At 50.2% G+C, this 60948-nt stretch overlaps 5 protein-coding genes and 1 non-coding gene across 20 annotated transcripts in view; 3 read left to right on the plus strand and 3 right to left on the minus strand.

Moving 5' to 3' along the window:
• LOC109270638 (ATP-dependent RNA helicase DDX19B) overlaps positions 1–1097 on the minus strand; it is a 21387-nt gene extending 20290 nt beyond the window's left edge. The window contains exons 1-2 of one of the 2 annotated variants that reach the window (XM_053906664.1): positions 1017–1097; positions 366–491 (exon numbers count right to left, since the gene is read on the minus strand). The gene's annotated coding sequence lies outside the window, so the exon portion shown is untranslated. The remainder of the gene's footprint in view (positions 1–365; positions 492–1016) is intronic. The other variant, XM_019455311.2, reaches the window with a different exon arrangement.
• Positions 1098–4628: 3531 nt separating this feature from the next.
• AARS1 (alanyl-tRNA synthetase 1) lies at positions 4629–28454 on the plus strand. Its single transcript, XM_019455305.2, has 21 exons — positions 4629–4744; positions 7731–7895; positions 11833–12021; positions 12369–12514; positions 14691–14882; positions 15428–15572; positions 15935–16080; positions 16703–16811; positions 16966–17116; positions 18062–18186; positions 18617–18761; positions 19541–19719; positions 20838–20951; positions 22386–22592; positions 23119–23303; positions 25167–25275; positions 25970–26083; positions 26711–26830; positions 26946–27032; positions 27436–27549; positions 27938–28454. Exons 2-21 carry the CDS (start codon positions 7752–7754, stop codon positions 28121–28123), a joined length of 2907 nt encoding a protein of 968 aa, XP_019310850.2. The 5' UTR covers positions 4629–4744; positions 7731–7751; the 3' UTR covers positions 28124–28454.
• A 1207-nt stretch (positions 28455–29661) lies between these two features.
• EXOSC6 (exosome component 6) lies at positions 29662–30998 on the plus strand. The gene has a single exon (XM_019455291.2). It carries the CDS (start codon positions 29740–29742, stop codon positions 30556–30558), a length of 819 nt encoding a protein of 272 aa, XP_019310836.1. The 5' UTR covers positions 29662–29739; the 3' UTR covers positions 30559–30998.
• Positions 30999–32284: 1286 nt separating this feature from the next.
• LOC109270635 (RNA-binding Raly-like protein) lies at positions 32285–38779 on the minus strand. Of its 12 annotated transcripts, none has more exons than XM_019455304.2 (7): positions 38499–38779; positions 38209–38287; positions 34342–34392; positions 34113–34258; positions 33814–33966; positions 33354–33496; positions 32285–32448 (listed from the first exon to the last, which is right to left on the minus strand). In XM_019455304.2, exons 2-7 carry the CDS (start codon positions 38277–38279, stop codon positions 32410–32412), a joined length of 603 nt encoding a protein of 200 aa, XP_019310849.1. In that variant the 5' UTR covers positions 38280–38287; positions 38499–38779; the 3' UTR covers positions 32285–32409. The 12 variants fall into 12 exon arrangements, with proteins under 12 accessions (XP_019310849.1, XP_019310847.1, XP_019310845.1 ...); XM_019455302.2 differs by having other exon boundaries at positions 34113–34261; positions 38652–38777; XM_019455300.2 differs by having other exon boundaries at positions 34113–34261; positions 38538–38777.
• TRNAG-GCC (transfer RNA glycine (anticodon GCC)) lies at positions 35786–35856 on the plus strand. The gene has a single exon. It is a non-coding gene; the product is annotated as a tRNA-Gly (tRNA).
• An 8340-nt stretch (positions 38780–47119) lies between the features above and the next one.
• LOC109270633 (C-type lectin domain family 18 member A) lies at positions 47120–60448 on the minus strand. Of its 3 annotated transcripts, none has more exons than XM_053906665.1 (12): positions 60137–60448; positions 59533–59651; positions 57202–57441; positions 52427–52524; positions 51915–52036; positions 51618–51725; positions 50943–51035; positions 50426–50532; positions 49685–49736; positions 49288–49384; positions 48005–48096; positions 47120–47492 (listed from the first exon to the last, which is right to left on the minus strand). In XM_053906665.1, exons 1-12 carry the CDS (start codon positions 60273–60275, stop codon positions 47455–47457), a joined length of 1305 nt encoding a protein of 434 aa, XP_053762640.1. In that variant the 5' UTR covers positions 60276–60448; the 3' UTR covers positions 47120–47454. The 3 variants fall into 3 exon arrangements, with proteins under 3 accessions (XP_053762640.1, XP_019310835.1, XP_019310834.1); XM_019455290.2 differs by having other exon boundaries at positions 49685–49814; positions 59533–59624; positions 60137–60444; XM_019455289.2 differs by having other exon boundaries at positions 49685–49814; positions 60137–60444.
• Positions 60449–60948: the final 500 nt, after the last annotated feature.

Consider the following 60948-nt stretch of genomic DNA (forward strand, 5'->3'; position numbering starts at 1 on the left):
CACCCTTTAGGGTTAATTTGGTGAAGTTTTTTTGGAAATCTATAGGTGAGGATGTGCAAAAAGAAAAAGGCAAACACATCCAGGGAAGACATGACCTACATCTCATCATGTCAGAAGCAAACTTGAGAAAATTTTGCCAGCAAAATTAAATTGATCACAGGGCTAAAGGAGGTTAACAAATTGTTTTAAAGTATAATGGGATTAAAAACAAATCCAAAGTGTAGGACTGTATATAATAGGATACACTTGTGCAAAAAAATACCTCATATATGCTTGTACATACTATAGATAATGAGATACAAAACTGCTAACAGTGCCTGCTTCTAGTGAGGGGCTCTAGAAATCTGGGGTGGGAGAAGACTTACATTTCGTTGTGTACATTTTATCCTCTGAAATTCATTTTCCATGTGCATATTTTCTTTTTTTAAAGTTGTGAGTATTTCAGGCAAGAAGGGGAATAATACAATAAACATCTAGATTCCCACCTAGGGCTTAATAAGTAAAACAGTTAACATTCGATTGAAGCCCCCTGTATAGCCATCCCAAGAGACAGCAGCTCTCCTAAATTTGGTGCTTATCTTTCCCATAAATGCTTTTAGCATGGGTTGCTTTTCTCTATTAAGAAACAACCCCCAAACTTAATTAGCGTCAGGATTCTAGACTGTCACCATCCCACACACCAGCACAATGGGAGACAACTGCTAAGAAGCAAACTGGTTTCCAAAGTGGCGCATAGAGAGAGGACCCAGGGTCATAAGAGCAGCTGGATTTGAATTCAGCCTCCTGCATTTACTCCCATGTGACCTTAGTCAGCCTCCAACTCCTCCGAAATTATGGTAAGTACCCACTGCACGGTTCAATTATTCCACTAAGGCTTTTGGTCCAGTGGCTGGCTTATGGCGAAAGCTTGACACGTATTAGCTATAATTACTATTCCTGCCCCTCCAGGGGTGAGAGTGAGGAACAAGCCTAAATGTGTTAAAAAGGGTCTCATTTCTAACCTCAAAGATACTCACATCGCCCACGGGTAGGGCTGGCTGAAAGCGCCCCAGGGCGCGGCCTCGGATGCGGCCAGCAGCCCCGGCCATCGCCGCTCAGCAGGGCGGTTACCTCGGTCAACGGCCACTCACTGCCCCAGCCTCATTGGCTGAGGTCTGGTTCAGCCAGCCAATCAGCGGAGGGGACGGCCCAGCGTCGGGCAAGCATGCCCAGGTACCTAGGGGCCCTTGGAGCGAAAGACAGAGTCTAGGCTCCAGCAAAGGGCCCTTTGTGTATTGAACTTTGTCATTTTTTTTGCTGAATATCCAGCTCCTTCCTTCGCTAGGCTGGAAACTCCATGAGCGCAGGGCAGTGTCTGCTTTCCTTAATGTTGACCTTCAGGGACTAATGCATAACAGACCTTCATTTCGTGAATGAATAGATGAGGAATGCCCATCCCCCACATAGATCAAACTTTTAAATCTTTATCTCTGAATAGGTGAAGAAACTCATTCTCTCGTTTATGTCCTTGCCACTGCAAGTGTGATCTCCCTGCAGCAGTGTAGATATCAGCATCTATGGGAGCCCTTTAGTATTCAGAATCTCGGGCCTCACTCCTAGACCTACGAAATCAGGATCTGCATTTTAAGATACCAGGTGATTCCTTAACAACTTACACTTTGAAAACTATTCAGTCATTCCCATTCGTCCTGATAGTAAATAAATGAAAAATCTAAGTCCGTTTTATAGATTATATATATGTTAGTATATATTATATATAAATAGTAAATAAATGAAAAATCTAAGTCCGTTTTATAGATTATATATATGTTAGTATATATTATATATATAAATAGTAAATAAATGAAAAATCTAAGTCCGTTTTATAGATTATATATATGTTAGTATATATTATATATATAAATAATATAAATATATATTATATATAAATATATAAATTATATATAATATATTATATAATGTATATAAATTATATATAATATATGAATAAATATATTATATAATATAAATAAATACACATTATATAATATATATAAATAAATATATATTAAATAAATATATAAAAATATAAATATATATTAATATATATTACATTTTAGTTTTGAGAGCTAGAGAGAGAGCACAAATGGGGGAGGGGGAGAGAGAGAGAGAGAGAGAGAGACACAGAATCCAAAGCAGGCTCCAGGCTCCCAGCTGTCAGCACAGAGCCCGATGTGGGGCTCAAATTCACAAACCATGAGATCATGACCTGAGCCGAAGTCGGAAGCTCAACCAACTGAGCTACCCAGGCACCCCGATGGTAAAAATATTTTAGGTGCTATGGGAGAATTAGAATCTAGGACTATGTATTTCCAAAATGAAGTATTTTAGTTGTACTCTCTTGAGCTCTGTTAGCTTTGTCATGTCCCAAGAGGGTCAACCAGTGTTCTACTGCAGATGTGTGTAGTACTTATTCTTACCTGCAGGCCTATTTGCTTAGCCCAGAATAAAAGGTTTCTTAAAATACACAATTTGGATGTTGTATTGAGATACCTTTCCTTCTAGTACATAGTTGACATTAAAAGAGGAAAATATCATAGAGAACTGGATAATTAGCTGAATAATTCAAGTAGAATGTTCAGAACAATCTGACTTTTGGGCCTCAATGATTTCTCTTCATGTGTATTGACCCAGTTGTTGGGTGAATGAAAATAAATTAAAAAAAAAAAATGTCTCTAGGGCCACCTGGGTAAGCTTCCAACTCTTGGTTTCAGCGCAGGTCAAGATCTCATAGTTTGTGAGTTCAAGCCTTGTGCTATTAGCTTGGAGCCTGCTTGGGATTTTCCCTCTCTCTGTCCCTCCCCCTCTCACTGTTGCTCTATCTCAAAATAGATAACATATACTTACATATATACTATATATATATAAATATAAACTTAAAAAGTATATATGTTTTTAATTCTTTCACTAGTTAAGGTGCTATCTGTTGGGGTCAGGTGTAAGGCAGGGTAAAGATAGGAGTCAGAGGCTAAAAATTTTAGCAGTCAAAGGCTTTATTTGGGAACTAAGGTCTCCGGCAAGGTTCCATGACTCAGGGAGAGAGAGAGAGAGAGAGGAGTCAGGGAAGTCGCCCCCAAGTGTGGTGGGGTGGGGTTTTTAAGCTGTAGCGGTTCCGGGTTTAGGTCCGGGTGGGCCTTTTTCGCATCAGGTCGTGCTGTCGCTCGGTGACTGGTTGACCTCCAATTCGTTCTGGCACGCTACTAGGGGCTTTTCGTTGGGTTGCGCTGGCAAGATGGACGTCCCCTCTACTGTGGTTCCAAGGACATCCTAACACTATCTTAATAGTGACAACTCTGGCAACATAGTGAAGTTATTGAGACTACAACCAATATTACTTTTATTTTTAAAGTATAATGTGTACAATTTTGGCTTTCCATTTTAATTGTGGTGGCACACAAGTCTGACCTATTTCTCAGATTGTTTAGGCTAAATATGCTATTTTGCATCAGAGCCAATTTGCATCAGAAAAAAATTGCCCTTAGCTGTCTTAATCTTTGAGTGTCTCGGTGTCTTCAGGTGTTAAAAGCAGGTAATATTAGTAACTCCTTGTAAGGTTGTTGTGAAGATCAGATCAAAAGTTTAGATCAGTGTCGGTTGCATCCTAAACGCTCAACAAATGTAAATAAGTAGGATGATGATTAATGAATCACTGTGAACTGGGAAGTTAATTCAAGTGATTTTTTTTTTTTTTTTTTTTTACTGGCTTTTGAGCTTGACCTTCTTTTTGTATAGAATGCTCTTTTACATATAAAAGTAAAATATTTCTGCAATATCTTTAACCCAGTTAAGACCAGACCAGCAGCACAACTTTATTTATATTCATGTGTTTGGATATATGAGTTGATGGAGGTAATAGTGTAGTGGTTTAAGAGTATGGACTTTAGGAGCACCTGGCTGGCTCAGTGGGTAGAGCATGACTCTTGATCTCAGGGGAGCTGAGTTCAGCTGGGCATAGAGCTTATTAAAAAAAAGAAGAAAAGAAAAGAAAGAAAGAGTTAAACACATGTGGGTTTGGATCATAGTTCTGTAAGTTACTCTTCTGAGCAAACTTGGGCAAGGCAGTTACCTCATCTGTAAAGACGGATGCCAGTTGACCTGCCTCACATGTAGTTGAAAAATCAAGTGGAACAATCTGTGTGAAATACAATGCTTCACATATAAATATTTACTATTATTTTTCAAAGGCAAATTGAGGACCAGATACCAACTCAATCGTCCCTCTTCAAGTACTGAATCTTTCACACCAAATCCAAGAAGGTCTGACAAAGACAAGTGTAACCATGAGCACAACAAATCAGAATCTTTTAAGTCTGAAAACCATTCTGCGCCTAAAATGAACACAACAGAACTGTACAGCAAAAGCTGTGACCTCTACCAAACATGTCGCCCGTTACCCTTATTAACCAAGTCAACTATGAGGACTTTGCAAACGAAAATGTCGGCCTCCAGAAACCAGTCACGTGACGTACTCCAGTCCCTTCTTTCCCCGCCATTGCATCAGCCGATTTAGAGCCGCCTTCCTGGAACCCGACTAATAAGCTGATTCGTGCTCGTGTTGATTGGCATGATGACTGACCAATAAGTGTCCCGGACAGGTAAGCCATGGCGGGGCACTCTCCATGGGCGCGCTCTGATTGGGCAGGGCCGTGCGGGTTGCGGTCCGGCGTGGCTCCGGGCGGGTGCAGCTGCTCGTCTGCAGGAACAGGTAACCGCGAGCTCTGGGTGGTGGGCTCTGAGGGAGGAGTTAGGGGCGACGACCTTTGAGGGAAGCAGACGGACCCCGGACAGTTCTGAGGCGCCGCGAGAGCGGCTGGGTCCTGAGGCCTGAGAGCTCAGTTGCCCTAGCGGGTCTCTGGGCCAGGCCTCGCGAGGCCTCTGGAACCGAGCCTGAGCTGGAGTCGGTGCGGGCAGCCGCCTGGCTACAGCGCAGCGGGAGAAAGGCCTCTTGTAGACCCCTGGAGCGCCGAGGGTGGAGTGGCCTCGGGTGGCCTTGCCGAGGACCAGGACCTTGGGAGGATCACGGTTGCCATTGACTACCCGCCCAAAGCTGAGGATTTTTATGTCCCCCGGTTTTAATCCCCTAGGGGCGGGCGAGGATTTGGGGGTGGTAGTGAGGGTGGTCTGGATGGTTGGAACGCCTCTTGTGAGCCATTTCCTAATTTCTTAGTATATGTGCTGCCGAAGCGAGCACAATTTCTTAAAATTAGCTAAGTAGCTGATCCTGGTTCAGGTTCACCTGGAAGCACTTTCTATGCCCCATCATATTCAGCTATTACTTTGTCGGAGTCTGTATTTCCCGGTGTGCTTTAAGTTCACTAACAGTTTGCTGCTAAAGGATTATACCTAATCCTGAAGTACTTATTTAGCAACCATTGTACTAGATGTTGAGGATATACCCCTTTGGTGAGCAAAAATCAGTCATGATTCTCACAGAGGTGAAACTTCCAGCCTGTTGGGGACATGGACATGAAACAAGCAGTCCAATGCGTGTGGAAGTTATGAAGGAAGACACATGGAGCTACCAGAATAAAATAAGGAGAATCTGGTCAAGGAGAAGCCTTTCTTAAATAAGTCTCTGCAATTGATAATGTCAAAAATGAGGAAACAAGTAGGAAAATGGAAAGAGGAGTAGGGTAGGCATAAAGAGCACATTGAAAGGTCCTGTGGCTGGAGCCTCAACCAAGGGCCAGTGTGATTTAAGGTACTCAAGACCTTCACAGCCCTGTTTGGAAGTGGAATCTGAGGACCATCCTTTTTGCTACCTCTGTATCTCATACAGCCTTCTAGTATATTTATACTGAATAAATAAATTTGTGATGGTGACACAGTTTTTTTTGGTTTTTTTTTTGGTTTTTTTTTTTTAGTAGTCTCAGCCTCCATAGAGCTTATTGTCAATATATTGGATCCTTACATCATTTTGCAGTTATTTCTGTATGTGACTGTCTCCCTGTTGAGGGCAGAGAGTCATTCTTCTCGATTCCCAGCACAGTGTGCATTTATGTAGGTTGAATGAGTGAGCAAAATGGAAAATTTATGTGTCCTTTGTAATTCAGTTTATTTACCTCAGGTAGCCCATTTAGAGAAGGAGCAATGAACATTCTGAAACTGTGCTGTTGCTCAGTCAGAATTGGCACTCTACGTTCATGTTTGCCACCATTACGATTCAGTGAGAGCCATGATGGGGAGGGACGAGGAAGAATATGGTGTGACAGAGTTTCTAAAAACCCTAGCCTTGACTCTCAGCATGGACATAAAAATCCTTATCTATGGGCGTTTTATTCAGCTCTTTGCCTCTTTCAGCCAGTGTTTCACCATCTTTTTGCCCAAAGGGCTTTTGTTTGAGTAATGAGTTGATTGAATTGTGACTAAATCAGTTGAAATTGTGTTTAAGCATAAATCTGAGTCACAGTCTCTTGTTCACCTTGTATGTCTTTATTTTTTATCATCCTTATACGAAGGAAGAAAGGCCTTTGTACTAAGTGACTTAAGGTAATAGCATCCATATTCCTATAGCGCTTTCCAGTGTACAAATTGCTTCCCAAATATAGGATGGCTTTTGAGTGTCACGATACCTGGGTGGAGTAGGCAGAGTAGATCCTACTTTTTTTACAAAAAAGGAAACGAGTTGTGATAAAGTGACTTATTTAAGGTTAGAGTTGGGTCTTGAATCCTAGAGAGTTAGCTAATGTCAGTGAGATGGTTCCCATTTTTTTCCAGATGCCCAGTGCTGCATGGCCCTACAGCACTATGCCAGTGATTGGTACCCTCCACTAAGGGCTGTCACTTTTCCCTAACCTGCCTCTCAGAAAAATCATAATAGATGTGAAAGAGTTTTGAAATTGTAAAGTTGTTTTACTTCCCAGTTTCTCTTCTGATTCCCTTTCTTTTTCCACTGGCTCTGAGCTCCACTTCCTCAGTGTGGCTACACCTTCCTCACTCCCTAGGAATCTAATAGGTGGGAAGGTCGCAATCTACCAGTTGTGCTGGGGGTGCTTAGGCTAGGTGGGGGTAAGTATAGTCCTACTTGCAGGCGGTCCCAGGTGTAGCCAAGCCCATCCCCAGGTCCACTGTGTTGCCACCAGCCTCCCCAAGATGGTCAGACCAAACCCAGAGACCCTGGCTTTAGGGATAATAGGATTTTGCATGATTCTAGGCATGTAGATGAACAGAGCTGGAAGGATCCTTAGAGTTCATCTCATATGGACCCCTTTTTTTGTTGGTGAGGTAAAGGAACTCCCTTAAGGACTTGAAGCTAGGACTGGAACCCAGGTCTCTTGAGCATTCCCCCAACCCCAGTGAGCTGCTCTGCTGGACCATAAACCATGACGTTTTTATTCTGATTTCCTAATTCCTGGCCTAGGCCACGGCAGACGTTTGGTGTAAATGAATACGTGAAGAAAGCACTCATGCTCTACTTGATGTGTTGGTATATTGAACCTTTTGAGGTTGGCACAGAAAGGAAGAACACGTGGGCCTGTTGCCTGCTGCTGCAGCAAATTTTGTTTCGATGATGATTTTAGCCTTGGATGTTACAACATAGAGGTTTTAGGATCAAACAGCTTACCGGTAGGATCAAGCAGCTTACCGGTGTCCTGCTTTGACTTGGGCTGAGAAGCCAGGAATCTTGTGTAATGTCTGCTTGTCTCTTAGTTTCATTTCTCCTAATTTTACTTTATTTTTTCTTTGGTTAGTTCCATAGGGTTAGTTTCAAGATGGACTCAACTCTAACAGCAAGTGAAATACGGCAGCGATTTATAGATTTCTTTAAGAGAAACGAGCACACTTATGTTCACTCATCTGCCACCATCCCATTGGACGATCCCACTTTGCTCTTTGCCAATGCGGGCATGAACCAGGTAAGGGTTTTTTGCTTTTTCATAACAGTTTATTTATTTACTTTTATTTTTTATTTTTATTTTTATTAACATTTATTTATTTTCTTTTTAAAAAAAATTTTTTTTTTTAATGTTTATTTATTTTTGAGACAGAGAGAGACAGAGCATGAACGGGGGAGGGTCAGAGAGAGAGGGAGACACAGAATCTGAAACAGGCTCCAGGCTGTGAGCTGTCAGCACAGAGCCTGAAGTGGGACTTGAACCCATGAATCGCGAGATTATGACCTGAGCCGAAGTTGGATGCTTAACAGACTGAGCCACCCAGGCGCCCCTATTTTTTATTTATTTTTTAAATGTTTGTTAAAAAAAAAAAAAAAAGAGGTTAGAGTGAGAGAGAGCCAAAGCTTAAGAGACTCTTAAAAACTGAGAACAAACTGAGGGTTGATGGGGGGTGGGAGGGAGGGGAGGGTGGGTGATGGGTATTGAGGAGGGCACCTTTTGGGATGAGCACTGGGTGTTGTATAGAAACCAGTTTGACAATAAATTTCATACATTGAAAAAAAAAATGTTTGTTTATTTTTGAGAGAGACAAAGAGCCAGAGGGAGAGGGGCAGAGAGAGAGAGAGAGAGAGAGAGAGAGAGAGAGAGAGAAAGGGAGGGAGAGAGAGAATCCCATGCGGGCTCCATGCCGTGAGCATAGAGCCCAATGTGCGGCTTGAACTTGCATACCGTGAGATCATGAGCTTAACCCAAACCAAGAGTTGGACCCTTAATAGACTGAGCCATCCAGGCACCCCTATTTATTTTATTTTTTTACAATGAGAGAGCACATGCATGCAAGGGGAGGGGCAGAGGGAGAGGGAGAGAGAGAATCTTAAGCAGGCTCCATGCCTAGCATGGAGCCTAACTCTAGGCTCAATCTCATGACTGTGAGACTATGACCTGAGCCAAAATCAAGAGTTGAAGGCTCAACTGACTGAGCCACTGAGACACCCTCACTTTATTTATATTTTTAAGTAAGCTCAATGCCCACCATGGGACTTGACCTCCTGACCCTGAGATCAAGAATCACATGCTTTATGGACTGAGCCAGCCAGGCGCCCCTAGTCTGTGAAGTCTTGCTTTTATTTTCTGCTAAGGAAAAAGCTGGGTTTTATTAGTCATTGGCTAGGTTAATCTTGCTGAGCTCTGAAGAGACTTTTTAACTCAGCTATTGTCATTCTCCTTCAGTCCTCCATTATCCTTGTTTGTTTTTTTTTTTAATGAGTTCTTCACGATTCTTTCAAAGCTTTGCATTCATTCCCATTCTGAACCATGAAGCTTTACTGATTTTTTAAAAACTCTTGAAGCTGCTGCCACTGATGCCAGTTTAGATCCACTGCTGAAGAAACTATTAGTAGGATTTATGTTTGGGGCAATTGAACTATAAAATGTGAAAGATCATTTGAAAGCTTTATTGTGATGTTGAAAACTGTTTACCAGGCTGATTATGGAAGTGGATTCAGGTTAGATAGTTCTCTCAGGGTTTTCCTTTGGTGGTTCTTTTGGAGCTCTGCTTAACACAGTGTACCCACTGGCCCTTAGAATGTGTCTCACTCTGGGTAAAGGATAAGTTGACATTTTCTTTTCTTTCTGGTCTCTTTCCTGGCATGGAAAGTTAGAGGCAATGGGAACATTTTCCATCTTGTATAACGTTAACTATGAAATTATACAGGTTTTCAATTATATGTGTAAATCTTTTGTATACACTTGGGATGGGGGCACTGATTTTATGTGGACTTGCAAGGTGATTGGTTTTCTGGAACACTGGAGAGGTTCTTTTCTACTCAGGCATTCCTAGGCATGGGTTTTGTCTTCTCCCACATGTGCTGACTATACTTGGGAGAAGAACCATGAGAGTTCAGTGTTTCTAAATGTTCTGTGAATAACAGTGATTATTCCCCTCTATGTAGCACTTACTATATGCCAGGCACTGATCTATGTCTTTTATGTATGTTGACTAATTTGATCCTCACTCTGTACTGAAGCACTCACAGCTCAAGTAAATAGCCCAAGCTGACATAGCTGGTATGCGCTGGAGTGTGGATTTGAGCCTAGGTAGTCATTTGCTTAATTTTTGTGCTGTACTGTCTCTTAATCAGAGATATCTTTTTTTTTTTTTTTAATGTTTATTGACTATTTTAAGAGAAAGAGAGAGAGCGCAAGTGGGGGAGAGACAGAGGGAGAGGAAGACACAGCAGGCTCCAGGCTCTGAGCTGTCAGCACAGAGCCTGACGCGGGGCTCGAACTCATGGACCGCGAGATCATGACCTGAGCCGAAGTCGGACGCTTAACCGACTGAGCCACCCAGGCGCCCCTTAATCAGAGATATCTTAATGGTTGTTTTGCTTCTTTTTTTTCTTTATAATATTTTGAAACAGTATTTATTATACATCTGCCCTTTTTCAGGTACTAGACTAGGTGCTGGATATACAAAGATAAGTAATAATAGTTATTGTTTTTCAGAAGTTCATGGTCTGGGAGCACCTGGGTGGCTCACTCTAAGTGTCTGACTTCAGCTCAGGGCACAATCTCACAGATGATGAATTTAAGCCCTGTGTTGGGCCCTGCGCTGACAGCTCAGAGCCTGGAGCCTGCTTCGGATTCTGTGTCTCCCTCTCTCTCTGCCCTTCCCCCACTCATGCTCTGTCTCTCAAAAATAAATAAACATAAAAAAAAAAAAGGAGTTCGTGGTCTAGTTCAGAACTGTCTAATGGAATTTTCTGCAGTGATAGTAATGTTCTATATTTGGGCTGCCCAATATGGTAGCCCCTAGCCATGCATGATTATTTGTTTAGATTTTTAATTAATTTATTTTTAAAAGTAATCTCTACACCCAGCGTGGAACTCGAACTTAACAACCGTAAGATCAGGAGTTGCATGTTCCTCTGACTGAGCCAACCAGGCGCCACCATGCATGATTATTGAGTTAGTGTGACCGAAGAACAGAAATTTTTTGTTTTTAAAAATTCTAATTAGTTTCTAATTATTTCATTTTAATTAATTTAAGTTTACAAGTAACAAGTGACCAGTGGTTACCAAATTGGACAGGTCTAGTGGGAAAATAAAACTAAGTCACATAACAATGATACATCAAATTATAACTTGATAAATATTCAGGGCAAATAATATCTTCTGTCTAAACATCCAGTCATTCATTAAATGTGCTGATTTTACTCCCTTAATAGGTCTCCATTTTTTTCTCCCTTATCACCTTTACTATTGAGCCAGCACATCACTTTGTACTCTTTTATTTTTCTTCTTTTTTCTTTTTATTCAATGTTATTTTAGAGAGAGAGAAGGAGAGGGGCAGAGGGAGAGAGAGAGAATCTTAAGCAGGCTCCACGCTTAGTGTGCAGCCTGATGCAGGGCTCAGTCCCACCCCATGACCCTGGGATTGTGACCTGAGCTGAAATCAAGAGTCGGATGCTCAACCAACTGAGCCACACAGGCTTGCTGACTTTTTTTTTTTAAAGTAAGCTGTATGCCCAATGTGGTGCTTGAACAGGGAAGATGAAGAGTCGCTCACTCTACCAACTAAGCCAGCCCAGCACCCCCAGCACATCAGTTTTAGAATAAGTTCTTCCAGAAAGATGTAAGTCCTGACCACCAGAGACTTGTGAGGAAGCACAGGTTTCCCTACATCAGCCTCTGGCTGTTATCACACATCCAGGAGGCCTTTTCCTTGTGCAGGTGGTGTTACTGGCAGTGGTTGAGACCGTTAGAGAACTAGGACAGGGACAAGCTGCTTCAAGATCAGCTGCCTCTATCGCAGCCCTGTCAGGCCACCTGCCTCAGAATTTTCCCTATTCCAGGCTAATTAAATTACAAACTGAACAGTTCATGTGTGGTTTCTTCCTGCCAGCCTGATAGAGCTGCAGCTCCTTAAAGGTTGAAACGTTCCCCTTTTTTTTTTTAGTTCAAACCCATCTTTCTGAACACTATTGACCCATCTCACCCGATGGCAAAGCTGAGCAGAGCTGCCAATACCCAGAAATGCATCCGGGCTGGGGGCAAACACAATGATCTCGATGATGTGGGCAAGGATGTCTATCATCACACCTTCTTTGAGATGTTGGGCTCCTGGTCTTTTGGAGATTATTTTAAGGTAAGCTCAAAAAGGAGATCAGTTTGGGGTTTTGAGTGAAATGGTCATTTCCATTGAAGGAAATTGGTTCTAATTTTGCTTGTTTTAAGATATACAGTATCATTATCCAGGAGATTCAGGAGTGAAGGGCATTTATTAATACTAAGACTTCCTGGAAGCAGTGCCTATCATTTGATTTCAATTTACATTTGGGTGTCTCCTATAAATTGATCCAGAATTTGGCTGTGTTTACAGTGAAGGTATTATAGTTTCATATTTGTGTTCCTAAGGATCTGGACTTTTCCTACTCATACTAAATGGGTTTTGGTTTGGCCACACGACACATACTTCTTTTTGTTATTTTGTAGGAATTGGCATGTAAGATGGCTCTGGAGCTTCTCACCCAAGAGTTTGGCATTCCAGTTGAAAGACTTTACGTTACTTACTTTGGTGGGGATGAAGCTGCCGGCTTAGAACCAGACCTGGAGTGCAAACAGATCTGGCAAAACTTGGGGTAGGAACGCATCTCACATGTTGAGGGTGTGGAGGAATAAAGTGATTCCTGACTCAGTGCCAGAGACGGGTCTTAGGTCTTGGAGTGCATTGCCTTTTCCAGTTTTGGGCTGTGCAGTTTGAGGGGGAGTGGGGAGTGACTGGGAGCAATTCTTCTTTGGTGCATTCATCGCTTCTTACTAGATTTACTTGATCATTCCAGTGTTCAAAGCCTGTATATATAAGTCTCTCATTGTTCTGCTTTTTATATATTTTTAGAAATTGTGCATATAGTGCATATGTTGTAAAAATTCACACTACAGTACATAGAAATGTGAAAAATAGGAAATAGAAGATCCTTAAGATTAATCAGTGTTAATAGTTTGATGCCCCATGTATATAGTCTTCCAGGCATTTGTTTGTATTTCTGTCACCCTGTGTATATGTGTGTGTGTTTTTCAACACACTGATTTTCTTCATATGAAACATGTTATTTCTTATGGAAATGGAATGGACTCAAACAGATTGAGGACAAAGGAAGTTTGTTTATTTTAAGTTTATTTATTGATTTTGAGAGAGCACAGAAGGGGCAGAGAGAGGGAGGGAGAGAGAAAGAATCCCAAGCAGGCTCTGAACCATCAGCTTGGAGCCTTATGTGGGGCTCGAACTCATGACCTGTGAGATCATGACCTGAGCTGAAGTCAGACACTTAACTGATTGAGCCACCCAGGTGCCTGGGTTGTTTTATTTTATTTTTTTTCCCCTTTAACGTAATATAATTCTAAAGAAAAATCACGGAGCATGAGAGTTGATGTGACAGATGAGCAGTATGTATTCTGCGCTTTGAACTTAATAGGACTTATGAGGTGCAACATCAAGAGGAATCTGAAAATGGGGTGACATACCTCCTGTAGATAGCTGGCATGCCTATGTCTTTGTCTCATTTTTTTATTCTTTTACTTTAAGTCTTAAAAAAGAGGCATAGGTTTTTACCATGCTTAACTAGTGCCACTTCTCTGTTTCATTCATTCTGTCATTTATTAACTAATTACTTTTACTCCACGTATGTTATTCCAACCCAGCTTCCCCTGGTACTTGGTCTGAAATCCCTACTTGGTTAGACGCTATGTTCTAAGTGTACTTGGGACATTTTGGGCAGTAATGCATGGGAACCTTACATACTACTCTTGACTTTGGAGTCCTGTTTTGCTTGGCTTGTGTATGTCCAGACTCTGTCAAGCAAGCACAGTCTTTTTTTTTAAGGAGGCTTCATGCCCAGTGCAGAGACCAGTGCAGGGCTTGAACTCACGACCCTGAGATCATGACTTGAGCTGAGATCAAGAGTCGGACGCTTAACGAACTGAGCCATCCAGGCACCCCTGCAAGCACAATCTCTTTTGAGTGCACTGTTGTCTAGCGGCTCTCAGCAGAGTCCAATATTTTAGAAATATTTTGATCTTATTAAATTCTTTTCGGTATCATCTTAGGGTGAAAGACTTGACTACGTTGGGGCCTAGAGAAATGGCTTGAAATACTCAGCAGGGTTTTTTGTTTTGTTTTCTCAGCAGTGTTTTAATGTTGTTGTTTTTTTTTTAATTTTTTAATGTTTATTATTTATTTTTGAGAGAGAGACAGAGCATGGCCAGGGAAGGGGCAGAGAGAGAGAGGGAGACACAGAATCCGAAGCAGACTCCAGGCTCTGAGCTGTCAGCACAGAACCCGATATGGGTCTCAAACCCACAAACCATGAGATCATGACCTGAGCCGAAGTCGGACGCTTAACTGACTGAGCCACCCAGGCGCCCCGGTGTTTTAATGCTTATAATAACTGTCATACAGGAAAGTCATTTCAGTTTTTAAAACAAAGGAACATTTGCAAAGAAAAGATTTGCTTAAATTCTGATCATATTCAGCATGGATGTTTTCATTTTTATGTGTTCCTTTCTATGCTTTATCCATACCTCTGCTTATTTTTATGTAGTTATGATGGCAGCCTATGTGTATTTTGTATTCTATTGTAGTCACTCTTGAGAAGAGTCATGTTCTGCATCTTCAGGCTCAGCCTTAGTAATTGCCAAAGAATGTGCCTTTTTTTTTTTTTTAATAGAAACGCATAAGGTCTTTTGATGGTGAGTGCAAGTCTGGGCAGAATCATTGTCATTGGTTGTAACTGTGTTTGTCTTCACCACTCTGCGCAGGCTGGATGACTCCAAAATCCTGCCTGGCAACATGAAGGATAACTTCTGGGAGATGGGTGACACAGGCCCCTGTGGTCCGTGCAGTGAGATCCACTATGACCGGATTGGTGGTCGGGATGCTGCACACCTCGTCAACCAAGATGACCCCAATGTGCTGGAGATTTGGAACCTTGTGTTCATCCAGTATAACAGGTGGCCTTGGGGTCCTGGACTGTATCTGCTAATAGCAACGCCTTTCCTCAAGCCAAATAGAGAAAGAGGAACTTGGAGCACAAGGCTGTCTTCTCATCCTCATCTTTGGGGACAGTGGAGTGGAGCTAAAGCAGGCACTAAAGGCATCAGGAGAGCCTGATGACTTTATTTATTTACTTAGATTTTATTTTTCAGGTTTTCCTTCTGATCTCTGAGACAGAGCAGAGATCTAATCTTTTATAAACTAGTTTTATTCCACATAGTACCTGCTTAAGGACTGACTATTCCTGTAATGTCATTTTTGTGGTAATTTGCACTGCTGTGTTAAAGCTCATTTCCTGGAAGCTCACCTTACTCTGTAATAGACCCCTGATTACTTCTTCCCTTTTTCCCTCTACTCCCCTCCTCCCACCAAACCAGGCAGAGGAAAGTGGCAAATAGTCACAGCCTGCAATCTGTGCTTTCTGTAAATGAGTTTTAGCCAGCAGGAAGGGGTGGCACCCCAGAGTGCTTGTTTCAACTTCCTTTTTCTCTGGATCATGCAGGGAAACCGATGGCATTTTGAAACCTCTTCCCAAGAAAAGCATTGACACGGGGATGGGCCTGGAGCGACTGGTGTCTGTGCTGCAAAATAAGATGTCCAACTATGACACTGACCTTTTTGTTCCTTACTTTGAGGCCATTCAGAAGGTACTGGTCCTATCGCAAACATTGCAAACTTCCCTGGAGGCTGGGCTGTTAGGCTGGACAGTTAGCAGTACTCTCAGAGATAAAATAATCATGTGCTTTGCCAGCTAAGGGTCCCTGTGACCACCTGCCAACTTAATCATTAATCACCTGAGGCTCTAAGCACCAGGTGGTGTAGTTTGTTGAGTGCAGGGGCCTGGCTGGAGGCTCTTTACTCCTGCTGTCACCTTTCTTGGTGTTATAAAGTCTGGCAAGAGGGCCAGCCTTTTTCTTAATGCCCACTCAGTCTTCTCAGAACCTTCTGGCGCAAGGCAGTGCCAGAAGCTCTGCTTCCTAATGAGCTGCCTCCTGGTTTTTACCTGTAGGGCACAGGTGCCCGGCCATACACTGGGAAGGTTGGTGCTGATGATGCCGATGGGATCGATATGGCCTATCGGGTCCTGGCTGACCACGCCCGGACCATCACCGTGGCACTGGCGGATGGTGGTCGACCTGACAACACAGGGCGGGGGTGAGTGAATTACACATGTGACAGGGTTAGGACTGCCACTGTGAGTTTGATGACTTCCTGTGAAACTGAAAGCCGTACTTTATTATTGTTTTCTTTGTCATTTCGGTAGTCGGAGGGGTCCCTTTATGTTTTTTATGGATTAAGAGAGCTCCGGCTCAACATTACAGAGTTGCCACTATATTAAATCTTTGGTGCTAAGTACAAGATGTGGTCAAGATTGTATTTCAGGCTGTCTGATAGGATATTGGCAGGGTGGGATGGGGTAGGTATTGATTGGCCCTGGACAGCTTTATTATTGACAGGGAGGACTTGGAGTTGTGGGCATCAGCCATCTGGGTTGTACCTGCCTCCATTTCTGGGTCAGCAGAATGTGGTAGAAAAACAAACTGGGGTTACCCCAGGTCACCCTTAATGCATATTTGTGGGTATATTCCTGAGTTTTCTGCTGGACTGTGTTAATGACCTTGGCACATAAAAGAAGCAGTCTTAGAATAAAACAAAGTCTCTGGAAAAGAAAGACAAAAAGCTGGTCATGTTGCTTTGGATAGAATTCCAAAAGCTCCATTACAAAATGCTTAGCTGGGAAGGTTGTCTAGAGGAGATGGTCTTCTGCCTCTTACAGGTATGTGTTGAGACGAATTCTCCGCCGGGCTGTTAGATATTCCCACGAGAAACTCAACGCCTGCAGGGGTTTCTTTGCCACATTAGTAGATGTTGTTGTCCAGTCCTTGGTAGGTATATCTCCCTGCTTACCCCTTTTTTCCTAATGCACACAGCTTAGAGGGATGGGGTGAGAAATCATATACTGCTAATGAGAGTTTTTAGGGGGGTCATAGAATGGTCTCTGTCTTTGTTGTGCCCACATCTCTGTTTCCTCTTTGCCAGGGAGATGCATTTCCTGAGCTAAAGAAGGACCCAGATATGGTGAAGGACATCATTAATGAAGAGGAAGTGCAATTTCTCAAGACTCTTAGCAGAGGGCGTCGTATCTTGGACAGGAAAATTCAGAGCCTGGGAGACTGTAAAACCATTCCTGGTAAGGACCAGTTTGTTCCTTTTTTCATCCAGCCTGGTTCATCTTTCCAGAAGAGGCAAGCCCTTTTTCACAAATGACTGCGGAGTCTGTGTCTCCAAGGGCTGTGGATAGCTTGATAACGCTGCTTTTGGTATAAAATGGTGTTTACAGTAAAATTATAAAAGTATTATGTTATTGTGGCAAAGTATTTAAAGAACACAGAAGTAAAAAATGAGGATTCTTTTCCTAAACTCATTTTTCAGAGGTAACGATTCTTAAGAGTTGTATAACTATTCAGACCTTTTATCTGTTTGCATACAAACGTATGTAGGGGTGTGTGTGTTTTCCAGCAAAAATGGGAACATATGGTATATACTGTTTTGCAACTTGCTTTGTGTTTTACTAGACTGGAAAATTAATTCAAAAAAACTTTTATTTTTTTAACTTTTTATTTCAGTGTAATGGACAAGGGGAAAGCCTGATGAATTTCCACAAACAGAATACACTTATGTTCAGATTAAGAAACAGAACTTTTACTAGGAGACCTCTTGTGGTTCCTCCAGGTCAATTCTGAAAGATTTGATGGATTTTCTGACAAGTGCACAGGACCAATACTAACTTGCCTTGTCTCCAATTCTTCTGTCACTGCCAGCATCCTTTGGGAAGGGCTTGGGATGAAAAGGAAGAGGCTGTGTCATTTTTCTTTTAATTTTTTTTATGTTTAGTTATTTTAGAGAGAGAGCACACGCGTGTGCACTCATCCACAGGGGAGGGGTTAGAGAGAGGGGGAGACAGAGAATCCCAAGCTGGCTCCACGCTGTTAGCACAGAGCATGACTCCGGGCTCAAACTCACAAAGCTCGAGATCATGACCTGAGCCAAAATGAAGAGTTGGACGCTGAATCAACTGAGCTACCCAGGTGCCTCTGTCTGCATCATTCTTACACAATTCTTTTGTGTTGTGCAGGGGACACTGCATGGCTTCTCTATGACACCTATGGCTTTCCAGTGGATCTCACTGGACTGATTGCTGAAGAGAAGGGCCTGGTGGTAGATATGGATGGATTTGAAGAGGAGAGGAAACTGGCCCAGGTAAAGAACTTGGGGAGTGAGCAGAAAACCCAGCACGAAACAAGGCAGGACTTGGCTGCAAAGCAAACAAGAGTTCCTTCCATTAAAGTCTTTGAAAGTCTGTTTTTCCCAAGACCACTGCGTGTCAAGTAGGGGCTCTCCAGCCCAGGGGGATATTTGGTAGTGATGTATGAAGACAGTTTTTGGTTTTTGCAACCGAGGGTGGGATGGTACCAGTGTCAGGTGGGTAGAGATCAGGGATGCCGCTCAACATCGTACAGTGGACAGCCCCCCAGAGCACAGAATTCCCTGGCTCCAAGTGTCGGTAGTGCCAAGATTGAAAAACTCTGTTCTGGAGCTTTATATTGAGCATAGTTTAGCGATTTTTGAGTCCTTCAGAATTCTTTTTTTCCACATTAAGGCAACTTCTGTTTCTTTCTCATACTGGTAGCTGAAATCACAGGGCAAGGGAGCTGGTGCGGAAGATCTCATTATGCTGGACATTTATGCTATTGAAGAGCTCAGGGAGAAGGGTCTGGAAGCAACAGATGATTCCCCGAAGTATGATTACCATTCGGATTCCAGTGGGAGCTATGGTATGTTACTCTGCTTACTGTGCTTACCTCGGGTAGCTTTTGAGAGGGGTCTCCATCCAGATTAGGAACCGAGGATATCTATTGTGGCCTCTCCTGTCATGCTGTGTAGCCCTGCTCTGTGATTTTATACTAGAGTCCGTTGGCGATTAATTTTCTCTTTATTTTGGAATAATTATAGATTCATAGGGAGTTGTGGAAACATTTACAGGGACAGTCCTTGTCCCCTGTACCCAGTTTCCTCTAATTGTAACACCCTGCAGAAAACCAGGAAATGGCCACTGATACAGCCTTTAGTGGCTATTGAATTTTGCATCAGGACAGTGGCATTTTAAAGTTACGAAATCAAAAGAAATAAACAGGTAATACATAGTTCCTCTTTTTTGCTCCAGCAGAGATACCTAAATGTATCCAGGCAAGCCCACAAAATGAATACATTTTTTGTGAATTGACCTTGGGAATACGGGATTTATTACTACTCCTAAATACTTACCAGACTTGCTAGGTTTCTGCTCAGTAGCTCAGAGTTAGAGTGACCAGAACTATCAAAGTTTTACCTGGGAACTCCTCAGTCCCAGTTACCTATTCCCTGTGACAGTGGGTCACCCTACTGGGTGTTACATTCCCTAGTGTGAAGCCCTTTGGTGGAGTCTAATGGGCTTGCTTGTAAAATAAAATTAGACACTTAGGACCTAAGGAGAGCTTGAGAAATAGAATCGAGCAAAAGCCAGCTAAGAGCATGTGAATGAAGTCATTGACCCTGTTTTCCCCTTTCTGTGCAGCATTTGAGAGTGCAGTGGCTACAGTGATGGCTCTGCGCAGGGATAAGATGTTCGTGGAAGAAGTGTCCACGGGCCAGGAGTGTGGAGTGGTGCTGGACAAGACCTGTTTCTATGCTGAGCAAGGAGGGCAGATCTATGATGAAGGCTACCTGGTGAAGGTTGAAGACAGCGGCGAAGACGTGAGCAAACAGTTCTTCCTTGTCAGCCAGGAAGGGGAATCCAACAGAGGGCTGGGCCTGGACGCAGTGTTGCTTTTCTGGCTCCTCATAATCCTGGCATTGCGGAGCAGACATGACCAGTCTTTGAGTTGCAGTCCGTTGTCAGTGTCTCTGAAGCTGAGGCAGCTGCCTCTCGTACCACTGACTTCATTGCCATTAGGTCCCCTCTTAGCAGGATCCCTGCAGTTAGGCTGCTTGGTTGATCCTGGGTCCTCCCAGCTTTCCTCGTGAATAAGAAGAGGGCAGACATCTTGCAGAAACCTTGGCCTCTAGCTCTGCCAGTGCAGACTCTGTGATCTTGGACGAGTTTCCTAGTCTCATGGGCTTGAAGTTCCTTATGATGGCTTTAAATTCCCTAAGATGCTCCTAAAGGGAACGTCTATGTATCTGTGAATATATATGCATATATATGCACATATATAAAGTGGTCTGTATATTTAATGGTAAATATAGGTATTGTTAAATCTTAAAAACAAAACCATTATTTTACCAGGAAAAGTGAGTTTATTGGGGAATAGCAGAGAATGGCAACTTGGGACATGCAAGCTGTGGCAAAACCATAGGCAAGTCCAACAAACAAAGAAGAGGAACTGATATTTTATAGACGAGAAGGAGGAAGAAGTTGGGAGCGGTTGTTTAAAGGAAAGTCCATGAGAGAAAATCACGAATTTGGCGTGTTGATGGTTTCTCACTGGCAGAGTTACAGGGGTAGTTGATTTCTTGCAGGAGATGCAATGTGCATCTTCCCTTGTTAGGGCCTGTAATTGATGGTTCTTTCCTGTTGAGGATTCCCAGTTGGGTCTGTAATTGACAGTTCTTTCTGAAATTGATTACTGCTTCTGATCCTAGCTCCCTGGCTCCACTTTAATGAGGTTTCTCCTTACTAGTTTTTGGTGTATAATAATAGTGCACGTATATATGTACAATAAGTACAACGGTATTAACGGTGCAACATGTGTATAATGGTATATACACACTAGTAAGGAGGGTCTTAGAGAATGTGTGTGTAGCATGTACTATATATAAAAATATATAAGATTTGGATTTATTTACTTACTGGTCTCCTGGACTCCTTTTAGAAAACAGAGTTTACAGTGAAGAATGCTCAGGTGCGAGGAGGGTACGTGCTGCACATCGGGACCATCTACGGCAGCCTGAGAGTGGGGGACCAGGTCCGGCTGTTTATTGATGAGGTGAGTTGTGTTATGCTAGTTGGCACTAGACCTGATTAGTAATCCTGTTCCTTTTTTTTTTTTTTTTTAATTTAAATTTCAGCTTTATTGAGGTACAGTTGACATATAACATTCTAAGATATTAAAGTGTACATCATGGTGATTTGATACACATTATGAAAAGTATTCATCTCCTTTGGCTTTAAATTGGTCTATCATTATTGTTACTCCTAAGTGAAATTGTAAGTAGATTATTATAAATCGGGTGCAGGAGTATATTTTATGACGGGTGCAGCAGCAAGTTATTAAATGTGTATGTTCCCAAGTCAGGTGACAGTGATTTTTATTTTATTTATTTCTTATTTTAGAGACAGAGAGAGAGAGCAGTGTGAGCAGGGGAGATGGACAGACGGGGAGAGAGAGAATCTTAAGCGGCCTCCATGCTCAGTGTAGAGCCCATTGTGGAGCTTGATCCCATGACCTGAGGATCATGATCTGAGCTGAAATCAAGAGTCAGATGCTCAGTTGAATCACCCAGGCACCCCTGATTTTATTTATTTTAATTTTATATATTTATTTTAAGTAACCTCTGTACCCAGCGTGGGGCTCGAACTCCCAACTCTGAGATCAAAAGTCAAATGCTCTTCTGACTGAGCCAGCCAGGCACCCCAGATGACAGTGATATTAGTTGAGACTTACGGACTTGTTTCATGGATTGCCTTTCTCCAGATTAACCTCAAATACTTCTTCAGGATCCTGAAATTCTGTATTAATTAGGAAATAGGTTTTGTTTGTGTGACAGAGCTCCAAAATAACAGTAGATTAAAACAAGATAGAAATGTGTTTCTCACCTCAAAGTCCAAGCTGATATAGAGGTTCCGCCCCACAAAATCATAGAGCCCAGCTATTCCTTGCTTGTTTGTCTATCATCATTCCTGGGATGTTGCGCTTGATTTCATAGTCCAAGAAGGTAGCCATCAGATCCATTTCTAGGCTAGGAGTGGGCAAACTTTTTGTGTAAGGTTCCAGATAGTAAGTAATTTTGGTTTTGTGAGCCATATGGTCTCAATCACAACTATATACTTACGATATTGTAGCATAAGAGCACCATAGACAATATGTAACCACATGGGAGTGGCTGTGTTCCAGCCTATTTGTAAAAATGAACAACAGGCTAGATTTGGCCCACAGGCCATAATTTACCAACTCTTGTTCTAGACAGTGGGAAAGAGCAAGGGGAGGGCATGTTCCTTCCCTTTAAGGGTGTGCATCATACCTGCTTACAACCCACTGACCGGAATTTATTCATATGGCCACAATTAACTGCAAGGGAGGCTGGGAAATGTAGCTCTTATTCTGGGCAGCCATGTATCCACCTAAAAATTCGAGTAGTCGGGAAGGAGAGAGCAGGTATGACTAGCACACCTCTCCACCAGCTGCCTCTGCCCTTCACAGCCCCGACGGAGGCCCATCATGAGCAACCACACAGCTACTCACATTCTGAACTTCGCCCTGCGCTCTGTGCTCGGGGAAGCTGACCAGAGAGGCTCCCTGGTTGCTCCTGACCGCCTTCGGTTTGACTTCACTGCCAAAGGAGCCATGTCCACCCAGCAGATCAAGGAGGCTGAAGAGATTGCTAACGGGATGATTGAGGCAGCCAAGGTAGGTGTGTGTAAGCTCTTGGGTCGTGAGCCTTGCTTCTTCCCTCACTTTCCCTCCGTGGAACCTTCTCAGCAGTACAGATGCCCTTCCTCTATTGTACATACCCTGCCAAGCCTGCACATTTGTTTGAAGCAGTGATTGTCAGCCACACTGGGTGTAGGGGCAGTAGTGGTATCCTGCAGAGCAGCCTTAGGGCCCCTGGGGAGGGGGCAGAGGGAGGTTTTTGCTCCACCCCCTCCTTGGGACAATCAGAGCTCTTCTGGTTTTGTCTCCTTCATATGTAGTGCATCCATGTAAGATTTGGTTCACAGTTGAGCAAAATAATTGGAAATTCCCATTTTGATCCCCTTGACTTTACATGTAGTGCCTTGTATCAGCAGGCTCAGGGCACGTGATGGGTAGAGCCAGGATTAGACTCCCAGAATCTTGCCTGCAAGACCACAAGGCCACACTTTCCCTGCCACTGCCTGCTGCACCTCCAGAGAAGATCTTTTCCCAGCTTTTTTCTGTCTTCTTTCCATGGCAGCCTGTCTACACCCAGGATTGTCCCCTGGCAGCAGCTAAAGCCATCCAGGGCCTGCGGGCTGTGTTTGATGAAACCTATCCTGACCCTGTGCGAGTCGTCTCCATTGGGGTCCCAGTGTCCGAGCTGTTGGATGACCCCTCTGGTCCTGCTGGCTCACTCACTTCTGTTGAGTTCTGTGGGGGAACGTGAGTACATCAGGGGGAGCAGTGGATGGACTCACTTTTGGTTAATTTGGTGCTACCCTTGGAGGATGTGGGTAATAGGCTAGACCCACTCTTATTTTTCTAAGGTTGGCATGAAGTTCTCAGAAATGTACTTGCCAAACAGCACTCCCAAGAACCTTAGTGTCTTGTGCCCCTGTCAAACCCCTTGGTGTCTGATGTTGACATTTGCTGGGTTTGTGATGAAATATTCTTCCTAGGCTGGGGAAAAGCATAATCTTAACACTTATAGTTGCTTGCTCTTGTGTCCTGGGCTGATCCTGACAATGCGGCCTATGAATTCAGGATTCAGGAAGGCCATGGAGCGTTCACTACGTTCCCCAGCTGGTCCTAGCTCTTCTCCACCGCTGGGCCTTCACTTAGCTTCCTTGGCCAGCTTGAGCAGCATCTGGGGGTTAACCCCATTGTGTCAGGGCCCCTGAGTCAGGCTCTGCTCAGCTCAGCCAACCCAGCTCAGGTTGGCTTGGGAGAGGCACTTGTTTGTTCCAACTTGCAGTCCGCTGTAGCCCTTGGGGTCATTTTGGGATGGTGTGGTGGCCTGGGAAGCTCCTGCTTGCACAGGAATCTTGTCGAGAAGAACATTCTTAAGGTCATGATGGAGCCCCTCCCGGACCTCCTGCTAGCCTCAGGCAGGTAGGGAACAGGTGAGCATATGGAGGAAGGGGTAGGGATTTGGGGCACCACATTCCTGGCCCTCCTCTGCCCAGCTGAATCAGGCTTTCAGATGAGTCCCACTCTGCTTTAATGCCTCCTTAGACATTCTTTGGAGCACAGAAAACTGCGTGCAAAGCCTTTATACCACTCTCTCAGAATGACTGAAAGTTCATGAACTCAGAGTTTGAAGTTCTCTGAGCAATTGGGGAATAAAACCTATTTACGGCGGGGTGGGGGGGGTGGGGGTGGGGGGTGGGTGTGGCACCTGGATGGCTCAGTCGGTTAAGCGTCCGGCTTCGGCTCAGGTCATGATATCACGGTTTGTGAGTTCAAGCCCTGCATAGGGCTCTGTGCTGACAGCTCAGTGCCTGGAGCTGCTTCAGATTCTGTGTCTCCCTCTCTGTCCCTCCCTGCCTCGCATTCTCTCTCTTTCAAAAATAAATAAACATTAAAAAAAAATTAAAACCCCCAAACCTTTTTACAGGGTTGTGGTGAGATTTTAAAGGTAATCCTCCAATATTCTCAGCTAGTGGCAGGGATAGAAGAATATAGTTTATGTTCCAAAGAGGACCAAAAATAATGAATGTAGAGCCTGCCAGAGTAGCATTGTGTTGGGTGTTAGGGATTACAAAGCACTTTTGTTTGATTTCCTTTGATTTTCATTGTAGTCCTCTGAAGGAGAATTATCCCCCGTTTTACTTAATGTATTTTTAAAAAAATGTTTATTTATTTTTGAGAGAGAAAGAGCACAAGCAGGGGAAGAGCAGAGAGAGAGGAAGACAGGACTTGAAGCGGGCTCTGTGCGGACAGCAGAGAGCCCAGTGTGGGGCTTGAACTCACGAACTGTGAGATCATGACCTGAGCTGAAGTTGGGACGTTTAACCGACTGAGCCACCCAGGAGCCCCAGATTATCCCCATTTTATACATGAGAAAACTGAAGCTCAGAAAGGTGGTGTTTTGCTCAGTGTCGGAGTGCTCTTAGCCCCAGACTTTCCTGGGCTTCCTGTCTGAGCCATACCCTAAAGTCAACTTGAAGGGCCTCTTCCCACTGTCCCCTCGAGGGAGGTTCCCTGGGACCTGAAAGACCTCAGGTCCTCACCAAGGGCAGATGTGGTAAGGACCGGGATGCATGGGCTTTCTTGTCACCACGGACTTTATGTTCTGCCATTCAGGCACCTGCAGAATTCGAGTCACGCGGGAGCTTTTGTGATTGTGAGTGAAGAAGCTATTGCCAAAGGCATCCGGAGGATTGTTGCTGTCACAGGTGCGGAAGCTCAGAAGGTGAGCACATCAGGCTGGTTCGTGGCTTATACGAACAAGGTAGGAAGAGCCCAGTCTGTGAATTAGGTAGCTGGTTTTGTAGCTGCTGCATTCAGATTTGGAAGTACAATGCTACCCCCCAAATGTCCTCTGGTTACTCCTATCTGGCAGAAGAAAGCCACCACCACACGAGACTTCCTAGCTATGTTGTGTTTGATCTTTAAAAATATATGTAAATCCTGCTATTTGCTCCATAGCGTATCTGTGTCTAGAAGGGTAAACCATGATTTTGCTGTGGCTTCCAGTGCCCCCAGCCACTTCCTGCCATCTCCCTAAGGGTACGTGCCTAGTTTGAGATGCACTGTGTACAGGGATAGTGGCCCTGGGGGTGGGGCTGTAGCTGGTGCCTGATGTGTGCTGAAGCTTGAGGATTGATCATTTCATTGGGGTGAGAAGGCCTCCTAACTCAGGAGTTCTTGTTTATCTCCTGAGCCTGAGTTAGTGCAGCCTTTCTGCTGGTCAGACCGGTGAGGAGGGTGCTCTTTTCTGGGGTACAAGGCTGCCAACACATGCTCCTTGGAGGACAAGAAACTTCTGGTGTCCTGGGGATGTGATGTTCCATAGCCTGCCATCAGTTGCCACAGTTGTTTCCAGACAAGAGTGAAGCTGAAAGTTACCTGACTGGGAGTTTACAACTCTGATTGTCTCTGTGCAGGCCCTCAGGAAGGCGGAGAGCTTGAAGAAATCTCTCTCTGTCATGGAGGCCAAAGTGAAGGCCCAGACTGCGCCAAATAAGGATGTGCAGAGGGAGATCGCTGACCTTGGTGAGGTAGGTGCGGCCTCCCTCCTCAGGCCCTGCTCAGTGCCAAGTGCTAGGCCAGATAAATCACACACTCCCTGAAGAACTCTCAGATCCTGGTTCCCAGTGGCCCTTGAACTGACTGCTGTTATCTGGCAGCCTTGCAAAGGAGACTCCGTGGATCCTGGTCTGTGGACCCCTGGCATCTGCTTGCTGCCCCCATTGCCAATGGCAGAGCCTGTTCCAAGCATGAGTGGGCAGCAGTGTTGAGGGAGTTGGGGGAGTGGGTACCCACTATTTCCAGGTCTCCTCATGTCTGTTAATAGGTGGGGGCTTCCTGTGAGCCCATTACAGGCTGTATTCACTGCTTGGTAGGGACCAGCGCTTATAGGGGGTCCCAGCCCTCCTTATCTGCCTCTTTCTCTCTTGCCCTACTTGTTACATCTGCCGTAGTTGCTCATAAAGTGACCTGGTCTTAAGGCCAGTGGATACCTTTTTGTTTTTTGTTTTCACTCTCCTCCTAGATAGTAGTCAGGGAAGACTTTCCTAGATAGTAGTCAGGGAAGACTTTGGTGTTGAAAGACAGAAGGGTGGGATGGACTTGGGCCTCACATCCTAGTGGTCCAGGTCCCAGTGGTGTTCTGGTTCTCGTTGCAGGCCCTGGCCACCGTAGTCATCCCCCAGTGGCAGAAGGACGAATTCCGGGAGAATCTCAAATCCCTGAAGAAGATCATGGATGACCTGGACCGGGCTAGCAAAGCTGATGTCCAGAAGCGAGTGAGTCCCACAGTGCTGGTGGCTGAAGGGAGCCGGGATGATTCACCCAGCAAAGACTGTGCAGACCGCTGTCTGGGCCTTTGACCTCAGGCCTCTCTTCTGGACTTCCTTGCAGGTGTTGGAGAAGACAAAGCAGCTCATTGACAGCAACCCCAACCAACCCCTTGTCATCTTGGAGATGGAGAACGGCGCCTCAGCCAAGGCAACGCAGGGGCTGGGACTGCACGTGCTGCCCTGTGCCTGTCCACTACTTGTCTCTTCTTGGGGCCTCAGCCCTCTGGTGGCTGGAGTCTGAGCTTTGTGGCTCTGAGTGGAGTGGTTGCCTGACAGCCTGCTCTCTGGGATTGAGGTTAGGCTGAGCCATGGAGAGACCTGGTGGCTGTGGAGCTACAGCTCCTGAGATGGAAGGCAAACCTCAGAGCCAGAGATGTGGGCAGGGCCTTGTTCTTGGGGCCTTCTCCTTGAGTCTCCCGGGACTAGCACCTGCTCTTAGAGGGGGTAGCAGTCGGGGGTGCTCTGAAAACTGATCTCCACAGGCTCGCTGCCCTGTGGAGAGCGTGGCTCCCCTTCCCGAGGCCACGGCCTGACAGCCGGTTTCCCCACAGGCCCTGAATGAAGCCTTGAAGCTCTTCAAGACACATTCCCCTCAGACATCTGCCATGCTCTTCACGGTGGATAATGAAGCTGGCAAGATCACGTGCTTGTGTCAAGTCCCCCAGGTCAGCACACCCTGCAGCCCTGTGCTGTTTGTCGTGGTATTGGTAGCTTTTCTGAGGAAGCTTGCTTCTTAGAGTTGTTTGCCAAGACCCTTGTGTGTGGCTCCAACCAGTTAGAAAAGGCCATTCTCCTGGCCACCTGTTTGTCACCTCCTCCAGCACCGCTACCCTCAGGCCTTGTCCTAGGGGCTGTGTGTAACTGTGCTGATACCCGGCTTTGCGCTCTGCGTGCCTCACCCTGGCTGCGGGCTGGTCTCTATCGGTAGCAGCACCCAGGCAGGTGGGAGTGGGTGTCTGTGGCTCCCCCATCCTTTTTATTTTTGTCCCTTCTCCATGTCTCCCTCAGTCTCATCCTCTGTCCTGACTCCCACTTTTCCTTTTTGTCTTCCAGAATGCGGCCAACAGGGGCCTGAAAGCCAGTGAGTGGGTACAGCAGGTGTCAGGCCTGATGGATGGCAAAGGTGGTGGCAAAGATGTGTCTGCTCAGGCCACAGGCAAGAATGTGGGCTGCCTGCAGGAGGCATTGCAACTGGCCACTTCCTTTGCCCAGCTCCGCCTGGGAGATGTGAAGAACTGAGTGGTAGGGGCAGCTTCCACTGGGAAGCATCCTTCCCTCACCCGATGCATCCGTCCAGCCAGCTCTCCATCTGCCACGAGGACACGTGAATCTGCCCTCCTAACCCAGCACTAACTGGAACTCACCTGGGAGCTGGCCCGTGACTCAGTGCCCACGTTAGGTTTCTTCCCTGAGCCCTACACACCAGCGCCATCTGTGTAAAACCACTACCCCAGGATTGCTATTTATCACTGTCATGCTCGTGTCTGTAGAGTTCTTTGTAGGCCTGAGGTTGTGGGTCTACAGGGAGGAATCATTTTTGCTGCAGAGAATAAAAGGACCATGTGCAATACTTGATGATGCCATGTGATCTCTTAACCCCCACCTTCCCCTGTGTAACAGCCTGTGGCTCCTTGGGTATCTATCGAATAAATGCTGTGCCTCCACCTGGCTTCTGGTTGTGGTCCTCACCAAGTCCAGCTCCAGACCCCTGAAATTTGGGAATGGCCCAAATTTGGGATTACCTGAAGACACTTGTGGAGGTGGCCCATAGAACGTGGGGCTGGAGGGTGAGATGGAGAAAGGCATTAGTCATTCAGTAGAAGATGGGCCATGGGGTTACTGGAAGCAGTTCATAGGAGAAGCTCTCCATTTCCTAGGCCTGTGTCCCTCCCTTTTGATGTTGAGTCGTTGGGTGTGAGATCAGAGGTGTTCTCCAATACAGGAGGTATTTAGGGTACGTCACTTGCCTACCACCACCTCTTTGACCCATCATTCTTGGTTTCCTGACCCAAAGGTATACAGTGAGGATTGGGACCTGCCCTGGTCCTGAATCTCTTCACTCAGGTCTGAGGATAGTTGGGTTTGGAAAGTGTGCCAGGAAGGTTATGGGTACTGCTTGTTTGTGCTGGCTCTGGCTTTCACGTCCCTGGGGTACAAGAGGTGGCCCTGGGCCCCAGGTTCACTCTCAGTCCTGCTGGTGCAGGAGAAGGAGGAAAGCAGGCCTATGCTGGGAGAAGCAGCAGAAGCTAGCTGTCACAGCCTGGGGGCAAGAAGCTGTCCTAGCCTGGAGTGTGAGAGAAGCACACAGCAGGAGGTTGCAGAGGACCCCTAGGGATACAAAGCGTTTACACAAACCAGTGCAGGAGAGGCTGTTCCATTCATCAACAAGCATTACTCCAGGTAGGGTACTGAAGGTGGCAGGAATGACCAAGACAAAAGAGAAGAATCATTTTGGGGCAAGGCAGTGGGGAATATGTGTGAGATAGTCACACAAATAAGCACAAAATTAAAATAACTATAACTTTCACAAGTGAAAGGACAAAGACCTATGCCCTGGGATTGCTCTGGCCCTAGAGGCTAGAGGTCAGCCAGGCCGGCCCAGGTCTCACTTCTGCAGGCCTGCCCGGTCGCGCCATCTATTCATCCATTCACCCCTCAAGATCCACGTGTCCTTGCTGCGGTCCCAGGGCATTGCTCCGCTCGCTATTCTCCCTCCAGGACGGCAGGGGGCGGTGCCGCGTCACCCGCCGCTATCCCGACAGACCCCGCGCGGGCGCGCGCCTTTAAGCGGGCGGAAGAGCCCTCGCGCGAGCCCAGGTCGGCGGGCGGAAGCGGCTCGCGCTCCAGGCATCGCCATGCCTGGGGACCACCGCCGCATCCGAGGGCCCGAGGAGTCGCAGCCGCCGCAGCTGTACGCGGCCGATGACGAGGAGGCGCCAGCAGCCCGCGACCCGACGCGGCTGCGGCCCGTGTATGCGCGCGCCGGGCTGCTGAGCCAGGCCAAGGGCTCGGCCTATCTGGAGGCGGGAGGCACCAAGGTGCTGTGCGCCGTGTCCGGCCCGCGCCAGGCCGAGGGCGGCGACCGCGGCGGCGGCCCGGCCGGGGCGGGCGGCGAGGCCCCGGCCGCGTTGCGCGGCCGCCTGCTTTGCGACTTCCGCCGCGCGCCCTTCGCCGGCCGCCGGCGCCGCGCGCCCCCGGGCGGCGGGGAGGAGCGAGAGCTGGCGCTGGCCCTGCAGGAGGCGCTGGAGCCGGCCGTGCGCCTGGGCCGCTACCCGCGCGCGCAGCTGGAGGTGTCAGCGCTGCTGCTGGAGGACGGTGGCTCGGCGCTGGCCGCCGCGCTCACGGCCGCCGCGCTCGCCCTGGCCGACGCGGGGGTCGAGATGTACGACCTGGTGGTGGGCTGCGGCCTGAGCCGCACGCCGGAGCCGGCGCCCACCTGGCTACTGGACCCCACGCGACTGGAGGAGGAGCACGCCGCCGCCGGCCTCACCGTGGCGCTCATGCCCGTGCTCAACCAGGTGGCCGGGCTGCTGGGCAGCGGGGAGGGCGGCCCGACCGAGAGCTGGGCCGAGGCAGTGCGTCTGGGCCTCGAGGGCTGCCAGCGGCTCTATCCCGTACTGCAGCAGTGCTTGGTGCGGGCTGCCCGGCGGAGGAGCGCCGCCGCGCCGTCCTGAACCAGAAGCCTGAGCCACGACGGACGCCAAGGACCGAGCTGCCGCCGTCCCCTAAAGGACCTGTGCCGACAGCTTCCAGATTGCACCGAGCTGAGAACTCCGAGGCCAGAAAGGATCTGAGGAGGCGTGCACAGAACTGATGGCACTGGACAGCTGTGTTGCAACGATTTCATTAAAGAAACGTTTCTACTTGAGCCGGTGCTTCCCAGCTCCGACCAATTAGAGGAAACTTGGGAATGCGGCCTCACTCCCACGTTGAAAAAGACTTCAGCTGGACTGGCCTGGAAAACGGGGCTTGGAGCTCTTGTCAGGGATGGACCCTATGCAGGCCAGCTGGTGACTCCCTTTTATAGAATTGGCCTGCTCTTGAGAGAGTGGACAGGGGGCTGTGCCTTGTCATTTATATCTGAGCTAAAACAAACTCCTTTATATCTGAAAAAGTCTTTTGTTGTGCTTCTTGTCAGTGGCGGACTTAACGGAGCAAGGCTCTTCTGAGCATGTAATGTGGTCTTGGGCCCCTGGTGTCAAGGGCTTGGGACAGCATTGTCATAAAGGTGTCCTGTTCCTTAGAGCAACATAAGCAGAAGAGACCGGCTGAAGGTGAAGGAGGTGCTGGGGTTGGTGTGGGGAAATGTGCTTTGAAGAAGGAGAGGCTGCCCCTTTGAGCACCATAGCGGCCGCTGCCAAGGTGTGGCACGAGTAGGGAGGGTTGTGTGGCCCCAGGAGCACTCTGGGTGCACTCTCTGGCCTCTGGTTTGGTGCTGGGCAAGACCAAAGCTCAAGGGTGGGTAGCAGAAAGGGGTTTGGCTCTGGGTGGAAACCAGATTCCACCTTTCCTTGGCCGTGGGCAGAGCAGCACAGCTGGAGGCCTCCTGCACTGCTGGTAAGAAGTAGGGGTCCAGGCTGGCTTTGTTATCGTCTAGTCTTGGCTCCTGGGAGATGGCGGATAAACTGCCAGGAGTAAGAGCTTCTGGATGTTGGGAGACCAGATGCAGCCTGGCCATTATTCCATATGGCAGAGTTGGCCTAGCTGAGTGACCACAAGAGTGGCATCTTCCCTGTGTGGCTCCTGTGCCCTGGCTTGGTAGGAGCTTCTGAACGTGCGTGTGTCCGGGGCTTGCTCAGCTTCTCCTGGAAGGCCTGACCTAAGGCAGCCCAAGGACCAGAATGAAGCTTGGAGACCATACCAAGAACCCCTGACCAGGGAAAAATACAAATTTTATTTTTCCCCTTTGACATTACAGCCTTTCCAGAGCAGGTCTGAAATACACAGTGTCAAGCGAGAGACAAGATAGAAACAGGACATAAAAATGATACCCCTATTCTGAATGAGGGCTTCATAGGGTGGGTGGGCAGTCTGGAACCAAAGGTGGGTTATGTGGGACACACACTGAGGAGCTTAAAGACCGGAAGGGGACTGTAGAACTTGAGTGGATCTTCCTGTGCATCACTGGAACTGGGAAAGCGGGGCTGGTGGCTGCAGGATGCTCCACACTTGGAACTGGCAGGACCTGGAGAGGAGGGAAAAGCAGCCAAAGCGGTGCTTGCAGTCAGAGGGGCTGAGGCGCTCCCAAGGCAGGGGCCTGTTCAACTGCCCCTTGCAAGACTGGGCCTCAGCCTCATGAGGATGGCGAGCATGTGCTAGGCAGTTGCAGGCCTCCCTCTCAGCCCCCGACTGTCTGGAAGCTTGGCCTCCAAAGCAAAAGCCACCATTATGGAGAGGCTTCCACTTCATTGTCCTCATTCCAAAACGGGTGCCTCTGGTTGCACAGGTGCCACCAGGAGGCCTTCCAAAAATCATACGAGGCAAGGAAGGAAGCCTGGGAAGGAGCCGGGAGGGGTTCCACTCTTCTACTGACTGCCCTCCTGGTCTGATGCATGATTCTTCACCTGTAGAAAGACAGAAGCAGGACTCTGGCCAGGAGGACTGAGAGCCATGGGGTGTCTGGGAAAGGGAGGTCTGTCTGCCAGCATCTCTCCTCACCCCCACATCTCTTTCTGGGCAGCTTGGGCAGCTCAGTGCTCCTCGAGATTCTTCTAGAGGCCTGGGAACCCAGAACCCCTAGACAAAACAAACATTCCCTTCCTCTAGCCCAGTCTTTCCCCAGATGTGACTCAGGCCTGGGCAACAGTAATGGCCCTCCAGAGCCCAGCAGTTGGAGGGGCAAAGCTGGACAGGTGGAGGAAGGGAAGTTCATTACTGCCAGCCCCTCCACCGCCATCCTGGGCCCTGTTGAGATGGCCCAAACAAACCCGGGGCTCGGCCTATCTCAGGGACTACCAATAAGGGAGGAGGATATGGTAGGTCAGGGAACATTTGGGCCCTTTGATGTTGTACAAAGGGCTCTTATCAGACTCAGGTTGGATGTTCTCCATCCGGGAAGGTCCATGTGCCACAGCTTCCCCAGGGAGCACAGTACAATATAAGATGTGGGGGCAGGGAAAAGGCAGAAATCGGTTTTAACAAGCTTGCCAGGTGGTTCTCAGGCAAGGGGTGTGGGGCCCTGAGGCACAGCTGTGATGTCTGTGGTGCTCAAAGCCCGCCTCCCGGCTTCCTGGAGAAGAAGCAGACAGCCCCTAGTCCAGCTGAGCTCATCAAGCCCGAGTTGAGAGGGGGAGACAACACAGTGCAGGGCCCATGTTCTGGGCCTTGCCTGCGGTAGAAGTCCTATGTCTCCCCTCAACCACCACTGTGGGCTCCCGCACAAACCCGAGTCTCTCCCTTGTTCACAGGGAGGCCACAAGGACTCAAACGCAGGGAGGGTGAGGATGAGGGGAGGTGCCGGGCCACTCACTGCCTCCTCTGGGTCTGTGCTGTCCTCGGGGCTGTCTGCTTCTGGATGGGGCCTCTGGCCCCTGGACTCCTGCTTGGCTTCAGTGTTTCTGCATGAGGACCTCTTACTCACCAGGGCCCTGTTTTCTTCACTGGCCTCTGACCCTGTTCAGGGACAGTCGCCAGTTAGTGGCCAGGTTTGGAGGTCCCGGCTGATCTCAGAGAGGCTGCTTGGTGCCCGGCACTGATCTAGGGTGCCTAGGGCTTGAGACGACAAGATGGGGGTGGACTGGGACACTGCTCTGCCCCCAGACAGCTGCTGAGTGGTGGGAAGGTCCTAGAACAACCTTGAAGCCATACGGTCTTCAGCCATGGGGACAACCAGACCCTGGGAGGGCAGGAAGGAGCCCTGCAGATGGAAAGCAGGACGCCAGGTGCCATGCCCCCTGGCACCTTCAGCAGTGGGCAAAGCTGGAGCTCACTTGGAGTGCAGGCTGGGCCCCCAGTTGGAGGTGCTTGACCCAGAAGCTGGTCCCTCTGCTGGTCCATGCGCTCCAGAGTCTCCAACAGACGGTCCACCTGGGCTTTGATCTGGCTTAGCTCCCCCCTGATGGAGTGCAGCTCCTCGGTCTGGACTGTGTGGAGAGGGGCCGGAGCTGGTGTCCCACGGGCCCAGGAGGCAGAGGGCAGGGCTGTCCATGCTCCCGGGCCTGCCCTCACTGCCGAGGTCCTCCCAGCTCTTTCCTAGCCCTGTAGGTGAAGGCTCTGCCCCTTCACTCACGCTTTATTTGCTCTTGGGGCAGGTGGCTCTTCCTGGGGCCCTTGTGGGGACTGCAGCTGCTCTTGATCCCCATGCCCACCTGGGTCCTCCGGATCTTGACAGGCACGCGGTTAATGAGTGGAGGGATTCTTTGGCATTCATACACGCTACTGGGATAGGATAGAGAGGGAGTCAGGCCAACCAGCCCCACCTGTTTACCCAGAGGACCAAGGGGGCAAGACCCACCTACCGGTAGGGGACATCTTCCCTGTACAGCTTGTAGTCCAGGTCATAGTTACTGCTGCTGCAACAGAGACAAATGGGGAAGGGGTCATTCTTCATGGCCAGAGTCCTTTCCCAGACCCATTTAACTTGAAGAAACTGAGGTGTGCAACTTTTCCTTAGAATCCCAGAATTCTCCATTGGAAGAGGCCTTAGGGACTTGACCAAGGCCACTTTGAGAGAACACAGCAAACCAGCTTCCCCATGTCTGGCCTCTAATAAGGGGTATCTGTCAGGTGGCCCCGGTGGGCAGGAGGGGTCAATCGCCTGCAGCCTTCTGGCCGGCCAGATCAGGGCTCTCCAAAAGTTCCTCTGCCTGACCCAGGAACAGCTGATGTTCTGGATCTTAGTCTGGCAAAGGATGAAAGGAAAGAGTTAAGTCAGGGCCCAAAGCCACAGTGGGGGTGTGAGAGCCCTTAATCCTTGGTTGGGATTGCCAGGATGTGGCCCAGCACTGACTGGCAGGGCCAGCCAGGCAGGATTAAGGCTGTGGCCAGGCCGCCTTCCTCTTTGCTCCAGTCCTTGGGAGAGAGCAGGAGTCTGGAAAGTCCCAGACTCTCGCTGCCCGGCCTCTCCCCCTTCTCTCATGTACCATGCATCTCCAGGCAGGGAATTGGTGCCTAGGAGGGATGTGGAGATGGGTGCAAAGAGAATTAAGCACCCGCCTGGGCAGGGAGGCTCTGTGGGGACACAGCTACAGGAGCTTCGGGTGCCATCTGCACCCGGGGCTGGAACGGGGGATAAGGATCAGGGGAGGGGATGCACGCGGCGGCAATACAGCTTCTAAAACAACTTTCTGGTGCTGTGCGTCCCCAGCTCAGGCCCAGCCCACGAGGGGCGAGGCCTGTAAGGCTACTGGGTCAGAATGGAGGACGTTGGGGGCGAGGGGAGGGAGTTCCCCTTCATCCTGAGACTCCCCACAGGCCGGTTAGTGAAATTTCCGGCCATCCTCGCCTCCGCTTTCTGGCTTCAGGAGGTCTGGACGGGCGGCCTGGACACACAGCAGGGATGCCGATTGCTGATTCCGGTGGTGGGAGGATCATCCTTGGAGAAAGGAGAAAGTGACAGCGGCGCGCCAGGAGGGCGCGTGCGCAGCCCCGGGGGTCGGGCTAGAGGTGGGTGGGGGTCCCGCGCCCAGCGCTGCCTCCGGAGGGCTTGGAATCAGCCAGCGGGAGGGCTTGGGGGCTTGGGGACTTGGGGGCTTGGGGGCTAGGATGCTAGGACAGAACTGAAGCTGATGCGTCTCCGCCGGGCGCCACTGCTCAGGGAAAATTCTCTCTTCTGGATCCTTTTGGATTGGCTGGAGAGCTCCGCCCCCTCAGACCGGACGGAAGCGTTGACGAAGAACAATCACGGTGCTGAAGCCTGTGGCTGACCACCTGAGTCTCCGCAGCAAACAACTCCTCACAGCAGCATTGGTGGTTCAGTGGTAGAATTCTCGCCTGCCACGCGGGAGGCCCGGGTTCGATTCCCGGCCAATGCAATGGTTTGACTTTTTCCTCCCTTACATTTTTTTTCCTACAACGACTTTTCGACGTAGTCAAAAATGAGTGGTGTAGGAATGATATTTCATTGACTGCTTAGCACAGACTGGAGAGCAGCCCGAGTTGAAACACACACAGGATGGGTTTGGGAATTAGATGTTAGGCTACATGCGCCCCACAGCCATGCTTTCTGCAGTTACGGGGTCCCTCTTGGCCTGAAGGAAGGTGGGCTCTGGTGCCGGCCCTCCTACCCTCATCCCACCCCATGCCACCCCTCAGTCATCAGCCAGGGCTGATGGCAACTGCCCTTGAGTCTTTTCCCCCAAGGGGCAGTGTCCTGGTCACATGGCTTCTCCGTGCTCTGTCCTCTGGTCTGGGTTAATTGCTACAGTCTGCAAGTTCGGGCTTCCCACAAAAGGAGAAATAGAACACCCCTTCAGAACGGTGCTGTGGGCAGAGGTCAAACCACCTGTGTCCTCAGGGCCAAGGGCAGGGGGCGGGGACTTGGGACAATCCTTACACCACAGGCCTTTCCCTACAGGTTGAGAAATTCCATTTGGAGGCTCAGGTCACATGTCCTGGACTTGACGAGTTCTCACGGACAGGTCATCCAGCAGCTCAGCGGCTGCCAGAACCACATTCCCAACCTGTCGTTCCTCTGGTCACCATCCTAAGGCCCAGAGCCACAGTCCCAGCTGCCCACCCACTGCTGCCCTGGACCCAGGAGGCTCCAGTGGCAGCCTCCCACCCCCCACCCCGCAAAATGCTTCATTCTCCCTACTGGAGTCCCTACTGGGGATGTGTGACTTAAGGAGGTCACCCCTGTCCCCGGCCTTGAAGGCGGGGTCCCCTCTGAATGGAGTCCGAGCCCCTGCCGGACAGCTGCCATTACGCCCCATTGCCTCCCTGTTCCTGCACCTGCACCCTTCAGAAGGCTGGCAGAAGCAGGTCAGAGCAGGCTGGGAAGGTAGTTGGGGAGGACAGGAAATCCGAAGGTGACAAAGCGAAGAACTGAGGCCCTTAGGGGCAATGGGGTTGATTCCCATGGTCAGTTTGGGGTGTGAAGGAGGCCTCAAAAGTGGCCTCATAAGTGGCCACGGTAAAAAAGCACATGAGAGAACTATGGCAGAGAACCACTTTGCTCCTATCAGACAGTGATAATTACCAAACCCCCAGAATCACATGAGATGCAAGGCAAACCAACACCACATATGCAGTTCTGCTCCACTGAAGAGATGTGAGTTTAAAAAACCGCATTGCCTGTGAGCACACACCTACTCATCAGCCCCAAACAAACGCAGTGCAAAAGCCACCCACGCCGGCACACTCACAGGGTGACACAGACCTTCAGGCTGACGCTGACAGGGAGAGATTTGGCTTAATCTCTCTCAAGGTCAACCTGGAGGTTCAGGGACTTCTCAGATCAGCCCCCAGCCCAACCCCGCCATCTCCTTTCCAGGAAGATGAGGCAAGGAGAAACCCAAAAGAGACTGGAAACTTTGGCCCCAGGGGATTTACACACTGCTGTTCCTAACAGCAAACACCTGCCCCACTGCCTCCTCCACCGCAAGACAGAAACCACCCAAATGCCCGCAGGAGGGCCAGGAGCTGAGTGAGGCCATCACAGATGCCCAGCTGAGGGGACACTCGTTACGCCTGTGAAAAGGGCACGTTAGCTGGCAGAACGTGGCAAGCTCCTTTCTGAAAATGTTTAAAGATTTCTTAACATTATCCTCTTTTTTTTTAATGTTTATTTTGTTATTGTTGGGAGAGAGAGAGCAAGCATGAGTCGGGGAAGGGCAGAGAGAAAGGGAGACAGAGAATCTGAAGCAGGCTCCATGCTGTCAGCACAGAGCCTGACTTGGGGTCAAATTCACAAACCCTGAGATCAAGACCTGAGCCAAAGTCGGATGGTTAACCGACTGAGCCGCCCAGGCACCCCTTAACATTTTCTTACACTTCCCAAGTTAGGGGCAAGATTTCATCCAGGGAAGTTCCCATTTGCTACTTCCCAAATATCTGTACCTGGAAAAAGCCCCCAAGCACCGTGAAGGTGGGGATCCCCTGGGAGGACCCATGCCCCCTGGCTCCAGGTGGGAGGAGGGGGCATCCTGCCTCGGTCAGCAGGTGGTGCTGGGTGACATCAGCGATGAGAAGCCTTGGAATGAATGGGTCATCTCCTTCAGTTTATGGACAAAAGCTGAGGCCGAGTGAGAAGGAACCCCCAGGTGCCGCAGTGAGTTCCCTGAGCTGGACTCCTGAGGTCCTTGTTCCATCCCAGGGGGACCCAGAGCCCCAGACAAGCCCGCAAGCAGCCCCCCTCCCCTGCGGGCGACCCTGGACAGACTCACCAGGAGATGGCTGTGCCCGGCTGCCTCTTCTGGCCTGGCTGGGTGGGGCCGGGCCTGGGCTCTCCAGCCATGTCTAAATCTGAAGAGAGAAAGAGCAGGGCAGAGCATGAGAGGAGGGAGGGAGGGGTGCAGAGGAAGGGCCCAAGTGCACACCGGCTTCACTCACTTCCAGGCCGGCCCCTCCCTGCTCCTCAGCCCCCAGGCAGTGGGTATGGTCCCCTGAGTGGCCCCGAGACACGGGGCAGCACAGTGGGCAGCCCGGCCTGGCCTCCTTCACACCCCAAACCCACCGTGGCAATCAACCCCATTGCCTATGCCCTTGGTGGTACCATCAAAAGGCAGGAGGGACGATATCCGTGGTCTTCGTGTCCTCTGGGGAGACACCTAGCCCTGGCCAGAGACAGTTTTCGAGTGTCCTGCTGCCTGTCTGCCTGCCCACTTGCCTGCCTGCTCCCGGCCCACGCACCGCAGCTGCCTGTGGGCTAAGCCCCTGGGTCGGAGATGGCCGAGGTGGCTCTAAGGAAGCAGCAAAGCCAGCAGCTGGCCTGCTCTGGGGAACAAACACCCCACTGCCCTCTGTCGGTGGGGGAGGCAAGATCCCATGTAGGGGAGGGCGGAGATGGGTCTGTGTGCCAGTCACCGCAGATCTTCTAGTTTCTGGGCTCCTCTCCTTTGCTGTTCACCACTGGAGAAAGCAGCTCTTCCACAGTGGGAGAGGGAGGGGACTCCTGCGTACCCTCACCCGGTGCTTAGGGCCTGGCCCTCAGTAAGTGCCACTTGATGTCTGCAGAATGCATGAATGGAAGTCCATGAAATCGATTCTGGTTTTTTTTTTGGGGGGGAGGTTGGATCAGACCCCAGAGTTTCGCTTGTGACTTCAAGGCCCCTCCCCTGAGCCCAACCCCTTTCTTCCTCTGTCTGTGGTCCACTGTGGCTGCCAAGATGGTAACAAATGGGAGCCTTCTCCTTTTCCTGTTCTCAAGACTTCATGCAACACAAGAGCCAAGAGCACTTACTCAGCACCTGCTTGCTTGCCGTGGAGACCAGGAGACTGGCTGTAGTGTCCCTGAGGCACTGACGATCCAGACTGAGCGTTTAATTGGGAGGAAGTTGGAATTTATCACTCCCACCTTGGCCTTCCTCTTCCATTCATGGTTCTGATTCATCCACTCAAGGACACATTACCCAAATGTCCATGTACCAAGGTGAACGCCTGTACTTTGTCTCGTCTGGCTTTCTGTGTCTATTCCTTTGGTGTATCTATTTTTTTTAATTTATTTTTGAGAGAGAGAAAGCATGAGCGAGGGAGGGGCAGAGAGAGCCGAAGATGCAGAATCCAAAGCAGAATCCAGGCTCCGAGCTGTCAGCTCGGACTCATGAACCGTGAGATCATGACCTGAGGTGAAGTCGGATGCTTAAATGACTGAGCCAACCAGGCACCCAGTGACGTATCTTAATACCCCTGGTCACTTTCACATTTGCAATGTCCACCGGGGACAGAAAATCACACGCGTGTCCACCACACAGGGCAGAGGCACTTAGAAATTCCTGATGTGCCCAAGATAGAAGGCACAGCATTAATATAAATTCATCATTCTCTTTGGGCTAAACATCATCACTATCCCCTAAAAATGAGAATACTGAGTAGGAGGTGATTGCACAGAAATGAGAGAATGTAGAAACCTGCATCATTCTCCTGGGGCCCCGATCATAGGACCCAGCTTTGGGGGAAAAACCATTCAATGGCTACCAGATTGCCAGTGATGAGTCAATTATTGCAAGGGGGCTAGTGGAGTGTCTGGGAAGTTCACCACCTATGGCAAACCATGTCCACATGTGTAATGGGCATCTTCCTGAGCACCTATCACCTGCAGCCCAGAGCAGGTAAGCCTGGTGATGGCTGGCCCCACCCCCATTCGAGGGCTGTATCATCAAGATTCCCCAGAGAAACAGAACCGATAGGATGTATACACAGAAAGAAAGAGATTTATCATAAGGAATTGGCTGACAAATCTCAAGATTGGCAGTCGGCAAACTGCAGACCCATGAGAGATAATGGCATAGTTCCAGTCCAAAGACCAACAAGTCTGAGACCTAGAAGAGTCAGTTTCAGTTCAAGTCTGAAGGCAGGAAGAAAGAAAACTGATGTCCCAGCTCAATGGCAGTCAGGTAGGAAGAGTTCCCTCTTACTCTTGGGAAGTAAATCTTTTCATTCTATTTAAGCCTTCAACTGATTGTATGAGGCCCACCCACATCCGCTTAACTGCATCAACCCCTTCAAATGTTGATCTCGTCCCAAAACACTCTTAATGGGGTGCCTGGGTGGCTCAGTTGGTTAAGTGTCAGACTCTGGCTCAGGTCATGATCTCGCGGTTTGTGAGGTCGAGCCCTGCATCAGACTCTGGGCTGACAGCTTGCTCAGAGCCTGGAGCCTGTTCTGGATTCTGTCTCCCTTTCTCTCTTCCCCTCTGCCGCTCACACTTTGTCTCTGTCTCTCTCAAAAATAAACAAACACTAAAAAATAAAAAATAAAAAACAAAACAAAAACACTCTTAGAGACTCACCCAAAATAATATTTGGCCAAATCTCTGTGCACCCCATGGCCCTAAGTGAGACACAAACTTAACCATCACAGGGACCAAGCACCAGGAAACAGGGTGGAGGTCTTTGCTCCACATTCATCTCTCATAAAGACCCCGGGACAGGTTTCCTGGGGGACATGCCCTCTTACATTCCCCCGGGGGCTGTGAGAGCCTGATTCATGGAACTCGGGACAGATAGTTCATGAACAGAAGTCATAATGAGTGACCGCAGATGACACAAGGACAGGGGAGGTCAGCAGTCAGATGGGAAGGAAGCAGAAGACAGAAACAGACCAAGTGGATGGAAAGACTAGAATGAGGAAAAGGGAGAGAAGCAGAAGGGGGTGGACATCCTGGACAACTGGTCTCCAGGGCTCCCTGAGCCGACTCCCTGATGTGCCCACTCTGACCTCATCAAATGGGCGCAAAGTAGTTCACTTATTTTCATAGGGCTCCCAGGAAGGAAAGGGTGGCCGCGTCATCCCCAATGCTAGAATGTTGCAACCAGCGGCCAGAAGTGATTGAAATTAACCATCTGCCAGATGGGGCTGCATCTTCACACCCAGCACCTCACCCAACCCTCACCGCAGCCTCGTAGGGTAATGCTCTGAGTGCCCCGTCTCAGGGCTACCGTAACCGGGCTCAGGAGGACAGTGAGCTGAGAGGAGCGGTGGGATCTCAGTCCCCAGCCTTGCAACCGGTACAGTGTTCCAACAAGTTAGAGGACTTACTTGAAGCCATCGGGGGGGGGGGGGGGGCGCCTGCGTGGCTCCGTCACTCAAGTGTCTGACTCTTGATTTGGGCTCAGGCCATGATCTCATGGGTTTGTGAGTTCGAGCCCCACATCGGACAGTGAGGAGCTTGCCTGGGATGCTGTCTCTCCCTCTCTCTCTCCCTCTCTCTCTCTGCCCCTCCCCTGCTTCCCCTGCTCTCGAAATAAATAAACTTAAAAAAAAAAAAAAAGAAAGAAAGAAAATACCCAGTGGGATCGGCTGGAAGCGGAGGCTGGGTCTGTCAGCGCCTTCAGGCTGCACAGTCCTGGCGCCAAAGCGGGGCGAGAACAGAGCACGGGCAGACAGAGCAATGCTGCAGGCCTGAGTCCCGGACGTGCCAGGTGGCTTCTCACAGTGGACGTGAGTCATTCCTTCTACCCCTTCACATCTGAGCCCCCTTCCTGTGTTATAGGTATCCCCTAGCTTTGAGACATAAACTGCCTCCCATGAAAGAGGCTGAAAATGCCCCTTTCTGCCTCCCTCTCCCGGCCTTCGTTGCCCTTAGGGCCTGGGCACGTAACGTGGCCCCTCTCCTCAGACCCACATGCCTGACTTTGAAGGAGAGCTGCCAGCGTGAAGAAGTCCCTCTCAGCAATTGATGGCGGCAGTGGCCGCAGCTACATCCAGCTTTCAAGGGCGGTGCACCTCCGCCCCACGTTGGAGGCACTGACTGTGGCGTCTGCGCCCGGCACAGGCAGCGAGGTGTTTTCCCGACCTGATGCTCTGATCTCTCCAAGAGCTCCTGGGAACTAAGCAGTATCATCGGCAAATTCCTTTTCTGCTTCGAGTCGCCAGAATCGGTTTGTGTTGCTTAAAACAAGAACCTTGATTGATACAAAATAGGATTAGGTGTGGAAGGGGCTAAAAGCCCAGGGGGAAACGGGGGTGCTTTAAAGCTGGAATGTGGCCAGAGGACAGTGAAAATCCAGCTAGTATTAAGGGACAGGATACCAGGAGTGCATGGGATGCCATGGTGAGATAGTTAATCCTGCGGTCCCCCAGAACAAAGTGGCCCTCAAAGGCAGGGCTTTGGGGATCTGGCGGCTCCTGACATAGAAGGGTATAAAGATTACCCTGAGGTCAAGGGCTGTTGGCCAGAGGGTTGAGCTAATGGCACCGCACAGCTTAAAGGAAAGGACAATCTCAGAATCCAAATTCTCTGCTCAAGTCATGGTTAGAAAACCAGGGCATTTTTTTAAATGTATATTTATTTTTGAGAGAGAGAGAGAGAGAGAGAGAGAGAGAGAGAGAGAGAGATCATGCTTGTGAGACCAGGGGAGGGACAGAGAGAGACGGCCACAGAGGATCTGAAGCTGGTTCTGTGCTGACAGCAGAGAGCCCAACGCAGGGCTCGAACCCACGAACTGCGAGATCATGACCTGAGCCAAAGTTAGAGGCTTAACTGGCTGAGCCACCCAGGCGCCCCCAAAAGCAGGGAATTTTTATATCTTGCAGTTACAAGGATGAGAGAGTAAAATAAACCAATGTTCCAGCTTGATCAGTGGCTATAGAATGCCATCAGGTGGCCTCATACCCTTCCTTGCTAGGTCTCTAGCTGGGAGAGAATGGAGAATGGAGGGCAAGGCCATCGGAACGGGGCTCTTTGGGAAGGTGGAAGACTTAGGTACCTCCCACTCCCAGGGAACCTCCCTTGCCAGCAGAAGCTACCTCTTGGTCCTACTGAACACGCTAGAGGCACACACTTGCTGGCTATTTGCCAAGCCCGTACCCCTCCCTGGGTACACATCTGGGTGGAGTTTCCTGGCCTCCCTTGCAGTTAGTGTGCTACGTGCTACGTGACCAGTGCACACGTGCAACCGTGGCCAGCAGCTGGCACTTCCCGAAATAATACACCCCCTTATGACCTTGCCATGAACGAGTCCCCTTGCGTGCCCTACCCCACCACCCCTCACTTTCTCCAGACTGAAACACCAAGTCAGACCCCTGCAGGTCCCAGGGGGCCGATGACTTCAAATCTAGAAGGAGGATATGGAATCACCCAAAGAACCCAGAGATTTTGCTAATTTATATTGGCAGAAACCTGGCACAGTGATCAGGGAACGGATTCTGAGGGTGGAGGGCTGGGGGAGGAAGCAAACAACATGAGACAGGGTCGAACGTACTGATACTAAGTGGGGCTCGTCTGAGTAGCTGGGACGGTTCTAATTGTTTGCCCTGGTGGTTGCCTGAAACCCGGCCTTAATCGTGGCCAAACGACATTAGCTGAGGGCGAAGAAGAAAAATGAGCCCCTGACTTTCTGAGTTGACTAACGACCAGGCACAGTTTCAAGCAACTTGTTTCACAGATTTACTTAGTTAACAAGCGAGGTTCGATGGTGTACTGTTGATGAAGGAATCGAAAAAATTTGGGGCACGAGCTCAGCTGAGCTGACATTTATCCCTGTTTGCTGACCTCAGGCTCTGTCGCCGACACCTTAATGTACCAAGTCAGTTTATTATCCTCACTTTACAGAAGAATAGAAGGCAGAGAGATGTTTTGGGGTGACCAAGTGTCCCGGATCGCCTGGGAATGAGGGGTTTCCAAGCACGTGGGGCTTGCAGTGCTGACACCCAGACCGTTCCAGGCAGACTGGGGTGACGGTCTCACCCAAAGTAACGCAGTAAGTGGCAGAGCCTGCCCTGAAATCCAGGTGGCCTGACTTTAGGCTCAAACTCTCCACCTCCCCCCGTGGTTCTGGCACCAGAGCCTGCGTCTGAAGTAGCCAGAGATCTTGTTAAAACCCAAGCCCTGGCCTCACCCTCCCCATTCAGTTGGCTGGAGGTGGTGGAGGTGGCTGAGAATTTTCTCTTCTTTTAAAAATTTATTTATTTATAAGAGAAAGAGAGAGAGAGCATGCTAGCACGAGTGGGGGAGGGGCAGAGAGGGAGAGAGAGAGAATCCCAAACAGGCTCCACCAGCGCAGGGCCGGACACGGGGCTCAAGCGCACGAACTCGTGAGATCATGACCTGAGCCAAAACCAAGAGCCAGGCGCTTCACCGACTGAGCCACGTGAGAGTCCCGAGAATTTGCTTTTCTACCACCTTCCTGGCTGACGCCAATGCCGCTGGTCTGCAGCCTGACTTGGAGAAGCTCCGCGTTGTGCTGCCCTGCCTCCAGACGAGAAGCTTGGAATGGACTTTTCAGGTAGGACCTGCCCACTGCCACCGCCACTCGCAAACTCTTGGATGGCCCCTTTGCCACAGCGCTGAGAAATACACGGCCGAGGCACAAGCCTTCGTGCCGGGAATGCTGACCGGCGAGGCCGCAGCGGAATGGGAATTTGGTGTCTGGGCTCAGGAGGGCACGGGATTGCCAGCATCAGTTGTCAGCGCAGAGGTGGGGTTGCCACACGGGTGGCTCCAGCGTCACTGCCCGAGTTTACCCTCTGCAGTTCCTGACAGCACTGGCATGGGTGTCTACCTGGCCTGACTTTGCAGCCAAATCTGGGGCACTATTTCTGGCTGCGTAAGCCCCCCCCCCCCCCCCCCGGCTCTCTGACTCTCCCTGGGATCCTGTGGTCAGGATTTGTGTTGTTAATTGAGGTGAAATTCATATAGCAGGAAAGTAACCAGTTTGGTGGCATTTGTGAAACCACCACCTCTAAGTTTTCAAAACAAAACCCAGACCCATGGAGCAGTTACTCCCCATTCTCCTGCCACTCCTGGCCACCACCAACATGCGTTTTATTTCTGTGGATTTACCTATTCTGAATATTTCATATGAATGGAACCATGATATGTGACCTTTTGTGGCTACTTTATTTCACTGAAAATGTTTTCAAGGTTCATCCACCTCAGCACGTATCTGTACTTGATTCCTTTTTGTTCTTTGAGAGAGAGAGAGAGAGAGAGAGAGAACGTGTCACGCAAGCACGGAGGGGCAGAGGGGAGAAAGAATCCTGTGGGATCATGCCCCGAGCCGAAATCAAGAGTCGGACACTTCACTGGCTAAGCTCCCCAGGCGCCCCAGTCCTTCGTTCCTTTTAATGGCTGAATAATATTCTTTGGCACGTACACACCAAGATTTGCTTATCCACTCATCGGTTGATGGGCATTTGGGTTGTTGCGAATAATGCTGCTGGGAACTTTGTGCATAAGGACTTGTTGGTACATAAGGACTTGTTGGAGTACTTGTGTTCAGTTCTCTCAGGTACATACCTAGCAGTGGGGTTGCTGGGGCATGTAGTAGCTGTGCTTACCTTTTTGAGGACTCCCCAGACTGTTTCCAGAGTTTTATGTTCCCACCAGCAGTGTATGAGGGTTTCAGTTGGTCCAAGACCTCATCAACATTTGTTATCATCTGTTTCTTTTTTTAATGTTTTTATTTTTGAAGGAGAGAGAGAGCATGAGTGGGGGAGGAGCAGAGAGAGAGGGAGACCTAAAATTTGAAGCAGGCTCCTTGAAGCAGGCTCCGGGCTCTAAGCTGTCAGCACAGAGCCGGATGTGGGGCTCGAACTCACAAACTGTGAGATCATGACCCGAGCCGAAGTCGGACACTTAACCGACTGAGCCACCCAGGCACCCCGGTTATCATCTGTTTCTTTGATAACAGCTATCCTAATGGGTGTGAAGTGGTATCTCAGTGTGGTTTTGCTGTGAATTTCCTAATGACTAGTGATGTTGTGTTTGTTGGTCACTTGTATAGCTCCTCTGGGGAACTGTCTATTCATGTCCTTTGCCTATTTGTAAATCATTGTCTTTAAAAAAAAAAAACAACTTTTTTTCATGTTTATTTATTTTTGAGAGAGAGAGAGACAGAGCGTGAGCAGGGGAGGGGCAGAGAGGGAGACACAGAATCCGAAGCAGCCTCCAGGCTCTGAGCTGGCAGCACAGGGACCCACGTGGGGCTCGAACCCACAAGCCGTGAGATCATGACCTGAGCCGAAGTTGGACACTCAACCGACTGAGCCACCCAGGCACCCCAATCATTGTCTTTTTGAGAAGTTCCTTTTCTGCCGTGATTAAGTCACAGCTGTTTCTATGTTTCTATTGTTTACAACCACAATAGAAACTGTGGCTGCTACACTTCTCTCTGTTCGTGACCCCGGGCCACACTCCCACCTCCAACCAGCAAAGCAACTCAATGTTCGCACATAACAGCGTGCAACTGGGTAGGGGTGCATTCTGGACGCTAATGATGGCATCTGCCAGTCTTCACCTGCCCCCACGGCCGCTCTCACCACTGAAGGGAGAGGAGGGCGACGGGGCCATAACCCACCCCAGTTCCGATAATAACAAAGAAAGCAGGAACATGTAGGGGCGGGCACGGTGAATACAGGGAGAGGGTGTGGGCAGAAGCGCAAAGCCGACAGAGGCAGCGGTGAGGGGGAGCTGGAACAGGAAGTCAGGGATGCAAACAAGGCTTCCAAATCTGTGCATCATTCAGGGGCTAACACCAGAAAACTTCCAGAGGGTGGTCTGGGTCATATGGGTGAGCAGGGAAGGGACTGGGGTTGGGGGTGGGCAACCAGCAGGAAAGCCTCAGGCACCCTCTGGTGTTCCCAGGATCATCCTGACTCCGCTAGATTCCCCTTCGAAACAAGCAGGCACAAGTCTGATTCATAACTTAGTTTAATCCTTTGTGGGGTGCACCCTGGGCAGTGAGGAACCCCCATCTGCCCCACAGGGTCCGGCATACACGGAGGAGAGTGGTCTCTTCTGACTGCCGGCCCGGGGCGCCTGACACCCATCTTCCCAATGAAAGCAGGCTGAGGGGCCCCAGCCCTCTCTGGGTCTGACTTGTGCCCCCTGCCTCACTTCCCACAGGGTCCGCGACCTCTGTGGATGTTGGGCTTGCAGCCCTGGCCTGGCCCTTGTTCCAGGCAGGTGTGCAGATGGGCACGCAGGGCTGTGCCTCGGGAGGCTGGCAGGGGAGAGGCCTGGCTGAGTCTCAGGGTCCCACGGCCCACCGGGACATGTGCTCCTCCGCTGGAAAGGAAGCCAAACGGAGCGAGGGTCAGTGGCAGCCCAGGCAGTCCTCGGATGGGGACCTTCCTGTAGCTGGCCCTGAAATGGCTATCGTGCCCAGATGGAGCTCTAGACCTTTCCAGCAGGTGTTGCTGGGGGCCGATTCTGGGCCAGGTTTCACCCCTGTTCCCCACTGTCGTTCACTGGGCCCTAGGGAATCAGGAACACCAGTGAAACCAACAGGTCCCCAAGCAGCAGCTTTAGTGACAGGAGGAAAGGGACCTTGGAGAGATCCTTGGCCAGGCTGTATTCCAGTCCTGCTGCTGCACAGACGAGCTAAACTGGGCCCTTCTTCCTCTCTGGGCCTCAGGGGCCCGCAGGTACGACAACGCCCCGAGCGGGACATCCCCGGCGGCCCTGCACGCTCAGACTCTATCTGGGCCTGTGACCTGGCTATCCTAGCGCCTGCAGCGGGCCAGCAGGGACCTCAGAGGACAGGGACCCAGAAAGGGGAGGTGTGAGAGGGCCCTTACCAAACTGGCAGATGTAACGGTTTCGGGTTTTACAACGTTGGTCATTCCAGTTGAAGGCGGCTGATGCCTGCAGCTCCACGCAGTTGCCAAACCTGCCAGGCCAAGATGTCAGGTGCTCAGGGTGGACGGACAAAATTAGGAGCCTGGGGGAGGATTAAATCTTCCTCCAGGGGCGCCTGGGTGGCTCAGTCGGTTAAGTGTCCGATTCTTGGTTTCAGCTCAGGTCATGATCTCATGGATCGTGGGTTCGAACCTCGTGTCGGGCTCCTCACTGACCGTGCAGAGCCTGCTTGGGATTCTCTCTCTCTCCCTCCCTCTCTCTCTGCCCCTCCCCTGTCCTGCTCATGAGCATGCGCTCACTCTCTCCTCTCTCAGAATAAATAAATAAATGTTAAAAAAAAAAAATCTTCCACTCCAGCAGGCCACCTGCGTCTAAGAAGCTTAGGTGCCTCCAACCCACATAAGGGGCTTCTGGGAGCTAGACCCACCCCCAGGCTCCCATGCCTGCCACTCAGGCCTCTGTAACTCTTCTCAGGGAAGCTGGGAGGGCTCGGCAAACCCCCTACCTGGGCAGCAACTCCCCCTGCCCAGAGCCAGCACTCAGCCATGCCAGCCGGTGGGGGTGAAGGTAGGACCTGGAACAGTCAGGCCCATATCCTTCCTCCCAGCAGGGAGAGGGTGTGCCTGAGAGCCCAACCAGAGCGGTGTCCTCTAGGTGACAGAGCAGGGGCATGGGCCCGGCTGCCATCAATGAGGTCGAAGGACGTGGGCCAGATTTTTGGAGCCCTTAGTCCACACAGCCTGACTTCCTCTACCCTGCCCCCGCTTGCCCTGGGCATTCCTGGGCTCTGATGACCGGGGCAGGGCCACCTAACCGGAAGGCCCTCTGTACAGGCTGGCTGGGGGATGGGTGTGTGCAGGACTGGATGCAGGTGGGTGGATTGCTAAAGACCCCAGAATCAGGGTGTTGATGTAGGCAGAGGAGCGTGGTGGTGGGGGACAGGTGGAGATAACGGAGGGCTGGGAGGACAGCTGAGGGAACAGTGGGGATGGATGGATGGAGGCTTCTAGAGCTCCCTCTCCTTTATGTAAGCCCCGAGATGCTGGGCTGTGGCTCACATCAGCTGTACCCAGACTTCCTGGGCCCCGGGTAAGGCCCAGGCCCTCACAGGGCTCAGCCAGGCAGCAGGCCGGGTGGAGGTTATTCAGTGGCATCTGAGGGCTCAGCAAGCGGTCCCGCGTGAGAGAGGGAGCCCGGAGGAGGGAGGGCACTCCAGACTCACCCCTGGTTGTCAGGCTGCCCAAAGGCGAAACTGGTGAATGACTGGTGCTCCCCGGTGGTCCAGCGGAAGGAGTCCTTTGTGGTCTTGTAGGTGAGCCCTGGGCCCCAGCAGCTGAGGTTGGCCCACCAGCCCTGGGCCCCACTCAGAGCCCAGGCTCCCTGAGAGGAGCGCCCCCGGGCTTGGAGCCTGCTGCCTAATGCCTGTCCTTAATCACCTTCCCAGCTCTTTCGGCCCCCAGGGACTCTCCCCCTCCCTCTTGTCAGTGCTCCCCACAGGGAAGGAGGTTGCCAGCCCCGTTCCGGGTCCTCGGCCCTCATCATACCCTTACCTGGGGGAGGTCTGCTGGGGGAGGTTTTGCAGCCCAGATTCCTGCACCCCCAACCAGCCAGGCACTCACCGATCCAGAAGTTTCTGGTCTCAAAGTCGCTGTCGGTCACCTCGTTGGTGGTCTCCAGGTGGCCCAGGTAGAAGGCGAGGATGTCCTGAACTTTCTGGCTCTCAATCTGGGCTAGCACCCCGCCCTTTCCCTGTAACCCCCACTCCACGTCACACTGGCAGGGCCCCAGAGCTCAGGCCGGCCCTTCCTACCCATCCCGACGCCCCGAAGTGGCCAGGGACATCCTCTCCCCCGTCCCACAGCCTCCTGCTTCTTAGAGTAGGGGTCCCCCTTCCTCTCCCCTGCCTGCATCTCCTCTCTCTGTGCACAGGGGCCCAGACTGACAGGGCCCTGACCTCGGGAAGGTTTTTGTTTCATCTGTTCAGTGTCTTTAATACGTTTGAATTGGTTGCCGACATTAATAAATCTAGCGATGCCCATGAAAATCTGAATTGCTGGTGCTCTTGAAAAATCCCAAGTTCTGACCTCTGTGAACTCCTATACCTACGTGACAGCCAGTAGCTAGGACTGAATCAGGACGGCTCCAGAGGTGGGGGTTGGGCAAGGGCTCACCCCTGGGTCCCTCAGCTCATTAGGTGACCTCCTGGCTCCCATTGGGCCTCTGAGTAACCCCGCTTTACACTAATGACCAGAGTCAGGTCAGAAGAAGTCAAAGGAGCCACTTCTCAGTCCCAGCTCCCTCCACTGAGACCCTTACTTGAGACCCTGGGGGTCCCTGGGAAGGCAGGGGTCAACCATCACCTGGCATTTCATCTTGGCTCCGTAGTAGGTGTCTGCCTCTGAGGACACCATGAAGCAGTCTCCGTCGATCCTCAGGTCACAAGTGTGGAAGGGGAAGCGCACCTTGGCTGGGGACAGGGGGGCCTGACTGTGTGCGTGGGGACCTCAGACTCATTACGCCTCGCTCCCTGCCAGGGCGCCAAGCTCAAGAAGCCCCTTCCCCTTCCTCTGGCCACCCTCTCCAAGCCGGAGAGTGGGTGGGAGTCAGTGTTGTGCTGGTGAATGTGTAACAGTCGGCTTGCTTTCAAAAAAAAAAAAAAAAAAAAGACATACAGAATTTGCCAATCTGTGCGGTGCAAATACCCCCACCAGGGACAATTTCAAGGTACCAATGTGATGTCACCGAGCAGGGAGTTGGGAAGAGAGGTGCACAGTAGACTCCTGGGAGCCGGTCCGAGCTGGCTCCAACGCTCTGCTGCTGAGGGGGTCCCTGGGGTGTGGCCTGGCTCATCGGGGGGACCTTGGGGGCAGGACTTACTGGCACACTGGGCTCCCCCATAGCCGACGTCACAGATGCAGGAACACTCCTCGTCCCGAAACCGGCCATGAACGCACTCCACGCTGCACCGCACTGCCAGGGCAGGCAGGGAGGAACAGAGCTCAGCCCGCAGCCCCGGGACCCCACACGCTGCCTCTCACAGGCCTCGGAGTGTGGGGAATGGCCACCTGCGGCCAGCACGCCCCTCAGGGACGGAACCCGTCCGGGCTTCGACTGCTGCTACACTTGGTTTGATCTCCATTGTAGAGAGAAGCAAACTGGGGCTTGGGAGGCGGACCTGCCCATGGTCACCGAGCTGGGAGGGGGACACTGGGAGGAGAGTCTACTTCTAGATCCTGATAATGTCCTCCTGCTACCGTCCACGGCCTAAGGGCCAGATCGGAATCTACTCTGAATCCCCTGCAAAGCTCAGGGTCTGGCCGGTGGTGCTCAGGCTGTTTGTTGAATGACTATATGCAGTGTCCGGGTCAGCAAGTACCTGGTCAGCACCCACCAACTCCCTCAAGACTCTCTCCAAACCCTTTGAGTGAGTGCAACACGGCCCCTGGACACCCACGCAACACCGTGTGTCCCCCCACCCCCTGAGGCTGCCTGCATGTGCCCTGGGCCCAGACTTCACTCCCTGGGTGATCTGGAGCTCCACGTGCCCCTCACCTTGGCAGTATCTGCCTGTGTAGCCAGGGGGACAATGGCAGTGGCAGGTGCTGATGTTGAGACGTCCGTGGTTCCGGCAGCTCATGCGACACGGGTTCCTGGGGACCTCTGGTCAGGCGAGGTTGGAGCTCTGAGAGGGAACCTCCTTCAGGCAGCCCAGCCAGGTGCCTCCCGGGTGCTAAGGGCCACGGCTTGGAGGACAGTCCTACAGGACGCTGCCGCCCTCCACGAGCATCACCACATCAAGCTCTCTTGTACCACTGTCCCAGCAGGAGGCGGGCGGGGCGGGGCACTTACCACAGAGCCCCCCTGCGTGGTCCCAGGCTTTGAAGCAGCCTGAGACGCTGGCCGTGCAGAGAGAGCACCAGGAGCCCTTCTTATAGGGGGCGATTGTCTTCCCGTTTAGCTCCCAGTTGCCTCTGTGAGAGTAAGCACCAGAGAGGGCTGCAAGGGCCTGGCCTGGGGAAAGGGCCTCGGCCCCTTCGGCTCCTTCTGGCCCGGCCAGGGAGTCAGGGAACAGGGAGGTGACAGGGAGGTATCCTAGGAAAGGAAAAAAATGGCCTCCAAACTAAGGCTAATGCTCCATACTTCAACCGGGCACAGCAGAACGGTGCCTCCAAGGACGGGCATCTGGGAAGCCACATTCTGCCTGGCCGGGCTCGTGAGTGCTGCCCACTTCCACACCCTCTCCCTTTCCTTCTTTCTGTGAGGGTGCAGACCAAGGGGCAAAGGCCTTGTGAGTGGGTGGGTGAGCGTTTTACCCTGGGAGGACGTACCCTCCATCCCACAACGCAGCGGCGGGCGCTTACCCGGGAGAATAGGCGCAGACGAAGGCTTCAATCTCCGCCCGGGACCCAGAGCAGGGCTGTCGCCCGCAGCCCAGTTGGCTCGAGGTGGCCCACACGAGCTGCAGAAGACATAGTGGCTCAGACCATCATCACGGGCCCCCCCAGTCTTCTGGGGGCCAACGGCACTGACGATGCCTGTCTGGGGAGGGGAGACGCAGCCTCTGCCCCAAACCAGACAGAAAGACAACTCCCTCACCTCCCGGGGCCTCAGCCGTGGCAGCTGGGCTGGGCAGGGCTATGAGGACAGGTGGGAATAGCCTAGGAAGGCTGTCTGGGGGGGGGGAGTGGAGGGGTTTCAGTCAGCAGATACCTGAAGAAAGGAGAGAATCGTGGGTGGGTGGAAGTGGCAAAAGAAAGTCTTGGACAGGGCTTCTGGGTGACTCAGTCGTTAGGGGTCCACCTCCATCTTGGCTCAGGTCACGATCTCATGGGTATGCGAGACGGGGTCCCGCCTGGGATGTGGGCTGACAGCAGCACAAAGCCTACTTGGGATTCTCTCTCTCTCCCCCTCTCTCTGTCCCTCCTCCACTTGCGCTCTGTCTCTTTCTCTCTCTCAAAAAAAAAAAAAATCTTGGACATCAAAGGTCTTGTGACCGATTGCACAGATGGCTACAACCCTTCACTCCTTCCTACAGCTCACGCTTAAATGTGCTCTTTTGCATCATGAGGAGGACTCTCTTTTCCAGCTTGTCTCTGGCTGGCCCTGTGGCTTGTGTGGGCCAACGGAATGCAGAAGAAGTGATTTTGAGCCAGTTTTGAACCTATGCTTCAGGAGACCCCACAGGCAGAGGTGAGCCAGCTGAGGCCACTCTAGACATCCAGCTCCCAGAAAATCAGCCAAGTGATTGCCCTTGCACGTGGGCCCCACCAAGGCGGGAAGAACTTCCCCGCTGGGCCCAGCTCAGATTGTCAACCTGCAGAATCACAGGATGCTAAACTTTGGGGTAGTGTATCATACGGCAAAAGCTGGTAGGTGTAGGTCTCGGATAGTACTCCAAACTTAGATTTAAAATCTTGAAATCAGCGATAACTTGGAAACAGCGCAGGAATAGTTCAACTCCTGCAGCACTTAAAATGACAACTGTGAAATAGGGAGACACAGACATGTAGTCATATATATGTACCCGATAATTAGAGAACGTACATTCTCTTTAGGGATGCACGGAGCGTTTGCAAACATTGACCCCCCTCCCTAAACCACAAAGCAAGATTCAACAAAGACCAAAGGAACAATAGCCTATGGGCTGCATTCTATAAATACAATGCAATAAAATATCGAGTAAATAGCTTAGAAGTAAGGGGAAGGAGAAAACGTAGAAAATTTAAGCATACACTTCGAAATCAAAGATATCATGATGGAAAATAGGAAACATGTAGAAATGAAAAATCACGGAACAGCAAAATTCACGGGATACAGCTAATGAAGTTTAGAGGGAAATTTATAGCTTTAAATGAATTTAGCAGAAATGGAAAAAGACTTAAAAATTAATCAAGAATATAAAAAAACAGTAGGGCCGCCTGGGTGGCTCAGTCAGTCAAGCATCCAACTTCGGCTCAGGTCATGATCTCACGGCTTGTGAGTGTGAGCCTGGCCTTGGGCTCTGTGCTGACAGTGTGGAGCCTGCTTAGGATTCTCTATGTCCCTCTGCCTCTCCCCTCTTGCTTGCTCTCAGAAAAAAATAAACATTAAAAAATATTTAAAAAGAATATAAAAAAGAATAATAAACTGAATAAAGTAGGAGAAAGTAAATAATAGGGGCACCTGGCTGGCTCAGTCAGAAGAGCAAAGGATTCTTGATGTTGGGGTTGTGAGTTTGAGCCCCATGTTGGGTGTAGAGATTACTAAAAAAATTTTTTAAACTCTTAAAAAGTAAATAATAAAAATAAGCAGAAATTAAAAATAAGAGGCTAAAATAAAAAAAAGCTGATTTGTTCAAATAGAGCTCTGGCAAGACTGGTAAAGAATGAGAGAGAAAGCACAAATAAAGCTGAAAAGTTTGAAAGGACCTAGCTACAGACACAGCAAATCTTTTTAAAATCCCTGTTTAATTCTAGTTTTAAATCTGTGTTAAATACTGAACAATTCTGACCAATAAATTGGAAAACATAAAATGGACAATTTTCTAGAAAACAGAACTTGGCAAAACTATCTCAAGAAGAAGGAGAAAAGCTGAAATGGTCTCTGACCGTTTCTAAAAGTTGAATCAGCAGTTAAAAATCCACACATACAACGCATATACACACAAAACAGCCCCAAAACAGAACAAGGTCCAAATAGTTTTACAGGAGAGTTACAGCAAATATTATAGGAACTATTCCAGGAAAGAGAAAATGAGGCAAAATTTGCAATTCATTTATGAGGTTAGCATTGCTCTAACCCAAGTAAGGGCAGTATGAGAAAAGGAAATCAGAGGTCAATTTCAATATCAAATAATAATTAGCAAAGCAGATCTAGCAATGAATTAAAAACAACAGGGGCGCCTGGGGGGCTCAGTCAGTTAAGCATCTAACTGCTGATTTTGGCTCAGGTCATGATCTCATGGTTCATGGATTTGAGCCCCCATTAGGCTCTGTGCTCACAGTGTGGAGCCTGCTTTGGATTCTCTGTCTCCCTCTCTTTCTCCCCTTCTTTTGCTCCCTCTTTCTCTCTCAAAAATAAATACATACATAAATATTAAAAAAAAAAAACAACAGTAACAACAACAACACACACACACACTCTGCATTACATTATTTCACATTACATGATATGCCAAGTTGGCAAATATTCAAAATATTTAACAACCAGTAGGCATGGGTACTTGCCAATCAGAACAGACACTGGGCTGAAGGAGGATCCTGGGACCCAATACTGTGCCAGGCATTCATTTTTTGGCTCTAGACCATGGGACAGATTCTAGGTGTTTCAGGGAAGAGGCTAGGCCAGGTGCATTCTGGGAACTTGGGGCAGCTACTGTTTACTAATACATCAGTATTTTAGCATTTGCATAACTGTTATAGCATATAGTGTGTAGATGGAGAATTTTCCTTTCAAAACTTTTCTATAAAGCCATAATTAAAATATGATTTGTGTGGGGATAAACAACAACAACAAAACAACAGAATAGGACCAATAACTCAGCAAAAGACTTACGGGCAGATGTGAGCTTGGTATATGACTGAGGTGGCATTATGAATCAGTGGGGAAGGATTCAATACTCAGTAGAGGATGCTTATTTGGAAAGACAATAAAATGAGATCCTATACCACACCTGCATGAAAAATTCCAGGAGGCATAATGACATCAATATGAAAAAGGAAAGCTTTGGAAGAAAAGATATTTCTGATGTCAGAGTGGAAAAGGATTTCTTAAACATGATACCACAAACAGATGAACTATACATTAAACTGAGAAAATGGATTAATACTAAAATCTAAAAGGTCTATCATATAAAATATAAGATACACAAAGAAAAATATAAGCCCTATGCTAGGAAAAAATGTATATCCATATGACCAACAGAAAGCATAAAGAATGTAGAAAGGATGCTTGAAAATTAGTAAGAAAAAGATGCACTGTGTTAAAAAATGGGCAAGACATTTGAATAGGTAATTAACAAAGCAGGTAATATGCTCAATTTCAAATTAAAAGCAAATTAAAAATCAAGTGAGGAAGCATTTCACAGCCTCGAGTTGGTCAAAATCAAGGAGCCTGGCAATACTGGGGAAGCAAGAACTGACTTGTGAATGGGAGTACAGTTGGCATGGCCACTTTGGCAATAACTCATAAGGTCGTAGTTGCATGCTATGCTATGACCTGGCCATTCACCTTCTAAATGCATCCTAGAGAAACTCTGTACACATATGCACGAAAGGAGCTGAAGTAGGATTTGTGCATTGTGGAAGTACTTTTATTTTTTAAAAATTTTTTAAAGTTTGTGTTTATTTGTTTTGAGAGAGAGAGAGAGAGAGAGAGAGAGAGAGAGAGAGAGAGAGAGAATCCCAAGCAGGCTCCGTGCTGATAGTGCACTTGACAGAGGGCTTGAACTCACGAACTGAGATCATGACCTGAGCCAGAATCAAGAGTCGGGCGCTCAACCAACTGAGCCACCCAGGTGCCCCCGGAATGACTTTTAATAGTAAAAAAGTAGAAATAACCTAGATGCTTATAAATTGCAGTTTATTCATAGTGAATCACCCATGTGTATCTGGGTCAACGGAAGTAAATCTTAGAAACATGGTCTGGGGTGGTAAACGAGACACACAGAGCACTCATACGGGACTTAATAACACACAACCCACTTGCAAAAGCTGTAAAGGTATGAAAACACTTAGACATGCAGTAAAAGTATTAAAAATGCTTTGGCTTTGCCTGTGTTTTTCAGTGCTGCACCCTAGCGCCTAAACAATGCCAGGTACATAAAATAAAATAAAGGAAATGTGCTTGGGACTGATCCACCTGGATTTCAGGAAGGTCACCCACCTCTAGGGAAGGACAGAGGAAAGAGCAGGAGTAGGGCTTCAGTTCTGTTGTTTGTTTTTTCTTCAGAGATGAGAAACAACTATAGTTAAACATTTTCTAGTAATGGGTAAAAGGGAGTCCATTATTTGATGTTTGAAATATTTCGTATTTAAAGCTGAAAAAGTAAAACTATACAACTCGGGGGGAAAGTGACCACCAATTTCAGGACGAATGGTAGCCCTTCTGAGCTGCCCCCAGTGGCCCAGGGGCCTTGGAGCCAGGGGCACAGACTCACCTGAGTGTAGTGGGTGCAGGTGGCATTGGGGGCACACTCGGCTGCTGTGTAGCTGTACCGCTGCCCCTCTGCGAACCACAGGCCCACCACGTGGACAAAAGATGCTGAACCCACGGGCAGCAGCTGCACGTTCCAGCCCACTTGCTGCGTGGCTCGAGGTGCCGATGCAGACTTCGGGGCTGGGGCACCACAGAGAGCCGCCTTGGCCTGAGCCCATCGGGCCAGGCTCTCGCTCCAGTCCTGGGGGCGGCGCAAACAGAGACGTCAGCAGGGACCTTTGGGCCAGGCCTTAGTGATTCAACCTCCCCACAGGGTGTAGGCTCATGCAGAGAGCACTGGACGGGGATTCCTGCTTGGCCACCTGACCCCTCCAAGCTTCTTTCACCCACTTCCCCCCGCCCGGAGCCAGGGGCAATCAGTCTGGACCTTGGAGAACAAGGAACTCTCCAAGATATGTTTGTAAAAGTACCAGCGATGTTTGGACGCCTGACCCAGAGCCTGGCTCTACCCAGGCCTGAGAGCTCCCATCCTTCTGACTCCTGTGTGGGTGCCCTTAGGCCCTGCCTTGGGCACCACCCCAGGAAGGGGGGTGATGGGTGTTCCTGAGGGAGTAGTGTTAGCCGGGTGATGGGATGGGCTTCTCTGGTAGTTTTTCCTGTCTGGTAATGCGAGCCCTGGGCAGTGCCCAAGCCTTGCAAACTGGTTTTGTGTTTGCCATTAGGTACAACTGGTCTTGGCCATTGGCAGAAAGGTTCACTTGCTCCCACTTGACTTTTCTTTGATGCAAAAGACCTCAGCAGCCATGCTGCTTTGTCCTGTTCTCTAACCCTGGCCTTGGAGTGCGTTGGGGTGCCAACAGGGAAGCAGGACAAGAGAGGCTCCCGGCCCCAGGGCTCTGGCCCCAGACAGCACTGTCCTCTGGAGCGGCCCCAATCTTTTCTCCCCACCCACAAACCAACAGACTTCCCCTCATACCCCCACTGCCGCCCAGTAGTCCTCTGTCCTCTTAAACAAGGGGCTCATTGGGGCGCCTGGGTGGCTCAGTAGGTTAAGCATCCGACTCTTGATTTTGGCTGAGGTCATGAACTCATGGTTCACGAGTTTGAGCCCCGCTTTGCTCTGTGCTGACAGTACAGAACCTGCTTGGGATTCTCTTTCTCTTTCTCTCTCTCTCTGCCCCTCCCCTGCTCACACTCTGGCTCTCTCGTTCTCAAAATAAACTTAAAAAATTTTAAACGAGGGGTTCAGCAATGAAGAAGACATGGGTCATCCCATCACCATGCCCTGGCCCAACCCAGCCACCCCATTAGCAGTCCCCTAATCTCCACGAGACTCAACATGAGGACAGTAAGGTACCCGCGGGGTAAGATTGTCATGGGGATTGCAACTTCCCCAGAGCCTCAGCCTCCACTGGGGGAAAGCCCTAGAGGGCTGCAGAGGTGAGGGAGGCTGAGTGGTGGGGCTCCATTCTCATCTTTTATGAAATGCTCTTTTTCTAAGACTTTGGTCAAAGGGGCATGAAAACTATAGAAACTGCTGACCAGGTGATCAGGACGCCCCCACGCCAGGCGCTTGAGCTGGGAGCAAGGAGAGTGGGCAGTGGGGGCCAGGACCTGCGCCTGAGGAGGGGCAGAGCTGCTGCGGAGCAGGGAAGGGGGGAGAAGTGACCCCTTCCCGCCGGCTCGCCCCACCCCCACCTCCTGGGAAACTGACCCGGGAGCTCTCAAGGTCACCACCACTGAGCCAGCCTGGAGGAGTTTATGGGAGGCAGCCATGGGGAACCCTGCCCACCCCCACACGATCCTGCTCTCACTCCCGGGCCTGTTAACATGGGCCGGGCTTGTGTTCCTGGGCCCCGGATGGTTCCTGCCCGCCCCCCCGGTGGTCCCAGTTGGTGTGGTGGGAAATCCTGCCGTGCTACCCAGCCCCCAGTGAATGAGGAGGGAGCTCAGAGGGGCCCCACTTAGTCACCCAGACAAACCATGAAGAAGCACTGGGCCCTGGTCACATTCAAGCCCCCTCCCTCAAGCGGGGTGCTGCTCCCTCCCAGTCCTCTGCCCCTCTGATCCTGCTGGGACTTCTTTGTGGAGCACTCCTTCCTTGTCTTCTGGTCTCCCGGGCAACGGGATGGGATGTGAGGAAAGGCCAAAGAACTGCCGTTCTGGGAAGGAGGCAGCTGCGGAGCCCCCGCAACCGGGCATGGTCCCCTCAGTGGGCCAGGTGACTGGCTACCCCCCTGCCCTGCTCAGGTGGATGGGCGCCTGGCACCAGTCTGGCCTCCTGAGGCCTCTTCACGTTTGCCCCTCCAGCCACCCTCTTGGGGGTCCTCACCATTCTCTGCATGTTGGCTGCAGGAGGGTGCACCCGGCTGCGCAGGCGGTTGTGGAGGGACAGGAGCAGGAACATCTCCTTACTGCTCAGAGCTGGGGTGGGAGACAAGGTCAGGCCCCCTGGGTGATGGGGTGGGGGTCACCGTGGCAAGATTAGAGTGCAGCCCTGCCCGTAGGAAACAAGAGCAGGAGGGGCTGGGGAGGATGGTGGGCATACGGGAGGGCTCGTGCAGAGGGATGGGAGACAGGTGTGGGGCTGGCAGAGAGGCAGGTGCCCAGGCACCCTTGGGCTGAGGGCCGGGGGTGAGGGTAACAGGAGGGGGTGAGGGCCAGGGGCTGGATGCGTGGAGGGGTCAGCCCTGGGGCCCCTTGGCTGGTCTTCCTCCTGGACCCCCGAGCCTGGGCCCACTCCCCTTCATTCTTCCTGCTCCCCAGCCCCCACCCCCCCAACCATCTTGGGCCCTTGGGTTACCCAAGGGGACTCTTTAAACCACAGCTAGCCTGCCCAGGGCTCAGGCCTGGGAACTGGCTTCCAGCAGCCCCGGAGCACCCCTCTGCAGAGCTCACAGCGGCTCCACCTCTTTCCTCACCCGGGGGCCCCTTACCTCCAGGCGCTGGAGCCTGTTCCTCCTGCGGCAGGAGCACCTCCACCTCCGTCCGGGCCATGCCAAGGAGAGCCAGAAGTATGGGCAGGAGGCCAGGCCAGCGGCCCCCCAGCCTGGTGGAGGGCTCTGGCCACAGCATGGGCCACTCTGGATGTGGCCTGGCTCAGCCGTCCAGCCCGCTTCCCAGGCTAGATAGAGTGTTCACAATCTCAAGGGGTCAGGCTGTACTGGCAGACAAAAGGGGGAGGCTGGTGAGTAATCGGTGTATCCCAAAAGCCTCCCGTCGGCCCTGGCATGAGAGAAAGCCAGCTCCAATCCCAGGGCTCCACCCCCCTCCAGCCACTGGCCTGGCCAGCAGCCCTGCCCATAACAACCAACCCAGCAGTGTGCACTGACCCTGTGGCCCCTGCTAATCATTGCAGGATTATTGGAGCCCTTGGGGAGCCCTGGGAGCCCCCGCCGATTGGCCCACAGACATTCCAGGGCTGTGGATTAGCAAATGATGGCCGTGCCCTGGCCGGGACAGTGTCCTTTGGGCACATCGGTAGCTTCTACTCCCAGGCCCAGGGCAGGCAGGCGGGAACTGGGCAAGACCCCAGGGGAATTCTTCCCTTTCTCAGGAAGCTCGTCCCAACCCCCAGCCATGAATTAAACATAGATGGATGGTAACCACACACCAGGCAGGTGCCACTGGTGGGCGGGGGCACTGAGGTGTTGGGTTTGTAGGGGAATAGGGGCTAGGGTTGCACCTGTAGGCCGAAAAAAGTGCCTTAGGACTCGGGGCGGTGTGTGTCTGGGCAGTGTCGGGGGCT

The sequence above is a fragment of the Panthera pardus genome, unplaced genomic scaffold (assembly GCF_024362965.1).
Source record: "Panthera pardus isolate Hobbes unplaced genomic scaffold, ASM2436296v1 HiC_scaffold_19, whole genome shotgun sequence".
In the NCBI taxonomy this organism is placed as follows: Eukaryota; Metazoa; Chordata; class Mammalia; order Carnivora; family Felidae; genus Panthera; species Panthera pardus.

What these genes read in the sequence shown, in the direction of transcription:
- AARS1 (XM_019455305.2), top strand. Translation starts at nt 7,752, where the DNA reads ATGGACTCAACTCTAACAGCAAGTGAAATACGGCAGCGATTTATAGAT. An exon ending in AGGAGAGGAAACTGGCCCAG is followed by an intron (nt 18,187 to 18,616) that starts GTAAAGAACTTG and finishes TCATACTGGTAG; the next exon opens with CTGAAATCACAGGGCAAGGG. An exon ending in TCCGGCTGTTTATTGATGAG is followed by an intron (nt 20,952 to 22,385) that starts GTGAGTTGTGTT and finishes TGCCCTTCACAG; the next exon opens with CCCCGACGGAGGCCCATCAT.
- EXOSC6 (XM_019455291.2), top strand. Translation starts at nt 29,740, where the DNA reads ATGCCTGGGGACCACCGCCGCATCCGAGGGCCCGAGGAGTCGCAGCCG.
- LOC109270635 (XM_019455292.2), bottom strand. Translation starts at nt 34,514, where the DNA reads ATGGAGAATTCTGGGATTCTAAGGAAAAGTTGCACACCTCAGTTTCTT. An exon ending in GGGCCCAGCCTGCACTCCAA is followed by an intron (nt 33,497 to 33,813) that starts GTGAGCTCCAGC and finishes GTCCCTGAACAG; the next exon opens with GGTCAGAGGCCAGTGAAGAA. An exon ending in GCACAGACCCAGAGGAGGCA is followed by an intron (nt 32,449 to 33,353) that starts GTGAGTGGCCCG and finishes GTCTTTCTACAG; the next exon opens with GTGAAGAATCATGCATCAGA.
- LOC109270633 (XM_019455289.2), bottom strand. Translation starts at nt 60,275, where the DNA reads ATGCTGTGGCCAGAGCCCTCCACCAGGCTGGGGGGCCGCTGGCCTGGC. An exon ending in CAGCCAACATGCAGAGAATG is followed by an intron (nt 57,442 to 59,532) that starts GTGAGGACCCCC and finishes CGCCGCCCCCAG; the next exon opens with GACTGGAGCGAGAGCCTGGC. An exon ending in GTCTGCGCCTATTCTCCCGG is followed by an intron (nt 52,037 to 52,426) that starts GTAAGCGCCCGC and finishes TTACTCTCACAG; the next exon opens with AGGCAACTGGGAGCTAAACG.